The 69,618-nt window shown below is 47.2% G+C and overlaps 2 protein-coding genes across 9 annotated transcripts; both read left to right on the top strand.

Annotated features, from left to right (window-relative positions):
- The first annotated feature begins 1,366 nt into the window (after positions 1-1,366).
- Myo1c (myosin IC) lies at positions 1,367-25,491 on the top strand. 4 transcript variants are annotated; one of them, NM_001370611.1, is made up of 32 exons: positions 1,367-1,612; positions 8,340-8,495; positions 8,601-8,716; positions 9,200-9,398; positions 9,487-9,567; positions 11,019-11,198; positions 11,281-11,379; positions 11,747-11,860; positions 11,945-12,016; positions 12,343-12,462; positions 12,582-12,664; positions 12,870-12,975; positions 13,083-13,163; positions 13,420-13,511; positions 16,366-16,460; positions 16,541-16,587; positions 16,685-16,765; positions 19,029-19,134; positions 19,258-19,375; positions 19,856-19,969; positions 20,046-20,122; positions 20,629-20,697; positions 20,795-20,879; positions 20,979-21,138; positions 21,391-21,474; positions 22,041-22,134; positions 22,228-22,283; positions 22,435-22,570; positions 22,653-22,723; positions 22,806-22,903; positions 23,000-23,099; positions 23,458-25,491. In NM_001370611.1, exons 1-32 carry the CDS (start codon positions 1,538-1,540, stop codon positions 23,482-23,484), a joined length of 3,192 nt encoding a protein of 1,063 aa, NP_001357540.1. In that variant the 5' UTR covers positions 1,367-1,537; the 3' UTR covers positions 23,485-25,491. The 4 variants fall into 4 exon arrangements, with proteins under 4 accessions (NP_001357540.1, NP_032685.1, NP_001074243.1 ...); NM_008659.3 differs by lacking the exon at positions 1,367-1,612 and adding an exon at positions 2,357-2,513; NM_001080774.1 differs by lacking the exon at positions 1,367-1,612 and adding an exon at positions 2,998-3,191.
- Positions 25,492-30,041: 4,550 nt separating this feature from the next.
- On the top strand, positions 30,042-59,276 carry Crk (v-crk avian sarcoma virus CT10 oncogene homolog). 5 transcript variants are annotated; one of them, XM_006532125.3, is made up of 3 exons: positions 30,042-30,512; positions 43,045-43,410; positions 51,393-52,042. In XM_006532125.3, the coding sequence occupies exons 1-3, from the start codon at positions 30,272-30,274 to the stop codon at positions 51,569-51,571; spliced, it is 786 nt and encodes a 261-aa protein (XP_006532188.1). In that variant the 5' UTR covers positions 30,042-30,271; the 3' UTR covers positions 51,572-52,042. The 5 variants fall into 5 exon arrangements, with proteins under 5 accessions (XP_006532188.1, XP_006532187.1, NP_598417.2 ...); XM_006532124.3 differs by having other exon boundaries at positions 30,072-30,512; positions 43,045-43,580; NM_133656.5 differs by lacking the exon at positions 51,393-52,042 and adding an exon at positions 54,214-59,276 and having other exon boundaries at positions 30,107-30,512; positions 43,045-43,580.
- The last annotated feature ends 10,342 nt before the right edge of the window (positions 59,277-69,618 follow it).

Here is a 69,618-nt window from a genome sequence, read left to right on the forward strand (position 1 = left end):
GAAACACAACTGTGCTGGTATCCCGATGCAGGATCCCTCCTGAACTGGGAAGGGTGAGCTCAGCCCTGATTGAGAGGCGGAAAAAGGAAGGGGATTGCTCTCCCTCTTAGGCCCCAGTCAGGATATGGCTGTTCTGGGCCCACCCCTGACCCGTTGGGTGGAAACAGGAAATATGTGAGACTTGGTGTGTGCTGGGTCTTGGTGCCTGGCTCAGAGACTGATAAGAGCCATTGTGTGGCCACTAGGATGAGCCTGCTGTGGATAGATGTGCTTCCCAGAGGAAGGAAGCTTTATAGGCCTTTCCTGGGCGGAGGAAGCTGAGAGGAGAAAAGGGAAGGTGCCCAGCCATCATTGTGAGGACAGGCCCAGGGTGCCTCTGCCCTTTCCATGCCAGCTTCTCCTTCTGGAAAAGTCTGTTTCCCCTGACTTCCCTGTTCGTTATCATTTCCTATAAGGAATGACTGGCGATCCAGAGCTCAGTTCCAGGCCAGGAAAATGTCAGCTGTGATTTAGCAACAATGAAGACAGAAAAACAGGAACACTGGGGGGGCTGGGGGGGAGGTGCAGTTGAAAATAAACAGAGGGGGTACATACCCAAGGGACCCAGGAACTTACCTTGAGGCTTTGGAAGTGGGTAGGGTAGAGGCCTCTTGCTCTTCCTAAGAGCCCCTTCTGCCCAACATGACCAGCCTTGACCTCAAAAAAAGCAAGACTTGAGTAATCAACGCATGCCTCTCCTACCAGCACAACGATGATGCAGGAGGACCACTTGAGAAGTTCAAAACGGGCTGGTGAGATGGTTCAGCAGTTAAGAGCACCGACTGCTCTTCCAAAGGTCCTGAGTTCAAATCCCAGTAAACACATGGTGGCTCACAACCATCCGTAATGAAATCTGATGCCCTCTTCTGGAGTGTCTGAAGACAGCTACTGTGTACTTACATAGAATGAATAAATAAATAAATATTTTTTAAAAAAAGTTCAAAACTAGTGGGGACAAAATACATAGTCAAATACCTTTTTAAAAAAGAAACAACAAAAACAAAACGTGTAAAGCCCACTTTTTATAGGCAGCTACGTTTCAGGAACCTCAAGAGTGTCAATACTGCTAAGGGGTCTGTCCTCTTGGTTTGTGGGAAGATGTGCCTCTGGTTGGTCAGCTCTCTAAAATTGATCAGAGAGAGGGCGGGCCAGCCAAGATGTTGCTAGAGGGGGTGGAGGGTTGTCTCCTAACCTTTGACCCGGAGCCCAGGGTCCCTCATGGGTGGCTGCATCAGCTCCTCTGGTTACCTGAGACAACAGGCATTTCCTCCATCCTTCAGCCCCTCCTCTTCCTGCCCCAACCCTCTGGCCAAGAGACCTCCCAGTCAGACCTGGACTGCTCCAGCTGTGTCCTGAGAAGCTGGACCAGCCACATCCCCAGGGGCTGGAGTTGAAGCAGGACCAACTGGCCTTCCCAGCGTGAGCCAGTGGAGCCGCTGGAGCCAGTGGGCCACCGGACAGTGTTTGCGTTCTGCAGGCTGGCCCTCCACACAGCGGAATGGCACTCCAAGTAGAACTGATACCAACGGGAGAGATCATCCGTGTGGTCCATCCCCACAGGCCATGCAAACTCGTAAGCTACGATGATGATGATCCTGTGGGCTGGGAGGGGTGGTGGTAGGGTCTCTCCTGGGCTGGGCGACCTCTTCTGTACATCCCACTGGAGAGACATGAGCATTGAGGAGCTATTCTGATCTTTGCTGGGGACAGAAACCATTAAGACAAGGAGTAGGTAAAAAGAGGGGTAAGGGATTGTGGGCTACTAGAAAGAATTTATTCAAATCGGAGGTTTAGATTTTTAACTCCTTTGCCAGCTCCCTCAACCTAAATGGGCTTAGCTGGAAACTGGACATAGAAGGCAAGATGACAGTGCTCTGACGCCAAAAGACTTGTAAAAGTTGTAGACGTACAGTACAAGTAATTTCTTCCCCTTTCTCACGGGGCACGCAAAACTGGGGTTGCCCAACTCTAGCAACATGGAACGAAAAGGTGGGCGAAAGAAGAGAGAAAATTAGAAATGGGGAAGGACTGGCCTAGCACGCAAGGCAGTATAGTGAGGGCCTGGTTTGCTTAAAGACCATCGCATCTGGTGTTCTCACCCACCAAGTACTACAGCGTGAGTTGGGTCTTCTACTGGAGGGATGTGTGTGTGTGTGTGTGTGTGTGTGTGTGTGTGTGTGTGTGTGTGTGACCCCGTGTATAATTGTTATGCGTCTTGTCCTACGAGTTAATAGAGAAGTGCAGCACCAAGCCTTGGCGGGCGCTGGCCCAGGCCCTGGGGAGGGCCACCAGCACGGGGCGGGGCCCAAGGGCGCGCGCGCGCGCCTGAGCCTGGGCCTTGCGGGGGATGACGATAGGCAGCGGCCCGGCCCCTAGCGGGCCCTGGGCGGAGAGATCGTACCGGGGTTGCGGACTCCGGAGGTGGCCACGCCGTCCAGTCCAGCCCCCGCCCGATCACCCGAAGAACCAAGCCGGTGGGTACACGAGGGAGGGGACGTAGTCACATAGTCCCAGATGGCCAGATGGCTGGAGGGGTAGGCGGTTGAGCGTCTTCAGCTAGCTGCCAGAGCTATGGTCGTGTTGTCTCTAGCTGGGTATTGCTGAGACAGGATTCGCTCAGCCCGACTAGTGCAGGGTTCCAGGACCCGGAGACTCTGAGGTTCAGTCTCTTGGGGCCGGGCGCGGGATCCAGGCACTCCGTGCTCTCTCCCGGCCACTCCCGCAGGCCCTCCCAGCTCTGGGTTCCGGAGAAACTGGTAGAGCCCCGCCCCTTCCCGTCCTTCGCCCCCGTAGCCTAGGCGCGCCGGTGATCCTTGCGAAAATGCAGCGGGTGCGGGGCTCACAGATGAATGGGAGAATGAGTGGCTGGCCCACAGTTTTATTCAATTACAGCATGAGCCAGCCTCTTGCTCACACTCCCAGCCTCTGAGATTCATTCATTCATGCAAGCGCCCACCAGTGGGTTATGGAATCTCCAGCAAGTGCCTAGCTGAGTGCTTGCCTAAGACCGGAGCAGTCTCCCGGCAGTCTGACAAGGAAGCAGACGATTAGTACTTAATTTAGTAAGGAGGAGGCTGTGTGTTAGAGGAAAATAAGAAGGCGCTATGGCGAAGGTGATTCCTGAGCTGACTCTTCGGTGATGACTAAGTGAGGTGGGTAGGCCGAGAGAGCTGGGTTTAGGAAGCTGCAGGTGCAAAGCCACAGCACGTGCAGTCTCCCGTGGTTGGTGGTTGTCCGCAGGGGTACAACCAGCACCTCCTGGCTGTGTGTGGTAGTGAAGAAAGAAGGGACTGGAAAGGACTACCTGTTCAGTTAGAGATTAATCCAGGAGTAGTGCAGTAAACTGAGCCCCTGGTCAAGCGTGAAGGGCAAGCTTGGCACCCGGGAAGCGGGGAGCGGTGCTTTCTAAGCCTCCTTTCCATTAACTTGAGATGGTAACAGTGTGAGATTTGCATTTGTAAATGCCAGAGCGGAGAACCGAAGAAGGCTGTTACTTTGGTCCAGGAGAGGAGCAGGATGGAGAAGCCGGAATGAGGTTTTAGCAGGTGGTGACTGATCTGATTGGTGTAAGGGGAAGAGGACCAGCTTTGAATGCCAGCCAGGTCATGATTACCACAGCTAGAGATGCTGTCCTCCTCTCCGGGGAAGATGAGTGAATGTGAAAACTCATTTAGGGGCAAGGTGCTCTGTTTATTTTTGCTGGATTCTCCAGTAAAGAATTCTGGCAGGCCGGGCGTGGTGGCGCACGCCTTTAATCCCAGAACTCCGGAGGCAGAGACAGGCGGATTTCTGAGTTCGAGCCAGCCTGGTCTACAAAGTGAGTTCCAGGACAGCCAGAGCTATACAGAGAAACCCTGTCTCGAAAAATCACCAAAAAAAAAAAAAAAAGAATTCTGTCAGACCAAAGATTCATGGTTCTGAAGCCAGAGTGAGCATCCCCTCCCAAGTCACTCCCCCCGAAGCCTCTAAAAGTCCCTAATGGGGTAGTCGGGGCCCAGACCTAAAATGGATTTGATAATCTAAATTAAGCGAGGCATGATAGGGTACTTTTTGTAATCTCAGCACTAGGGAGGCTGAGGCAAGAGGCTGCTGAGTTCCAGGTCAGCCCGAGTTCCACAGTGAGACAAGAGTCTGCCCTGTGCCCAGCGCTGACCTGCCTGGCAGGCAGTACTGTGCTTTCCCTGTTAGCCTCAGTGAAAGTCGCCCCAGAGCAGTTCCTCCAGCCTTTCCACCAGAGGTCAGGCTCCAAAACACTGGGTAAGGGCCACTGGATGAACCAGTTCTGCTGTCAGCCCCGCTCCCCATAGTCCCAGTACACATCCGGGTAGGAAGAGCCCCAGCGGTGCTTTTAGGGATTAAGTCTTGGGTCACTCACTGGCTTAAGGTGTACTCTAGCCTGAAGCCAACCTTAAGCCCAGGGCCATGCTGTGGGGTCCTCGAGTGTTCCCCAGTTGCCACCCCTAAACATCAGTGGTCACACTACACAGGTTTCTGTCCTAGGTCACTGAGGAAAACTGTGCAGTCCTGTTAACTGTTGGGAGGGATCAGAGCAGCACTACCTTAGTTGTTTCAAAGCGGTCCTGGGTTTCAGTTCCATTCCTCGTACAAGTCTAGAAATCTTGAACGAACAAGGCTTCTCACCTACCTACTCTCAGTTCCCCCTTCTAAAATAGGATAACAACATAACTCATGGTGGTACGTCCGGCACTGACGGGAGTGACATAAGCTAAGAACACAGGAAGCGCCTGGCATGGCGGTGTCCCTCACACCCTTGGTTCCTCACTTCACTTCCCCTCTCTGGACTCACGCTCCTGTCCAGAGAGGTGGAGCAGGCTAGAAGTAGATGCCGGGACTGTGGCTGGCCTCAGGCCCGGAGGGCGGCGGCTACACGCCCTCCTTCCGATGCGGGGCGGTGGCTGCGGGGGCGCCAGCGGGCATCCTAGGAATGCGGCTGCGCCGCTCGGGATGGGTGAAGTCCGTCGGACCCCTCCACGCGCGGATTCCCCTCATTCCAGCCGCTTGACGCGGCGGGGCGGGACGGGGCGGGGCAGGGCGGGCACTGCGGCCTCGAAGCCCCTCCCCTTTCAGTGCGCTCCTCCCACCAAGACTCCTCTGGCTGGAGAGGGAGCTCAATGAGGCCGCGGTAGGGGGAGGGGAGCGAGCCCATGCTAGTGCTGGGGACTCCAAGCTCTCCCACCTCAGGTCTTCTAATGCTCTGGGGTGGACTGAAGGTCGTATCCTCTCTATGCTTTTAAACCTGGGGGCATCGTAAAGGGCGCTCCCCTTTGCCCTGTCTTTCACCCATCTTCCACCTGCAGCACCCATTCCCCTGGCCCGCTCCAAAGGGCTTCGTTCCCCAGCTGGCGCCGCACACCACCCCCACCCCCGGGTTGTGGCTCGAGCTGTTGTTCACGAAGTAATGAACCATCCTTCCCCTTGAGGCCGCAAGGCAGCACCTGTCGCAGACTCACCTCCTCCCCAGGGAGTCCCCGTCCAAGGGGTGGGGCGCTTTGGTGCTTTGGGTTCTTACTCCCCCTATCCTCCCTAGACCAAGTGTATACCCTCGGTATATGCTTCAGGTTCCTTACAAAGGGCGAGGAATAGATAAGGCACTTGAGAACCCTTTGCAAATGGTAGATATAGGGGCGGACGCTTTCTTCACTAGACAAGAAGATTGGACTCTCCCCCAAGTCCCTCAGTGCGTGTAGAATGAAAGAGGAAGAGGGTAGTAGTGGTGTTGATGGCTTGGTCAGTGCTTCATTTCAGGCAACCCAACAATTCTGGCAAGTATCAGCCAATCGGCCTCTTAAGGCACTTACTCATGATCATCATCCTGCTAGTAAGCAAAGGCCAGGCTGGTTTTGTTGTTGTTGTTTTGTTTTACCGTAGACATCCATATGCCACAAGAGGTGGCAACTGACCCAAAGTCCACTCCACTCCTCTCACACACTCTTCTCGGGCCTAAAAAGGGCTGATGTCGTCAGAGAACCAGCGAGGGTGCTGGACAGACAAGGAAGACAGCTGATGGCCTGTGTTCAGGGAAGAGCGGAGATCCAGAGGGAAGAGAAAGAAGGGAAGAGAGGAGAGGAGCCCATGGGGCAGGGCACTGAGTCCGGAGGATATTCAGGCTGGAACATAAGGTTATTGGCTGCACACGTAGGAAAGTCAGAAGGGTGCTGCCTACTCGGCAAACAGGCTTCTTTAGGGGTCATGCTGGGTCAAAAAGGGCACCCTGCTCTGACCCTAGGATTTGTTTCTTAGCTAGGGAAGAGATCTTTCAAGAGATGTTTCTCTTCTGGCTCTCTTGGCACAAGTTTGTAATCTTAGTACTCAGGAGGCTGAGGCAGGAGGCATCTTGAGTTCCAGGCCAGATTGGGCTCCGTAAAGAGACCCTGTCTCAAACAATTTCTTTTCTAAGGATTTAAAGAATGGAGCCAGTCCTTTGGGAGTGTGTATGGGGGTGGACAGTGTCCCGTACAGAGGCTCCGCCTGTCCCGGGGCGCCGGCCGTATTTGGACATTTCGTTCTATTTTTAACTTTCCCGGGACTCGAGGTTGGGGGTGGGGAGAGAAATCCTGCTTCCCCGGTGACCCACGGGCTTCAGCCCTCGTCTCGCGCGGGGTGTCCAGCCCCGTGCTGTAGACACGAGCCCGGAAGTGAGTTCCGGAGCTGTGTAGACGCGGCGGCCGCGCGGGTTCCGGGCCCCACCCTGGAACTAACGACGTTCCTCCTGGAAAACCTGACTCAGGCGGAGCCCGCGGCACGCAGGAGGCCCCGCCCCTCGCGCGCCCCCTCTTAGGTCCCGAACCCCCTCCCACCCAGCCCGGCCAGGCCGGCTGCAGTGGGTCCTAGGGTCGGGACTCCGAGCCCCCTGAGCCAAGGGGCCTGCAAGGGGCGGTGCAGGGGGCGGGCTGGCCCCTCCCTCGGTTACGCCGCGGCCGAGTACAGACCAAGAGGCGCGGGCAGCGGAGCGGGGCGCCGGGTCCGGCAGGATGCGCTACCGGGCATCGGTGAGCATGGGCGCGGGCAGGTTTGGGGTCCAGGGTATCTCTCGGTGGCCCGCGGCGCTCCAGGGCCGGCCTTGAAGCGGGCGCGGCCCAGGAATTTCGGTGGAAGATGTCCCTGAAAGTTGCTAGAACAGGAGGCCGAGGCGGAGAGGGCTGCAGAACGCTCGAACCCAGGACCATGTGGTCGCCCCTGGTGATGGCTAAGACCCCTCCCACTTGAGGACCAGGGGGCGTTGGCTGCGGTGGTGTTTGGCAGCAGCTTCGGGCTGGGTGGGTCAGGGGTGGGCAGGTCTGAGGGAGACAGGCCCTGGACTTGAGGGGTGACGGAGAAGCAGAGAACTGAGCAACTAGGGCTAGAAACCAGGGTCAGGGGAGACTTGGTGACCTCCCTGGAATTTACAGCGGCTCCCAGTACCTTCCTCTTCCTTGACACCCCCCTACCCCAGCATTTTCTAGATCTGCAGGCCCTCTTTGAAAGGAAAGCTCTGCTTAAGACGCGGCTTGAGGGTCTAGCTAAGCCTGTACCTGCCCCACCCTTGGGTGGCAGCTGGGTTTCCCCTGGGAGAACCCTCCACCTCCTGAGGCTTCTCAACGGTGGAGGAGCTGCGGGAGGAGGGGGGGCGGGGGGGGAAGCCTAGCAGCTGGAGAGGAGGGAGTGGCTCCAGTTGAGGGAGGGCAGGCCACCCGCTTCTGGGGTGGGCATCAAGTCCAGCTGAGGTGGTGGCCCATGGGGAAACCCTCTCCTAGGACGTGAGCTCTGGCTTGATCCCTAAACAACTTCTACTTCTGGGAATTTGGGGTGGATGGGAGTTGGAGAGATGGCCCCTCCCTGTCTGCAGAATTCCCTCTGAACCGTTTGTCCTCCAAAGCACCTGTAACACGTAGCTGGGATTTGAGGTCACCTGAACTAACCCACTCCTGTTCTCTGAAGAGGAAGCAGTCCTGAGAAAGGAGGAGGTTTGTCCAAGGTCAACACCAGCATTCTTTCTGCCGTTCCTAGGAGCTCCTTGTCATGTCCCACCTTCCTCAACTCAAAATGCCGCTGCCCTGGATTCCATGCAGTCGTTCAGTGTCTGCTGGGCCCTTTGTGCTCCTATGGGCTGTGTGCATGGTCCATATGTCCCATAGGGTCTCTTATCTGCATTCCAGCATCCTGCAACCCAGCCATATGTCCGGAACATGTTCTGTAGCCTGTGTCCAAAGTGTCCCTGCCTTCTACATCCTGCAGGCAGGGTAGGAAACGAGACTTTAACCTGCAGACTCTGACAGCGTCTTGTGGCTGGTTCCTCACAGGCCCTGGGCAGTGACGGGGTTCGAGTGACCATGGAGAGCGCCTTGACTGCCCGAGACCGGGTAGGGGTGCAGGACTTTGTCCTGCTGGAGAATTTCACCAGTGAGGCTGCCTTCATTGAGAACCTCCGGCGGCGGTTCCGGGAGAACCTCATTTATGTGAGTGCCATGAGCACGGCTGGGCCCAAGGACCTAGGGGAAGGTGGCAGCAGGAACCTTCAGGAAAAGCCTCTGACCCTTCTCCCCCACCCCCCCAACCCCCAGACCTACATCGGTCCTGTCCTAGTCTCTGTCAATCCCTACCGAGACCTACAGATCTACAGCCGGCAGCATATGGAACGCTACCGTGGTGTCAGTTTCTATGAAGTACCACCTCATTTGTAAGTGATTCCCTTGCCTTTCCAGGAGTGACCTACCCTGTCCTCTTGCAAGATGACCCCATCCAAACCCCACTTTGAAATGATTCCCTGACCCCTGGGTGACTCACTGGTCACTACTGAGAGGAATCCCATGGTTGTTCACCTATGGTCACCTCAGTTCTCATTAGTTGAACTCTGAGTTCTGTCCACCAACCAGGACCCTCAGCTCCTGAGCTCAGTTCCCATCCTGAAGTATTCCTTTAACTATCTTAACATGGCCCACCTGTGAGGACTCCCAGCCTCATTCAAGTACCCAGCTTCCCCATGGCTGGCACCTCACTTGGAGTGATCCTCAGCTGGGCAGGTGTACCCTGTGAGGGCTTCCCACCTGTCCACCCCCTTCTCCATCTTCCAGGTTATAACCCCCATATTTTACAAGAGTGGTTCCCGTCAGGTATAGGTGGGGTACCACTCTGGGAACTCCCTGACAAATCTCTGCCCCAGGTTTGCAGTGGCTGACACTGTATACCGGGCACTTCGTACTGAGCGTCGGGACCAGGCAGTGATGATTTCTGGAGAGAGTGGGGCAGGCAAGACAGAGGCCACCAAGAGACTGCTCCAGTTCTATGCAGAGACCTGCCCAGCCCCTGAACGGGGTGGCGCAGTGCGAGACCGCCTGTTGCAGAGCAACCCCGTGTTAGAGGTGAGGAGACTGCAGCATCTGAGGAGAGGGGTAGACAAGACAATGCCAGGCTTCCCTCACATTCCTGTCCCCGACTCCCCACCTTCAGGCCTTTGGGAATGCCAAGACTCTCCGCAACGATAACTCCAGCCGGTTTGGAAAGTACATGGATGTGCAGTTTGACTTCAAGGTACCTGTGGGTATAATAAGGAAGGGGTGGGTTAGCCATTCAGTGATTCAATATTTGTTGAGTGCCTACTACGTGCCAGGCACTCTTCCAGGTGCTGCTCTGGGAGCAGTGAAATCTAACAAATCTTGCCTCCTGGAGTGATAGGTGAATTATTACAGAAACATAATAATTAAGGCCTTAGCAGAAAATAAAACGAGGTAACAACTTCCTTTTTAATTAGATAGTCTCGATTTGCAGTCCAGATTGCCCTTAAATTCCTGGCTGTTCTGCCTCTTCTTCCTGAGTAACTGGGTTTACGGGAGCATACCACCACAGCTGTGTCTGCGAAGCGACTAGGGAGAAGGCCTCACTCAGAGATGGCATTGCTGTAATGACTTGGCAGACTGGGAAGCAGGTGTCCCAGATGCCTGGGGGAAGAAGGCCAGGTAAACGTGAGGACCAAGGCCTTGCAGAGGTAGAGCCCTTGGTGTGTGTAAAGGCTACAGCAAAGCCGGAAGTAGGAGGAGAAAGCAAGGTGCCAGGAAAACAGAGTGAGAAGCCAGATACACTGAGGGCCTTTTAGGTCTGCGCAAAGGTTTTTTTTTTTTCTTTTTGCCTTGGTGTGGGAATTAAACTAAGGACCTTAAGTCATGTTAAGAATACCAGCTACGATGAGAGCTGAGAGCTATCCTCAGAGCCCAGCAAGAATTTTTTTTTTTTTTAACTAAGTGAAAAGGAACTATCAGAGGGTTTTGAGCAGTCGTGTAGTGATGTAACTTTCCTACTGAAAAGGTCATTCTGGCCGTCGTTGGGAGTAGATGACAGAGGAACACAGCCAAGCAGGGGAACCGGTTAGGAGGCTGATGTAATGTAGCTAGCTGACAGATGGCATGGCGGCCTCTCAGATCAGGGTGGTAGACGTAGAGGTGATGAGCAGAGGTTGGTTCTGGGTGTTTTCAAGGTTAAAGCAGCAGGAGTGGCTGTTGGGATATAGGAAGTAAGTTGGGGATGCCGGGGAAGGTTCCAAAGGAGGACTACAAACTTCCCTCTTGAATAGCTTGCAGGACAGACTTGCTGCTGACCAAGATGAGCTGGAGTTAGTGTGGGATAAGAAAAGCTGGGGTGCACCGTCAGGCTTGTTAAATTTGCAGTGCCTGCCAGGCATGCACAGAGGACTTCAGAAGTGGCTGAGTGTGCGTGCGTGTGCCTGTGTGTGTGTGTGTGTGTGTGTGTGCGCGCGCGCGCGCGGGCACTGTGTGTGTATGCCCACTGAGGTGAGAGCAGCTCTCTCAACCACTGAGCCCTATTGCTGTTTCCTAGATGAACACGGTGAGAGCAGAGTGGGTGCCTGAGCCCACTTAGCCAGTGGCAAAGCGAGAATTAGATCCCAGGTTTACTACAGGGGCAAAAGAGGAAGACAGCTTCTTTCCCCTGGTCCAGCTGACCATCCCTGTTCCCCACTCTGCCCACAGGGTGCCCCCGTGGGAGGCCACATTCTCAGTTACCTCCTGGAAAAGTCCCGGGTGGTGCACCAAAATCACGGAGAGCGGAACTTCCACGTCTTTTACCAGCTACTGGAGGGGGGCGAGGAGGAGACTCTCCGTCGGCTGGGCTTGGAACGGAACCCCCAGAGCTACTTGTACCTGGTGAAGGTAAGTGTTTGGCAGGCATGGTTGATGCCACCCAGGGGGCACAGTGCCAGTGGCAGCAGCCCAGCTGTGCTCTTTCTTCCAGGGCCAGTGTGCCAAGGTCTCCTCCATCAACGACAAGAGTGACTGGAAGGTTATGAGGAAGGCGCTGTCCGTCATTGACTTCACTGAGGATGAAGTGGAGGTTAGGGCTCTCTGTGACCCCTCCCCATCACACCCCAAATGTACCCACTTCTTTTGGACCCCTTTTCTTTTTTTTTTTTTTCCTTTTGGTTTTTCAAGACAGAGTTTCTCTGTGTAGCCCTGGCTGTCCTGGAACTCACTCTTGTAGACCAGACTGGCCTCGAACTCAGAGATCCGCCTGTCTCTGCCTCCCAAGTGCTGGGATTAAAGGCATGTGCCACCATTGCCCAGCTTGGACCCCTTTTCTACTCAAGCCCCCTTCTGCTCCTGAAGGCCTTACTAACCATCCCTGCCCTATTTGAGCATCTCCTAGTTGCTCTGACCTCCCCCACCCCATAACCACCATGTGCCCCCTGCTACTACCTCAGGACTTGCTCAGCATCGTGGCCAGCGTCCTACATCTGGGCAACATCCACTTTGCTGCTGACGAGGACAGCAATGCCCAGGTTACTACTGAGAACCAGCTCAAATATCTGACCAGGGTGAGTGTGGCGGGCAGAGGGCGTGGGAGGGGTGCTGAGGTGAGAGGACCCAGCCCCTCACTATGTCCATCCCACCTTTGGCAGCTCCTTGGTGTGGAAGGTACAACACTTAGGGAAGCCCTGACCCACAGGAAGATCATCGCCAAGGGGGAAGAGGTGAGACTCTGACTGGCCACAGGAACAGGAGGTGTGCGCAGTCCTAGGGAGCCCCGGCCCATTATTCCCCTCCGCTTGTCTACTCGGGGGCCTTCAGTAGTCCTAGAGGGGCCTAAGGCTCAGAGGGGTACAGTGAGCTGCACCTCTAAGAATGAGGCTGCTATACCAGCTTGTCCCTGCTGTCACAAAAAGCACCACAACCCTCCCACTTACTGAAGCTCAGGAGGCTGGGTGGTGAGAACGTCCTTGTCTGACGCCTGAGTCTGAGGGAGGTGGGACAGAAGGGTGTCTGTGGCATTCATCTCCTGTCTTTTCCCCTGCGGCAGCTCCTGAGCCCACTGAACCTTGAACAGGCGGCATATGCAAGGGATGCGCTTGCCAAGGCTGTGTACAGCCGGACATTCACCTGGCTGGTCAGAAAGATCAATAGGTCACTGGCCTCTAAGGTGAGCACTCGGTCCATGCTGCTTTCAAAGAAGACAGGGAGGGTGGTCAGGGAGACTCGTGGTGGGGAGCTGGGTCAGACACTGGGGACCCATGCTGTCTGCTGACTGGCCGGCCCTAGGACGCTGAGAGCCCCAGCTGGCGAAGCACCACGGTTCTTGGGCTCCTGGACATTTACGGCTTTGAAGTGTTTCAGCATAACAGGTCAGTCCTACGCTTTTACCCCTGCCCATCTGCCTGCCGATGTCCCCTGCCCCTCTCCTCCTCTCTCCTCTGTCCCTTGCCCCTCTCTCCTAGCTGTGACCCTGCTTTGCATCTCTCAGCTCTGCTGCTTGTACCTGATCCTGTCCTTTCCCCGTCCCCGCTTTGTGTCCCCGGCACTACTGTGGGTTCTCCCGCTGTCCCTCAGCTTCGAGCAGTTCTGCATCAACTACTGCAATGAGAAGCTGCAGCAGCTCTTCATCGAGCTGACTCTCAAGTCGGAGCAGGAGGAATACGAGGCTGAGGGCATCGCGGTATGTGTGTGTCGGGGGTGCCCTGCGTGTTATGGGAAGCTAGGCAGTGGGGCTCCCCGGAAGAGGGTACAGAACCCTATCATTGGTGCCCTTCTCGTTCTGTGCAGTGGGAACCTGTCCAGTACTTCAACAACAAGATCATCTGTGACCTGGTAGAGGAGAAGTTCAAGGGCATCATCTCCATCTTGGTGCGTGTCCTCTGCCCCTCTAGCCTCCTGCTAGGTGACGGTTGGGAAGCCTCCTATCCCCTCTCTCCAAGTGTGTCCACCGGGTCAGAGTGTGGGGTTGGGCAGGCTAAGTTGAGGTGCTGGCCCAGTCTGCAGGCTCCCTAACAGGGCTCCCTAAACTCTGCCCCCTTTTCCTGTGTCTGTGGCTCTGTACATGGTGTCCCCTATATTTACCACCCCCGTCCAGTAAATCCTCACCTTGTGTGCTGCCCTGCAGGATGAAGAGTGCCTGCGTCCTGGGGAGGCCACGGACCTGACCTTTCTGGAGAAGTTGGAGGACACTGTCAAGCCCCACCCTCACTTCCTGACGTGAGTGGGCTGTGAGGGCTGGAGGAGGCTGGGGTCCCGCCACAGTAGCAATGCCATGGTTGAAGGCATTGCTGGGTGGTAGTGGCAGAGGGCTTGCCCAACATGAACAGAACTCCTTTTAGAACGGCGCAACACCCAAAACCAAACAAACCACCAGCTACAAGTTGTTCACCAGAGAAAGTAGAGATGGGGACAGTTGTAGAAAGCCACCACTGGCCCTTCCTCCTTAATCCTTTGTTGAGAATGAAACTTGCTAAGTTGTTTGTTTGTTTGTTTGTAGCTTCCTTATTTGTGAATTGTTTTTTATGCAAGGGACCTCCTACCCTTAGGAGGTGGGGGCTGTAGGATCAGTAGTTCACAGCCATCTTGGCTACAGAGCAAATTCAAGGCTACACAAAGATCCTGTCAACAGAAAACCAAAAAGCAAAAGGATTAACCTAAAATGGGGGAGCTTAGCACACAGACTGGGTGCATGCACCTCATCTCCTAGCCTACAGCACCAAGGATACGTTCTTGTGCTCCATCTAACCAAAATGCAGAAAAATTCACTCATTTGGTAATAATAATTTAGCCAGGCAGTGGTGGGGCACGCTTTTAATCCCAGCACTCAGGAGGCAGAGGCAGAGGCAGGTGGATTTCTGAGTTTGAGGCCAGCCTGATCTACAGAGTGAGTTCCAGGAGCCAGGGCTACCCAGAAACCCTGTCTCAAAAAACCCAAAATAAATAAATTATATATATACATATATATGTGTGTGTGTGTGTGTGTGTGTGTACATATATATGTGTGTGTGTATATATATAATCTATTTAGATTGTAGAGCTTGGGACAGTGTCCCAGGGCTTTTGGACTCAAAAGCCTTGAGCATTGTTTGCTTCAATACAGAAAACCAAGCATAAAACAAAACTGGTTCTGGTTATGCTAGATGGTTTATACACTCAAGAAGTAGAGGCAGGGGCTGGAGAGATGGCTCAGTGATTAGGAGCACTGACTGCTCTTCTGAAGGTCCTGAGTTCAAATCCCAGCAAACACATGGTGGCTTATAACCATCCGTAATAAGAGCTGACCCCCTCTTCTGGTGTATCTGAAGACAGCTACGGTGTACTGAAATATAATAATAAATAAATATTTAAAAAAAAAAAGAAGTAGAGGCAGGGTATTGCTGCAAGTTTGAAGCTAACTTGGGCTACCATCATGCTAGCTCTCATCCAAATTAAAGGAAAGAAAGAAGGAAGCAGACAGAATATTAGAGAAAAAAAAATATTTATTTATTTATTTTTGGTTTTTCGAGACAGGGTTTCTCTGTATAGCCCTGGCTGTCCTGGAACTCACTTTATAGACCAGGCTGGCCTCGAACTCAGAAATCCGCCTGCCTCTGCTTCCCAAGTGCTGGGATTAAAGGCATGTGCCACCACTGCCTGGCTGGTTTTGTTTTGTTGAGACAGGGTCTCATGTTGCTCAGGCTGGCCTTGAACTCACTATGTAGAAAAGAATGGCCTTGAATTTCTGATCCTAACTTCCCCTGCCTGAGTGCCAGGATTACAGGCATGTGCTATCATACCAAACAACAAATTTTACTTTTGATTATAAAAACAATATTGCTCATTAGAGAGAGCTGGAATGTGTGCAGAGCCTCTTGTGACCCTGTTACCCAGCGGTCATTCTTGGTAACAATTCCAGGCATTTCCTTCCTGCCTTTTCCTATACATTTTTTTCCCAAAGTCAGGAACTTACTGAGTATAAAGCTCAGGATAATCTTATGTTTTAAGTTGTTGTTGTTTTTCCTGTATCATCAAGCAGAAGAATTTCTTCAAATTATTTCTTTCAAAAACTGTGAGCCATGGGGACCTCACAGCTCTCACCCTGCCTTAAGGGCTCCCAAGGAGCCTCTCCAGGGTTTTGATTTTTTTTTTTCTTTTGCGGTATTGAATATGGAGGGTAAGATTTCCCATGCTAGTAGGGCATCCTGCAGTGAGCCACCCTCCAGGCTTCTGCTGTAAGAACAAGGCTGCCACACCCACCTTAAAGCTTTGCTTGTATCTCTAGTTACAGGCTCAAAATAGTTCTTAAAAGTAAGAGGTGTGATCTGGAGAGATGGCTCAGCGGTTAAGAGCACTGGCTGCTTGCTCTTCCAGAGGTCCTGAGTTCAATTCCCAGCAACCACATGGTGGCTCACAACCATCTGTCATGAGATCTGATGCCCTCTTCTGGTGTGTCTGAAGACAGTGACAGTGTACTCATATAAATGAAATAAATACATCTTTTTTTTTTTTAAAGAGGTGGTCTAAGCTGGGCGTGGTGGCGCACGCCTTTAATCCCAGCACTTGGGAGGCAGAGGCAGGTGGATTTCTGAGTTCGAGGCCAGCCTGGTCTACAGAGTGAGTTCCAGGACAGCCAGGGCTACACAGAGAAACCCTGTCTCGAAAAACCTAAAAAAAAAAAAAAAAAAAAAAAAAAGAGGTGGTCTAAAGGGTACAAGTGTGTTTAAAATATAAGTAATCTCTTGGGACAGTTTCCATTCTGAAAATGGAGAGGACAGCTTTACCACCCTCTAAACAGCTGAGCACTGGCCAGCAGCTGTGACAGACAGGTCCTGAGCCTGTACTGCTTGGCAGCCTGAGCCCAAGTTCCTATTCCTAGCTCCCGGAGTTGTGCATCCCTGGACCAGTGTGTCTACTGTTCTGAGCCTCTGTGACCCCTGCAGCAAGCATGTGCAGTCTGCCACACAGTGTGCAATTTGTGGGACAGCCCAGGGGCCTGCTGGCTCCTTCCTGGATGGCCCTTAAAGTGTCTTCAACAGGAATTGGGCATGCCCCAGGTCAGAAATCTGTAGTTTCCTGCTCTTGTCATCCTCAGGCACAAGCTCGCTGACCAGAAGACCAGGAAATCTCTAGACCGAGGGGAGTTCCGCCTTCTGCATTATGCTGGAGAGGTGACCTACAGTGTGACTGGTGAGGATCCTGATGCCAGGTCCTGTGGGGCAGGGACGGGGCACTCCCTCTGGCACTTTCTGAATGTTCTCCCTTTCCAGGGTTTCTGGATAAAAACAATGACCTCCTCTTCCGGAACCTGAAGGAGGTGAGGGAGACAGGCGAACTGGGGTGGGGTGGGTACCCACAGCTCTGTGTGCATCTCTGACTTTATGCTCAACCCTGACCTGTCTTCTGCCTCACAGACCATGTGCAGCTCAATGAACCCCATCATGGCCCAGTGCTTTGACAAGAGTGAGCTCAGTGACAAGAAGCGGCCAGAGACGGTACGGGGACCATGACACTGGAAGCGGGTGTATGTGACTGAGTCTACATGGAACTATGCCTGTGAGCGTGTTTGTTAACACCGCCATCTGTGTCTGCAGGAGGTTGCTCTCAGGGATATCTTTGCCCGTTTCTTTCTTCCAATTTATTTATTTATTTACTTTTGTATATGAATGCTCTGTTTGTGTGTATATGCCTCCAGGACAGAAGAGGGCACCAGATCCCCTGACAGATGGTTGTGAGCCACCAGGTGGTTGCTGGGAATTGAACTGAGGACCTTTGAAAGAGCAGCCAGTACTCTTAACCACTGAGCCATCTCCCCAGCCCCTTTTTTCCAATGTATTACATTTATTTATTTGAGCATGTATGTGCCAGGGTGTGAGCGGAGGTCGGAAGACAACTTATTGGAGTCCGTTCTCTCCAGCACATAAGTCTTGGGAATCAAACTCAAGTTGACAGGCTTGTCAGGAGCTGTTTTTACCCGTGAGCCGCCCTTCTCCAAATGTAGACTGTTGTGTGCCTCCCTGCTTCTCTCTATAGAGTACCCATGGCACCCCTGTCTGTGTGGCTGCTGTGTGTATCCGCTTAGTCAGCAGATATCTCTCAGCTCTCAGGGATCAGAAACAACTGGGTGCCCTCACAACCAACTGTGGTCAGGACCAGGTGCTAAATGGAAAAGTCTCCCTGGCCTGGGGGACTGCATGCAATGGGTGCTTTGGGAACCTAAACTGCCTGAGGGGGTAGAGGGGTCTGGGAAGGCTCCAAGGCAGAGGCAGCATTTGAGGTAAGAGGATGAGTGCTTGTCCAGTGGACCTGTAGGGGACTGCTGTAGGCAGCAGGAGACCAGCACATACACACAGAGGCCGAGCCGAGCTATAGACAGTAGAGGAGAGGCTGGGGAAGGCGCATGTGTCCTGTGGTGCCTGATGCAGTGGATCTTCAGCCCACTGAGGGCAGAGGTGCTGCTATTGGGCTGAACCAGAAGAGGTTATCACAGCTCCAAGTCAGGAGGGAGAAAGGACCAGATTTCCAGGTGGATCATATTGTGATGGCCAGCCAGGACCCTGCTCCTGCTTTTCTGACCCTGCCCTCCCCATCTCCTGCCTGAACCTCTTCCTCTTCCCAGCCAGTATCTCCAGTATATCAGGACACCTCCACACCCTCCCCTCCCATACTCTAGCATGACTTGGTTTCCATATCCAGTGACAGTACTCCCCACCTCCACCCCCAGCCTTGTTCTCCTCTTCCTGACTCAGGACGGGGTCACTCTCTACCCAGTCCCCCAGGCCAGGGACTTTTCCCACTCTTTCATTCAAACACTGGGTGATGCCTATTCCTATGCCTAAGTACTTCTTAACTCCCTCTCCTTTGTCCCTGTAACCACTGCTCCACGTCAGTCCCTGTTATTGTGCCTGTGAGCCAGCCAACCTCTTCCCTGGTTTCCTGGCTCCCCACCGGCCCCTCCCAACCCATCTTCCACATAAATGCTGTAGAAATCATCTAACATACAGATCTTGTTGCCACTCCCTTGCTCCAAACTCTTCATGGACTCTCTGTTTTCCTAAAGATAAGATCTAGTCTCTCCAGTGTAACCCTGCTCTGACATACTGCCCCTGCCTGCCTTAAATCTTTGCAAGGTTGTAGTTCCCTGTGTGGCAAGCCTTTGCTTGCCATTCATCTGCCTGGACTGCCTTTCTCCTGTTCTCTCCTACTGACTTGTACAATCTCAATTTAGGGTCATTTTTTTTTTTTTTTTTTTTTGGTTTTTGGTTTTTTTGAGGCAGGGTTTCTCTGTGCAGCCCTGTCTGTCCTGGAACTCACTCTGTAGACCAGGCTGGCCTCGAACTCAGAAATCCACTTGCCTCTGCCTCCCAAGTGCTGGGATTAAAGGCGTGCGCCACCAATGCCCGGCTTAGGGTCATTTTCAGAGGATCTTCCCTGTGCACTTTTCCTTAGACTGATCAGTCGTCTCAAACATAAGGAAGGGGTTGGAGGTATCTCAGAGATATAGGATGCTCTCCTAATGGGCACCAGGAAAAAGAAGGGGGCGGGCTGATGGGGTGTGATGTCACCAGGACCTTTGAGGAGGAGAGCTGGGTTTCTAAGCTGAGGTCTCTAACGGGCTGAAAGGAAGTAGGGTGAACTCCAGTCCCTTCTGGTATGAAGCAGGGGTGATGGGAGGTAGTAGGGGACAGAGGGGACATGCAGGGTTCAGTGGCCTCAGCCCAGCTCTAGCCAACCTCCTATACTCCTTTGGTTCATCAGGTGGCCACCCAGTTCAAGATGAGCCTCCTGCAGCTCGTGGAGATCCTGAGGTCTAAGGAGCCTGCCTATATCCGGTGCATCAAGCCAAACGACGCCAAGCAGCCGGGTAGGTCCTCTGGCCCCATGAGTTGTGAACTGTGCCTCTGGGATGGGAACACTTCCTCTCAGGAAGAGCCTAAGGACCACCTTTGTTACTCTCCGGTCACTTTGTTACTTTGTTTCCTCTCAGGTCGCTTTGATGAGGTGCTCATCCGACATCAGGTGAAGTACCTGGGACTGATGGAGAATCTGCGCGTGCGCAGAGCTGGCTTTGCCTATCGTCGCAAATATGAGGCTTTCCTGCAGAGGTGGGTGTGGTCGGCCCACCAGTGAATGAATGAACTAGGCCAGTGAGCACTTCCTGGAACCTGTGAGGGAGGAGGGACGGTTGTAGCTCTAGTTTAGAGGGTGCAGAGACCCTCAGCTGCTGTGAGACCCAGACCAGGAATCGTTTTATGCTACAGGCCTAATGTTAGTCTTGGAAAAGACAATGTAAGTCATGTACACAGCCCCACCCTCCCTGAAGCCCCTGGTGAGAGACACAGGAGGAGCACGTTGACAGGCTGCTACCAGAGATGGTGTGATCAGGGCTCAGAGAGGAAGTTGTGGCTGTATAGCTATTCAGATGACAGAACCTGAGCCAACCAGAATATGAATCCCGTCTCTGCTCTAGGAAGATAGGAATACTTCAGTCCTCCATCTCTAAAATGGGGACCTCAGGCATGTGTAGCATGTGCCAGCCAGTGGGAGCAACTGTAGACTCCCAGCAAATCCCCTTCCATTCCTAGGTACAAGTCACTGTGCCCAGAGACATGGCCCATGTGGGCAGGACGGCCCCAGGATGGTGTGGCCGTGTTGGTCAGACACCTCGGCTACAAGCCAGAAGAGTACAAAATGGGCAGGTAAGTAGGGCCTGTTCCTGGGGCATGGAGGCTGAAGGAGGTGGCATCCAGTGGCTGATCACTGCTGTCTTCCCAGGACTAAGATCTTCATCCGATTTCCCAAGACCTTGTTTGCCACAGAGGACTCCCTGGAAGTCCGGCGGCAGAGTCTAGGTGAGAGAGACTCGCCTTTGCTGTCCCATGGGTTGCCTGGTAAATAGAAACCACTGCTTTAGGGCTTCCTCTCCAGGAAACCTACCCAGCCACACTCAGGTTTCTTCCCCCTTTTGCCACCCCAGCAAAAGTCAACAGTCAGGGGGGCTGGAGAGATGGCTCAGCAGTTAAGAGCACTGACTGCTCTTCCAGAGGTTCTGAGTTCAATTCCCAGCAACCACATGGTGGCTCACAGCCATCTATAATGGCCTCTTCTGGTGTGTCTGAAGACAGCAGCACTGTACTCATATATATTAAATGAATAAATAAATCTTAAAAAAAAAAATTAACAGTCATCCCAGTTGCCTCTGGACACAGACGCCAAACCGTCCCTACACTCCTCTGCTGTCTTTCATTGGCTCACCTCACACAGCCTCCTCTGGTGTTCTTTACTTAAACCACTGACCATGTCCGGCCCTCAGCTAGGGCTCTGAGCTCTGACAGTTCATCTTCTCCCCCAACCATAGCCACCAAGATCCAGGCGGCCTGGAGGGGCTTTCATTGGCGACAGAAATTTCTCCGGGTGAAGCGATCAGGTGTGGGGGCGTGGGGGTCTTTTGGAGGGGCGGGTCTAGGGGTGGGATGGGCCACCATGGCGAGAAGATAAAGGTCAGCTATCTGTGGTATCCACAGCCATCTGTATCCAGTCATGGTGGCGTGGCACACTGGGCCGGAGGAAGGCAGCCAAGAGGAAGTGGGCAGCCCAGACCATCCGTCGGTGAGTGCTGGGGTGCCAGTGTGTGGGAACTACAGATCAAAGTGAGTATGGGGATCTTCTAGTTTCTCACCCCAGTTGCGTCTGACCCTCCACCCCTAGACTCATCCGTGGCTTCATTTTGCGCCATTCACCCCGGTGCCCTGAGAATGCCTTCTTCTTGGACCACGTGCGCGCCTCATTTTTGCTTAACCTGAGGCGGCAACTGCCCCGGAATGTTCTGGACACCTCCTGGCCCACACCCCCACCTGCCCTGAGAGAGGTCTGTGTGCTCTCCCTGCTGTGTTAGGGATAGTCATCAAAGCACTTAGCCTGGGACTCTTCTTACCCTGTGTCAGGAGAGCTGGCCAGGGGAGTCTCAGCAGGGAGAGAACAGAGAACAAGAGATGGGTTATGGAAATGAGTTTGCTGGAGAGAAAACACTCCACGGGACTGGCTGGCTTGAGGGGCCTGTTGGGGCTCTTTGGTGGGAAGGGCAGGCTGGAAAGGTGGTCTGACCCTGCCCTTCACATAGGCCTCAGAACTGCTACGGGAACTGTGCATGAAGAACATGGTGTGGAAGTACTGCCGGAGCATCAGCCCTGAGTGGAAGCAGCAGGTGGGGAGGATGTAGCCCCAAGTATTTGGCTGTAGGGGCCCTGGGAACAGCAGGCATTTTGCCTGGTCAACACTGTAGCCTCAAAAGAAGGCTAAGCCTTCACTGGACTTCATATGGGAAGTGGAGGCTGCAGTAAGTTTGAGGGAGCAGATAGAAGTCATGTTGTGGGCCGGCTTGCTTTGCTTGGTAGAAGCTTATAGGCCTTGGTTGGTCCATCTTCACACTCGGGTTGGTGTCAGCCATTGATGTGCCTTGTGTTTACCAACATGGTATTGGGTGAGGAGGACCTTAGCTAACCTGACAAGGCAGTCAGCCACCTACACCATCCTAAGCTGGAGCTGCATCTCGAGGGGCCCGAGGGCCTGGTGGGAAGCATTTTTAAACCTGACGGTTTGTCATGACTCCTGGAGAGTTCTCTGCCTTGTTGAGTGGGGATAATAGGCCAGGAAGAGAGAAGCTGACAGGGGTCTTGGTGACAGGGCACTAGAGAGCTGATGAAGGAGCTGCCAGGACTGCCCTCCAGGTTGTCCCCAGTCCTTTGATGCTGTGTTCTTTTGTCTCTTCAGCTGCAGCAAAAGGCGGTGGCTAGTGAAATTTTCAAGGGCAAGAAGGACAACTACCCCCAGAGTGTCCCCAGACTCTTCATTAGCACACGGCTTGGTAAGCTCCCACACTCCAGCCCTTGAGCCTTCCAGCACTATCTTGTCCCCTTCTGGCCTTACCTGACCTCCTTTTCCCCTCTCTCCGTTGTAGGCACAGAGGAGATCAGCCCCAGAGTGCTTCAATCCTTGGGCTCTGAACCCATCCAGGTAAGAACCTGCTGTGACTCTCGCTGGCACCCCCCAAGTTCTCTGCCCCAGGGCTAGAAAAAGTGGGTCATGGCCTTATCAGAGGGCAAGGAAGTTGTCCCTACAACCCCTTAACCCCTACCCTGTGCCTCACACTGTTCTTTGTCTCTAGTATGCCGTGCCCGTGGTAAAATACGACCGTAAGGGTTACAAGCCTCGCCCCCGGCAGCTGCTGCTCACGCCCAGTGCTGTGGTCATTGTGGAGGATGCTAAAGTCAAGCAGAGAATTGATTATGCCAACCTAACCGGTTAGCTGGAGCAGAGGCCTGCATGGGTGGGAAGGAGCCCTGCTCCAACCATCGCTCCCTGACCTCTGTTCTCCCCTCTCAGGAATCTCTGTCAGTAGCCTGAGTGATAGCCTATTTGTGCTTCACGTGCAGCGTGAAGACAACAAGCAGAAGGTACCCCTTCAGGGCCTGGGAGGCGGAGGGGGTTCTCTAGCCCTAAACGAGGCTTGACTCATCTGTGCATTGCGCTCCCCAGGGAGATGTGGTGCTGCAGAGTGATCATGTGATCGAGACACTAACCAAGACGGCCCTCAGTGCTGACCGCGTGAACAATATCAACATCAACCAGGGCAGGTGAAGCACGTGGGGGTGACTCAAGGACATAGGGACAGGACAACCCTAGGGGGTCCGTCTCTGTAACCAAGTCTTCATGTGCTTCCTTGCCTCCAGCATAACGTTTGCAGGGGGTCCAGGCAGGGACGGCATCATTGACTTCACATCGGGCTCAGAGCTTCTCATCACCAAGGCTAAGAATGGCCACCTGGCTGTGGTGAGTGGGAGGGACCTGCTGTCTTGGGTCTAAGGTAGAGCCATTGACAACCAAGCCCTCCTTGGACTATGTGTCCCCTTTTTCCTGTTGCATGCCCAGGAAAGTCAGAAAGGGGAGTTGCTTGGACCCCTATGGTGGCCATAAAAGGGTGATAATAAGGAGGACAATGGGAAAGTATGAAGAAGATTGCAGGGAATGGTGGTGTGCGTGTGGGAGGTTCACTCTGGCAAGCAGGTATTGCCATGGAAACAGAAAAGTCTTCAGGACCTAGACTCCTGTAGGACTGCTAGGGGACCATCTAGCCTGAGCCTGTAAGCCCCTGCAGCTCCTCCACTTACTCCTGGGCTTCTCCCCCTAGGTGGCCCCACGGCTGAATTCTCGGTGATGAAGGCTTCAGTGGACCCCTCCTGACTCCTGATGCTTCGCTTAGTCCCCTCCTCCCCTCCCAGTTACCAAAGACTCAAGCTTCCAGACAGGGATCCATGGACACCCTCAAAACCCACCTGCAAACTCCTGCCTCCTGCTCGCCCCCTCTCGAGGTGATCAGGAGCCAGGGAGCTACCCCATGAGTGGGCCAGGCCGGGCCACAGCAATAGAAAAGCAGAGGCCTGAGCAGGCCAGGCCAGCCCTCTGCTGATGCCAAATATCTAAGAGAAGGGAATTTTAACTGAGGTTTTCTCTGAGATTTTTTGATGCTTTATAGGAAACTATTTTTTTAAGAAAGCCATTTTCCTACCCTAAACACACTGGATGTGTTTTTCCCTGCCTCGAACAGGGCAAGGAATGTAACTGAAAGACTGACTGGGCTGGGCTGGAAGGTCCTCTTCTCTGGCCAAGCCTCTCCTCATTCCCTTGTCTGTCTGTCCATCCACCTGCACCTTTTGCAGCCCACTATGACCTCCACCAAAAGGCTGAGGCCACCTCTGCCTACCCCATATTCCTGCCTTAAGAATGTCCTTTTAGGGGCTGGGGTATAGCCCAGTGGTAGAACTGGTGCTAAGCATGTGTGAGACCCTGGGCTCAATCCCCAGCATTAAAAAATAAAAAATAGGTTTTTAATATTTTCACCCCAGTCTGAGGGCATCCCTAAAGTGGGGGAAAAGTCTTAAGAGTTTGGAAGTCTTCAGAGACAGTGTCTGGTCCAGGCTCCTGGAATCTACAGAGCTGGAGACAGAGGCACACAGAGGGAGGGAAGACTTGCCTAGTAGAAGACTGAAGCAAATCCTAAAGTGAAGCCCGCCCTCAGCACATCTCACTGCCTTTCCCAGGGACAGGGAGGCCCATAAGGCAAGGGTCGCGTCTCATGTATGCACCTGGCTCTCTGACCAGCAATCACCCTTGGGAGCTACCGGGTGGGAGGGACTCTTCTGCCTGGGTCTATGCCTTAGGATGACAACCTCCATACACATACATACTTTCGACCCAATTTAAGAATGGTAGGGTCTTTTATTGGCCTTGGGTGCCTCTGTGACCTGGGAGCCTAGGGACAGGGCTGGCCTTGGAGGAACTGCAGGGGCATCACCTCTTTCTGCTGCTTCTCTCCACCCCAGAGGTCCTTGGGTTTGCCCAGCTCCCTCTGTGCCCTCTGGGGCTCTCAGCCCACTGCTGACACTTCTGCAATCCAGAGAAACACTAAATAAAGCAATATGTATTTGCCAACACAGTCTTCCTGTGAGTGTGGAAAAGGGGCCCTAGAAGGTAGACATTCTTAAGGGGCTTGGCACTACAGAAGAAAGGAGACAGACCTACTTAGGAGCAATAGAGAGAAACCAAGTTAGGTGTGGTATTGTGAGCCTTAGTGCTCAGGAAGCAGGGACAGGAGGATTGGATTTCTTAGTTCTAGGCCAGCCTGGTCTACAAATCAAGTTCCAGGGCTATATAGACAGGCACGGGGCTTTGGATTTGGGCAAATAAATACCTGGTCTGGCAGCACCGCTGGACTAAGGAGACCTAGCATGGGCAATATAAGCCCAGGGGCCTGTGCTGATGCAAGACTCAGGTGGGGAGGGTCAGCACTTCATAAGGAAGCTGGTGTTTGAGGTATCTCAGGGGCTTGCTTCCAGTTCTGGGGATAAAGAATCCAGTCCAAAGTGGCTGGAGCGGTAAAGGCCACTTGTCAACAATGGCCATTTTATTGTCCTGGGGAGATCTACTTCTAGGTGATCAAAAGACATTGTTAGGAAAATGTCTTGGGGGCTAGAGAGATGGCTCAGTGGTTAAGAGAACTGACTGCTCTTCTGAAGGTCCTGAGTTCAATTCCCAGCAACTACACGGTGGCTCACAACCATCTGTAATGGGGTCTGATGCCTTCTGGTGTGTCTAAAGGGAGCAATGGTGATGTACTCATATGCATAAAATAAATGAATAAATAAACAAATCTTAAAAAAAAAAAGAAAAATGTCTTGGATCAGTTCTAGACTTCATCTCTGGGTACCACTGAAGGAATCACCCCCTGACATACACATACACACCCCACACACATTTGTGAAAGCCATAACTGTCAGTAGTTCCAGGCTTTTATTCTATCATGGGCAGAAAAACCCTGTTTTTGCCCTAATTATTTGCAAGTCTTGGAGAGGATTTCACTAGAGTAAATGGGATGCCCTGTTCCCTGGTCATCGTAGTTAGAAGAACATGGTAATTGGCTAGCCCTAGGACCCATTAGCCAGAAGGAAAGTGTGATCCACCCCCAAGAGCAAGGACCACAAGTGGTAAAGAGGTGACCTCTCTGCAGAAGGAGAGGTTGGATATTGTAAGCTGGCATCTGCTCACAGCTGGGCAGCCAGCCACTAAGACGCACACAAGAGGGAGGTTCATCATGGCAGACAAAATGTACACAAAGGACCAAGAGGCAAGGAAAGGAAAGGCTTAGGGCTGCTCACTAAAGGCACATAGGGCAGACGTTCTCAGAGAATGTGGTACCCAGTATACGACTGACTGTTGGGCCTTGATGTCATCTTGTGGATGGAGTAGATCTACATTTAATACCTTCCCCAACACTTTTTCTTCAGAAAAAAAAAAAAAAAAAAGACCATAGTGGTGGCCATTGAGATGGTTCAGCAGTCAGAGTATTTGCTGCCCAGTCTAATGAAGAAACCAAAATAACCTATCAGTTCTATCAATAGAAACCATGGCTCCCAGAGGCTGATAATTATATTTGTAGTAAATCAGTAAAACCACTACGCACAGCTTACTTTAGAGTGCTTTATTCTTTTTTTTTAAAGATGTATTCATTTATTTTTTGTATATGAGTATGCTATTGCTGATACACTAGAAGAGGACATTAGATCTCATAGACAGTTGTGAGCCACCATGGGTTGCTAGGATTTGAACTCAGGAAGAACAGCCAGTGCTCTTAACCACTGAGCCACCTCTCCGGCCCAAGAACTTTATTTTTTATTTTTTTGTTTTGTTTTGTTTTGTTTTTTTGAAGCAGGGTTTCTCTGCGTAGCCCTGGCTGTCCTGGAACTCACCCTGTGGACCAGGCTGGCCTTGAACTCAGAGATTCACCTAGCGATTCACCTAGCTCTGCTTCCCGGAAGTTGAGTGCCACCATACCCAGTAAGAACTTTAATTTGAATTCAAAGATTTTTTTTTCCTGACCTTGAAAGTTAATACTTAGCCTTAACTATCTGTTGTCCTAACTTTGTTCCACTTGTTATCTATGACCAAAACCACTTTAATTAGCACTACAACTAGCAGAGCATCCCAAGTTGTGCATTGCATAACTTATGATGCAGCCCTGGTGACTTTAGGAGACACAGAACACACAAGTAAGCAGACTGTCCTGTCTGCCTCCTGCCTCTCTGGCACTAGAGTAAGGGCTGGCTTTCTTTTAGCAGAGACTCCAAGGCTTTGGTGCACTTTGCTCTTGGATTCCATTTCTCTCCTCCTTGCACCTGTGCCTCTCAGTGAGCTTGTGTCCTCTCTTCCTTCCCAGCCCCAACTCACACCAGGAGTCCTTACTTTTTTTTTTTTTTTTTTTTAACTTCAAGACAGGGTTTCTCTGTATAGCCCTGGCTGTCCTGGAACTCACTCTGTAGACTAGGCTGGCCTCGAACTCAGAAATCCGCCTTCCTCTGCCTCCCAAGTGCTGGGATTAAAGGCGTGCACCACCATGCCCGGCCAGGAGTCCTTCCTAAGGAGGCCTTTTCCTTTGTGAGGAAGTCTCAGGCTTATCAAAAAGCAAAACCTACCATTGTGATTGCAATCTATTGGCTCCTTAGGTACAAAAGAAGAGGAGAAAAAGACTAAATTTTCCTTGTTGGACAACTCCTGGGGCTTTGGAATTGCAGGTTTTTTGTTTTTTTTTTTTTTTTTTTTTTTTTTTTTGTGACAAGGAAGGTCCCTTGTGAACAGCCAGGTCTCCTCCCTGCTTTTTTTTTTTTTTTTTTTTTTTTTTGGTTTTTCGAGACAGGGTTTCTCTGTATAGCCCTGGCTGTCCTGGAACTCACTTTGTAGACCAGGCTGGCCTCGAACTCAGAAATCCGCTTGCCTCTGCCTCCCGAGTGCTGGGATCAAAGGCGTGCGCCACCACACCCGGCTTTTTTTGGTTTTTTTGAGACAGGGTTTCTCTGTGTAGCCCTGGCTGTCCTGGAACTCACTCTGTAGACCAGGCTGGCCTCAAACTCAGAAATCTGCCTGCCTCTGCCTCCCGAGTGCTAGGATTAAAGGCATGCTCCACCACCAGCCGGCCGAAATTTCTTTTTTTTAATTTTATGAAATATATATGTTAGTGTTTTGCCTGCATGAACGTCTTTGTACCTGTGGGAGTCTTAGGAGAGGGTGCTGAACACCTGGAGATGGAGTTACAGATGGGTATGAGCTGTCATGTGAGTGCTTGGATTCAAATCTGGTTCCTCTCTAAGAACAGCAAATGTTCTTAACTGCTGAACTATCTCTCCATCCCTCTGAAAAGGGTCTTTCAAAAGAAGCATGAAGGCCAGGTGTGGTGGTACACACCTTCAAGACCCTTAATTCTACTTGAGAGGCAGAAGTGGGTAGATCTCCATGACTTTGAGGCTAGCCAGTGTGATCTACATAGTGAATTTCAGGCCCAAACAGGTGAGCCTCCATCTAAAAATTAAAAAATAAAAAATAAATGAGGAAGGGGAGGGCTGGTGAGATGGCTCAGGGAGTAAAGAGGTTTTGCTGCCAAGTCTCAGGTCCAGAGTTTTGAACCCTAGTGCCTACATGGCAGAAGAAAAGAACCAACTCCCCCACACTGTCCTCTGACCTTCACACCCAGGCCACACATAAATAAGTAAATACATAAGTAAATAAACATAAAAAATAACAGAATATGGAAAACAAAAAGATCCTTGCATAGGGGTGCACACCTGCAACCCCAGCACTCTGGAAGTGAAAGTAGGAGGATCAGAAGTTGAAGGTCATCCACAGCTCTGTAGTGAATTGGAGGCCAGCATATAAGAGTATGCAATAGTAAATGAATGAATATGCCTTCCTGGGGGGGGGGGGCAAAGGCAGACTGGTGTCTGACAGTTTGAGGCCAGGCTAATGTACACAGCAAGTTCTAGGCCACCCAGAACTGCATAGTGGGACCTTGTCTAAACAAACAAACAAACAAACAAACAAACCAAATCTCTCTTTCCTTTTCACTTATCCTGGGAATTGGATTTGTTGTTTCCCAGAGTCTCTTGTAAGGTCTTGCCTTGAAGCTCAGCTGTCCTGAAAAGGGAGAGAGGATAGTCATTTGCCCCAAAGGGCCAGAATTTACACTGGATGGCTTCTGCTGCTAGTTCCTGGTGACTAAGCTAGATCAAGATGAGTCACTGGTAACAAGGAAGGGGCCCTTTTCCCTGCTGTCTCTCCCAGGGCTGGCCCAGACTATGGGTGGGAGCTCTGGAAGGCCGGAGCTATTGACTAGGCTAAGGATAACTTTGGTTTTGTAGTGAGACCGGGTCTCACTATATACAAAACACAGTAGTAACAGCTATGCAATGGTGGCACACACCTTTAATCCCAGCACTGGGAGGCAGAGGCAGGTGGATCTTTGGGTTCGAGGTCAGCCTGGTCTATAAAGTGAATTCCAGGATAGCAAGAGCTATACAGAGAAACCCTTCCCTCCCCCATTTTTTTATTAATTTTTTGAGATAGATGAAGATGATCATGAAGGAAGTAAAAGTAGGAGATACACCTGGCTACAACTGAGAGTTTAAAAAAAAATCTGGCTGGTGGATATGGGAGCCCCAATAGAGAGAACTCCATTTTTTTTTTTTTTTTTTTTTGGCCTGGCTGGGCATTTTGTTTTCTTTGCCTTGAGTACCCTTCCCCACTTCATTTAACATCCTACCATTCACCCTAGGTCATCTTATCTGTGGACCCCTTCCTCTTATTTGTTTTGGTTTTATAATACAGGGCCTCAGACTCACAGGGATCCTCCTGTCTCAACTCCTGAGAGGTTGGGATAACTGTCATGAGTCACTTTACCCAGCCCTTGGGTCTCTCCAGGACTACTTAGTTGATTTCCTTGTGTTTCTGCCCCCCCCCCGCCCCCATAGCAGATGTTGTTTCCTGGTCCCTCCCATAGGTGTGTGAATTCAGTGACTTAAAGCCAGTCTGGGTCAGCACTGCACCTGCGCGGCAAATGCGGTATCTGTGGCTGCTCATAGATAACAAGAACTTCAGCTGACCTCGGGGGAAACCGAAGGAAACACGGGGAAAAGACCAGCAAGTCAGGGAGCTTTGAGGGCGACTATCATCCTCGGACCACATCATCTTTTTTAACTTCAGTCCTTTTCTTGGTGTTGCTACTTGTAGGTTCTGGGAGAAAAGACCGGCCGCTACCAATCTGTCAAACACGGATCAGTCAATTTGTAGGTTGAGGCTCCGCCCCTTAGACCTAGACTCCGCCTCCCCATCCTCCGCGGTTGGGGTCTGGGCCTGGCGGCGACGCCCAGGACGCCGCATGCGCACTGAGGGCCCCAAGGACTCCGTTTCCCTTCTCCCAATGGCGGGCGTCGGTCCCCTTCCCGGCAGCCTCCCTCGGGTAGAGGGCGCGTCATTTCCGGTGGGGAAGGCCCGCGGCCGCCGCCGCCATTTCGGGCGCTGCTGGGAGGCTGACACCGGAGCCGGTCCGCTGGGCGGCGGGCGCCAGGGCTGGAGGGGCGCGCGTGCCGGCGGCGGCCCAGCGTGAAAGCGCGGAGGCGGCCATGGCGGGCAACTTCGACTCGGAGGAGCGGAGTAGCTGGTACTGGGGCCGCCTGAGCCGGCAGGAGGCGGTGGCGCTATTGCAGGGCCAGCGGCACGGGGTGTTCCTGGTGCGGGACTCGAGCACCAGCCCCGGGGACTATGTGCTTAGCGTCTCCGAAAACTCGCGCGTCTCCCACTACATCATCAACAGCAGCGGCCCGCGCCCTCCAGTGCCTCCGTCGCCCGCTCAGCCTCCGCCGGGTGAGGGACAGGCGGGTGGGAGGCCCGGGCGGGGGTGAGGGCCGTAGAACCCTGGTCTGCTGCAGGAGGGACGTGGGCAGAGAGGGCTAGAGTGAACCTGGCGGGGGAGCTGTCTTCTGAGCAAGCTGGTTCCCACCGATGAGCGGGATTGTGGGGGAGGAGGAGCTGCTCACCGAGGCCTCTGGGTGTGCCTTGGGAGCCGGGGAAGGGGAACTGCTGCGGCCCCGGGGTGGGGCTGGGCGCCAGGGTCAGGCCCAAGGGCAGGGCAGGGCTAGGCAACTTGGGGACAATGAGTTAATGGGGATGTTACGGGGACATCATTTGGCAGTGGTACTCAGAATGGCTCTGCTAATCCTACAAGTGGCTTTTAGGCTTGAAACGTTTCCTGCAGTGTTAGAGCCGGGTTTGGCCATACTCCCCTGGTGGCCTTCGGTAGGAAGTCACCACGTACTGACTGGCTGGCTGGGAGGGATGGAGACACCCTCAGGAAGCCGGTCAGCTTTTTCCTTTCTTGGGCATTTTTCCAAAATATCTTTACCGTGCTCTTCCCTTGTGGAAGGTGGTGAACTAAGTGACTTGGTGATAGAAAAAAAATCCTTCTGTGACCAGCCCCGCGTAATTGAAGCCTAGCAGGCAAATTGTGTCCAAGAGGTTTTAAGTGTCCAAAAAAACTGCCCGCTGCAACTAGAGTTTCTAGTTTCAAAGTGATTAGTGGAGGAAGATTTTTTTCCTTTAGAAAACAAACAAACAAACAAACAAACAGGCATAAGCCAGTGAGAACAACCTTGGAAGTGAATGGCACTTCATTCTCCCTGGATTTACTTAAAAAGTGTCAGACACGTACTTCTGGGTCTTTTCTTGCTCTCTAAGTTGGTGTTGTGGTCAAAATCTTCCAGGATATGAGAACAGACCTGGCTAGCAGATAAACACCAAGAATAATTATCCCACTGTTTCCTCGTCAAGGACCATTGAGTTTTAACTGTCTTAGCTGTCTTATTGCAGTTGTCTTGGCAATGTTAAGGGAATTCATGCACTTAGCCCTTGACGTTTATGAGATGAACAGTGATTCTGAGATTTCTGTTGTCTCTGTGTATAACAGCACCAAGCTTCTTGCTTTCTGGATGTTTGAAGTGTAAGCTTTTTCCTTCTAGAGCTGAGCTAGTCTCATGAATGGAGACTCACTGGTTAGCCTTGTAGCAGACTTGCATTTTTGGGATAGCTCTAATTTAGATTTACTCCCTTTGGCCACAAAGTGGGATTCGACGGTTCTTTGTGTTAGCACACAAGTTAAGGGGAAAATTTGAGTATTGAAGTCTTTTTAGTTAACAGATATAGACCTTTCTACGTCTTGTTGTTTTTTTTTTTTTTAAGATTTATTTATTATATGTAAGTACACTGTAGCTGTCTTCAGACACACCAGAAGAGGGTATCAGATCTCATTACAGATGGTTGGAAGCCACCATGTGGTTGCTGGGATTTGAACTCAGGACCTCTGGAAGAGCAGTCAGTGCTCTTAACCATCTCCAGCCCCTTGTTGGTTTGATAATATAAAATCAGATAGGAATATTAATGCAACACAATTGCCCTAAACAAAGTAAATTCTATATTTGTGCTATCTGTAAAATAATCTATTGTTTTGTGCTAAGTGCAATAGTAAGATGAAATAGTAAGATGAAATTCAATTCTCATCCAGATTTCATAGTTCATGCTTCTAATCTTGGCACCTAGGAGGCTGGTGCAAGAAGATTTTTAAAAGTTCCAGGCCATCCTGGGAAACTTAGAAAGACTGCCTCAAAGTAAAAGTTATGTGAAGGGTTGTGACTGGGGATCTAGTTGAGTGGTAGTTTATTTGCCTGGCATTTGGGCAGGCTAGGTTTTATTCCCAATAGTTGGGGGTGAGGGATTCAGTCCTCTGCTTTCTCTGTATTTTATTAGAAAATGTGGGAAAAGCATTAGGCAGGCTTATTAGTTTAATAGTTCTCTATACCTGGGCATTGTGGTTTTATATCTCAGTAGCTCCACCTTTTCAAAATAGGTGGTTGGCCTCAAAGAGGAGAAGATTGCCAGTTTGTGGGTTAGGTGTGGAAAGTTCATTGGCTTTGTGGCAATTTGTTCTGTCACGTTCCCCAATTTCTCTATAGGTCAGTCAGTTCACTTGCTAGTTTTTGTTGTTGTTGTTTGTTTGTTTGTTTTTTGTTTGTTCGAGACAGGGTTTCTCTGTGTAGCTCTGGCTGTCCTGGAACTCACTTTGTAGACCAGGCTGGCCTCGAACTCAGAAATCCATCTGCCTCTGCCTCCCAAGTGCTGGAATTAAAGGCATGCGCCACCACTGCCCAGCTGCTTGCTGTCTTTATGATGGTTACTTAATCGCTGTCCTTCTCCCCATTAAGCTGGTTTTCTTTTGAAGCCACACAGGAATTACTTGAGTTTTAGAGAGGCGTGTATAGTGTATAATTTTAATAGTTAACACTTATTGGTTGATTATTGTATGCTAGATGCTTTGCTAAATGTGGTGTATGCCTTATATAATTCACTGTCAGTGAAACAATCCAATGAGTGAAATATTACAATCTCCATTTATTAAAGTATTTTCTTGGTGCAGGGGGAGAGGAACTAGAAATCTAGTAACTTGTAACATTCAGTATAAGCCAGAATTTGAACTAGACAGGGTGACCTGAGAACTGACCATGTGTTGTATAGTTTTGATAGTCTTTGTTTATTTGCTTTGGGATCGATGCAGTGCACATAGGAAACCCCATTCTTTTGTTTTGAGACAGGGTCTCATTCTGCAGTCCGAGCTGGCCTGCAATTCTCTACATAGACCAGTCTGGCTTTGAACTCAGAAAAATTCTTTTGCTTCTGCCTCCTGAGTACTATAGGAGCCAGCAGCATGGCTCAGTAGGTAAAAGCACACGCCTTGTAAACTTGGAGTTAAGAGAGGGAACCCTGAAGGTTGTTCTGACCTCTGCATGCCCACATCATTCCTGCACATCTATAGTTCTGGCTGGCCTAGAACTCATTATACTGTGTGCACACACTGTAAGAGACATGTGGGTAAGATAGGCCATGGATTGTCACTTTATCCCAGTAACCTTTTTAAATTTGAGATAGGATCTTTTCGTAGCCCTGACATGGGACTAACTATGTAGACCAGGCTAATTTCTTTCTTTCTTTTCTTTTTTCTACCCCCCCCCCCCCCCCCAGGGTTTCTCTGTATAGCCCTGGCTGTCCTGGAACTCACTCTGTAGACTAGGCTGGCCTCGAACTCAGAAATCCACCTGCCTCTGCCTCCCGAGTGCTGGGACTTTCTTTTCTTTTTAAAAAAGATTTATTTATTATTGTATGTAAGTACACTGTAGCTGTCTTCAGACACTCAGAAGAGGGAGTCAGATTTGTTACGGATGGTTGTGAGCCACCATGTGATTGCTGGGATTTGAACTCAGGACCTTCTCTCCAACTCCCAGACTAATTTCTAACTTGTGAAGATCCTCCTGTCTTTGCCTCACTGTTGATATTACAGGCCTGAGTGGTTAGGCCCAGCTCAAACCCTATTTGAACTTAACCATAGATGTTTTGCTCCCACAGATGATCTCCTATGCTGCTATAGCCTGGGAGCATCTTTATGCTGCCCCAGAAGTTTGTTATATGGTGAAGTTTGTTAGAGTTTACTGGTCATGCTCTGTAAGTTTGGGCTTCAAAGTGAGCCTCTTGGGAAGACTTGGAACAATTGATCTACCAGTTTCTTCCACTTGAAATAATAGAGGACTAGACTTTGACTGATAGAGTCCTCTAAGGTGGGGGTGTGCCCAGCTTCTATCAATTGATAGAATTTTCATTCTAGCAAGAATGAGGGCCCTGGTCTCAATCCCCAGCATCACACAGATCAGTTTTAGGGACACGGGCCTTTCATATCACCACTTAGGAGGTAGAGACACATCAAGATCATCCCTGGCTGGGCAGTGAATTGGAGGCCAAAACCCAAACTTGAATGGAGAGAGAGGGAGAGAGAGAATGTGAATACATATATATAATTTAATGACAGGGTCTCACTATAGTTCTGGCTGGCCTAGAACTCATGTAGCTCAGGCTGATCTCAAATGTCTCTGCCTCCAGAGTGCTAGGATTAAAGGTGTGGGGAATTATTTTTGTTTTGTGTGCGTTGGTGTTTTGGATCCTTGGTAATGGTGTTACAGCCATTGCTCCTGACTGCTGAACCATTTCTACAGCTCCAGCTACTACTACTTACTTGTAGAACTTTGGGCAATTTTTGTTTTTTAAATGTCTCTTTGCTACAATTTCTTCATGTGAAAGTCAGAAAATGCCGGGTGTGGTGGCCTGTGCCTTTAATCCCAACACTCGGGAGGCAGAGGCAGGTGGATTTCTGAGTTCGAGGCCAGCCTGGTCTACAGAGTGAGTTCCAGGACAGCCAGAGCTACACAGAGAAACACTGTCTCGAGAACCAAAAAAAAAAAGGAAAATGATGTTAAAAGAAATTTCAAATGAAAACACCTCAGCTGTGCTAGGTTCTCTGTTGTGCACAGTGCGGTTGGTGAGCATGCGACCCCTTAGGGAGTAATGCTGGGTAGAAAGGGAGGAGGGAAGGGCTTGAGGTTGAGATCCTTGGATCTGCAGCAGTTTTGATTACTGTGACTGGGCAACGGAAGTTTTCCACCTGTTGCCTAGTAGGTGGGTGAGGGAGCCTCAGACTTTGCCTTGGGCTGAGGATGTAACTTACAGTGTTTGCTTAACATGCACAAGGTCCTGGCTATGATCATCTTACCTCATTTTGGAGATGGTCAAGGTATCCCTCGAATGTAATGGTTCCAGAGAAGTTCTTTCTTGATTTTCTTTTTAAAAAACTATTCTTTAATTTTACGTATATGGTTATTGTGCCTACAAGTGTATACATATATAATGGATGTGTAGTGCCTGCTGAGACCAGAAGAGGGCATTAGACTCTCTGGAATTGAATTGGTTGTGTACTACTATTTGTGGGTGCTGAGAACTGAACCCAGGTCTTCTGCAAAAGCAGCACGTGCTCCTAACTGCTGAGCCAGCTCTCGGCTGCTCTGCAGAGACAGAGACGGCTTTAGTAGTTACTGACAAAAGTCCCATGGGAAGGTACAATAGGTTTATTAACTGTAGGACTTGCCACAGCTTTACTCAACTTCTGTGAATTGCAAATTTCCTGGAGAGAGTTCTGAGTTTGTCAGACTACGGCTTTCTAGGATTGCCGAGATACTGTGGTACCTTCTTCTTTGGCAGATATGTGTAGTTCAAAGATTTTTGGGTGAATTGAAATTTTCTTGGAGTTAGGTTTGTAACATGCATGTGTTTGTGTGCCCCTGGGAATGAAGGCTAGAGGTGGGTGTTGGGCATCTTCCTCTATTGCTTGCCATTTATTTTTCTGAGAAGTGATGTGTTACTATACCTGGATCTTCTCAGATGACTGGACTGGCTGGCCATTAGTCCCCTGGGATCCTTCAGTGCCAGCCTCCCAGGGTTGAGTTTACAGGAGCATGTCACCAGACGTGGCTTTTCCTTGTGAGTGCCAGAAATCTAAACTCAGATCCTTGTGCCTGTGCTGCAAGCTCCGTACACTGAGCCATCACCCAGCCTGAAATTGCACATTTCTTAAGGAATTGAGAGGGTTTCAGGGAAGGATGCAGCAAAATTTTAGACTTGCTGAGTATCTATGATATACCAGCCACTTTTTGTATGTTTATTTTGTGTGTGTGTGTGTGTGTGTGATGCATTAAGTGCTTTAGGACACATATGGGGATGAGAGAAAAATTTGTGGGAGTCTGTTCTTCCAAGTGAGTTCTGGGGATCAAACCGAGGCTGTCTGCCTTTGATCTTAACTGCCAGTACCTCTTAATATAATTACTGTAATGTTTTACTGTTATTCTGGGGGGTACATGTGCTGAGGTGTGGAGATTAGTGGGAGCTGGCTTCTGTCCTTCCATAGTCATAATCATGTAGGTTTAGGTCACCAGGCTTGGACGGCAAGCCCCTAGACCTGAACCAGCTCACTGACCTTGCCACATTTTTTTGTTGTTGTTGATTTGTTTTTTTGCAGGGATTTTGTTGTTTTGGGTTTTTGGAGATGGGCAGCACTTTAGACTAGGCTGTTCTTTTTAGATTAGACAGTTCTCTTCATCAGCCACTTCAGAAACTGTTAGATGGGTGAATGACCTGTTTTACAGAGAAACTGAGGCACAGAGAAATTAGATACCAGCTTATACAGCCAGTAAATGAGAATCTGATTCTGTCAAACTTTGGTCTACAAAGTACCTTGCCAATATCCCCTTTCTTTAAAAAAGATTTTCTTTTGTTTGCATAGTCTTTATTCATTTGTTACTTTTTTTTTTTTTGAAATGGTCTCATGTAGTCCAGGCTGCCCTGGAGCTCCCCTGTGTAGCCAAGGATGATCTTGAACTCCTGATATTTCTGCTTCTGCCTCCCAGATACTGGAGTTTATAGGCATACATTACCAGCCAGGCTTCCTTAGTCTGCAGAATCCCTCTTGGATGCAAGGGCAGCAGCCTTTACTCCATTGTATTGGACAAGTAGTGGGTATTTATCTATTTCTACAGCTTGTGTAAATGCCATAGGTAATGGAGGAGGAAGAAAGGGTTGGTAAAGAGGGGCAGAGAAGTGCTGTAGAGTTGGAAAGGTTGGTAGTGTAGCAGCTGTTGTTAATCTTGCCAGAAGTAACCAGGCCTATTTTAGCACAGAGCCCTCAGGTGTTCTGAATTCTTTGGGGAATGATACTGTGAAAACTGATGTTGCCTGAGGCCTGAACAGCTTAAAAGTAATTGGCTTTGCAAATAGTAGTGAGGTGCCTACTTAAAATAATCCCAGTTATCTGCATATTTATGTTTTTACTTAATTATTTAGTTTCTTATTATACTATATAGCTTTGGCTGGCCTGAAACTCAATTTGTAGACCAGGGTAGCCAGGAAATAAGGACATTCCTTCTGTTTTCTGCCTCCTAAGTTCTGTTATTATAGGCATTTACCACCATACCTGGCTATTTATTTATTTATTTAAAAAGATTTATTTATGTGATTACTCTGTCGATGTCTTCAAACACATCAGAAGAGGCATCAGGTCCCTTTGCAGATGGTTGTGAGCCACCATGTGGTTTCTGGGATTTGAACTCAGGACCTCTGGAAGAGCAGTCAATGCTCTTAACCACTGAGCCATCTCTACAGCCCCTAATTTTTTTTTTTTTTAAGTTTTCATGTGCTGGTTTCTTTTTTCTTTCTTTCTTTCTTTCTTTTTTTTTTTTTTTTAGATTTATTTATTTATTATATGTAAGTACACTGTAGCTGTCTTCAGACACTCCAGAAGAGGGAGTCAGATCTCATTACGGATGGTTGTGAGCCACCATGTGGTTGCTGGGATTTGAACTCTGGACCTTTGGAAGAGCAGTCGGGTGCTCTTACCCACTGAGCCATCTCACCAGCCCCCTAATTTTTTTTTGATAGGTTAATTCATAACTGTACACTCAAGCTGTAATGTAAACCTATATATAATTCAAGCTCCTTGGTAGGCTGAGGCAGGAGGATCACCTGTTGAGACTCACTTGTCTAGGTTACAGAATAAGCTCAAGGCTGGTCTGGGCAATTTTAATAAGAACCTGTCTCAGCCGGGCGTGGTGGCGCACGCCTTTAATCCCAGCACTTGGGAGGCAGAGGCAGGCGGATTTCTGAGTTCAAGGCCAGCCTGGTCTACAGAGTGAGTTCCAGGATAGCCAGGGCTACACAGAGAAACCCTGTCTTGAAAAAACCAAAAAAAAAAAAAAAAAAAAAAAAAAAAAAAAAAGAACCTGTCTCAAAATGAAACTTGCCTGGCATGTGTGAGGACCTAGGTTCAGACTCTTACTCAGGTTTGATGTAGAGGAAATAACCAATCCCAGACAGCTGTGAATTCTGTAGTTCTGTCCTCTAAACTGACCAAGTATCTCCTTCCTTTCTCTTCCTTCTGCTTCCTGCCTTTGGCTATTTGTGGTTGGGGGAGGGGGAAGGAATCCAAATGCATAGCTGTGGTGAGGTCCGGGCTTATCTGTGACTTATGTGCATTCTTTTCCCTTTTCTTCCCTTCTGGAGTTTGAATCAGTGAGGTTTTCCTGCCCCATATATCTGACTGCCCACAGTCATCAAGCCAGGAATCCCTCCTTTATTGTAATGTTAGCACCAACTAAGAATGATTTACAGGGAAAGTGTGTCAAAGGTTTTGTTTGCTGCTTTGCTTGTGTTTTGCTAGTTGGAATTGCCAAGGAAAAAGAAAAGGCTAGGAAGCCTGGCTTATACCATGCAGCATTAGCAGCACTGGAACAAGAAACAACTTATCTTTGGCTTTTTTTTTTTTAATGCTTTGTGCCAGGCAAGGTAACCCATACCTTTAGTTCCCAGCATTAGGGAGACAGAGGCAGGGGGAAATCTCTGTGAGAGTCCAGGACTGCCAGAGCTACACAGAGAAAAACCCTGTCTTGAAAAACCCAAAACAAACAAAAAGATTTATGTGCTTTGCATCTATGTATGTATATGCACTACTTTTGTACCTGGTACTCTTGAAGGCCAGAGGAGGGTGCTGGGTCTTCTGAAGTTAGAGTTAGAGTTGCTGGGAACCCAGTCCTGCAAGAGCAGCACGCATGCCTAACAGCTGAGGCATCTCTCCAGCCCATGTCTTCCTTGTGTGCTAGAGGAGGTTTTTTTATTTTTTGGTTTTTTTTTTTTTTTTTTTTTTTTTTTTGAGACAGGGTTTCTCTGTGTAGCCCTGGCTGTCCTGGAACTCACTCTGTAGACCAGGCTGGCCTCGAATCTGCCAGCTTCTGCCTCCCAAGTGCTGGGATCAAAGGCGTGCGTCACCACCGCCTGGCAATAGAGGAGCTTCTGAAACTGTCTTAAAATTTTTGTTAATGATGGGCGATGGTGGCACACACCTTTGATCCCAGCACTAGGGAAGCAGGTGGATTTCTGAGTTCAAGGCCAGCCTGGTCTACAGAGTGAGTTCCAGGACAGCCAGGGCTACACAGAGAAACCTGGTCTCAAAATAACAATAAATAAATAAATAAAATAAAAATAAAAAATAAAATTTTTTGTTGCACTCACCTTTCAGAGGTGTTTCCCATAGTGGTATGTTTGGGTCTTCTAGGCCCTGCCCTCCTCCCAGCCTCATGTAAGCACAGCAGCGGGTGAAGGGGCGTGGGGGGAAGAGTGTGTGTGTGTGTGTGTGTGTGTGTGTATGTGTGTGTGTGTGTGAGGTTGCCTTCCTTCTTAGAACACAGGTGCTTTTGGAAATGCTAGCGTCTCATCAGAACTGTCCTTATGATTTGCTATAACTCAGCAGTTTGCTGTACCTGGTTTTGTTTTGTTGCTGCTGCTGCTTTTTATAGGAACACGTCTCCCATTGCAATAAAATCCATGTGGAAAGATGCCTAAGACACGCTGCTTTGTTTCTTGCGCACCACAGTGTTCACACCTTCTTTGTGAGTTGCTAAAACCTGAGTGTAGAATTCATTTTACCACTTCTCTAATTTTAAAGTTGAACATTTATGTTGATTAACAATAATCAATGTAGGGGAAATAAGTAAATAAATATTCTTAAAAAGAAGTAATATATGGGGCTGATGAGATAATTCAGCAGGTAAATAAAAGCTTTTTCAGCAAGCCTGATGGCCTGAGTTCAATCCCTGGGACCTACATGGTGGAAGAAGAGAATCCACTAACACAAAACACTGACCCACACACATTTAATTTCAGAAAACATTTAAGAATAACATGTAAGGCCCGTGAGATGGCTCAGTGGGTAAAGGTGCTTGCCAGGCAAACCTGGCGACCTGAGTTAGATAGCTGAAACCCATGTAACAAAGCCAGATGTGACAACTCACGCCTGTCATCCTAGTGCTCCTAAGTGACCTGGAGGTAGGGATAGGAGGAGCTCCTGGGAGTTCAGGAGCCAGATAGCCTGGGGCACCGGGCACAGCACAATAAATAGAGACTTTAAACTTCTGATCTCCACAGATGTAAATAATAATAATAAATATAATAGGCTAGGCTTTGCACATGCCTTCAGTCCCAGTACCTGGGTGGCAGAAACAATTGGATCTCTGTGACATTGAAGTTAGCCTAGTCACACAGTAAGTTTCAGGCCAGCCAGGGCTACATAGACCCTGTCTCAAAACAATATTTTAAAAGTAAATCTAAAGACAGCTCATGTTTCTAATCCAGTACTCAGGAAACAGGCAGAAGATTCCATGTGAATTTAAGGCCAGCTTGAACTACATAGTAAGACTGTCTGAACAGAACAAAACAGGAATGTATGCTCCCCAACAAAAAGAGTGATACTTTATGAACATATCTTTTTGTCAGCCACAGTTTCAGCAGGGCAGCAGGTAGCCATTTTTGGCAGGTGCACTTTGGTGTGTGGATGAGAAGACATTAGCAAGGCCCTCCACGATGTGGATGATGTAGGGTCATTTTCTTAGCAGCCTGGCCATGTTAGCTCCTCTGTGCTGTGCTTGGAGCTTTCTGGAGCAGGCAGTGCTGAGCAGATTACTTAGCTCACACTGACTTTCACAGTTGCTGGCTTCATCTGGGACATCATGAATTAGATTAGTGGTGACAGACTGGAATAGGAGCAGTTCTTTGTGAAAAGCTGTATTAGGTGGCATTGATGTTCATCAGAAGCCTCATCCCAAATACTTTGATGCCCACTTAAAATCGCAGCAGTGGGAGACCAAGGCAGGAGTATCATAGACTGTAGCTTACTCTGGCTACATCACAAACCACTTTTCCTCTTTTTTCTTTCTTTCTTTCTTTCTTTCTTTCTTTCTTTCTTTCTTTCTTTCTTTCTATTTTTTTTTTGTTTGTTTGTTTTTTCGAGACAGGGTTTCTCTGTGTAGCCCTGGCTGTAGTAGACCAGGCTGGCCTTGGACTCAGAAATCCGCCTGCCTCTGCCTCCTAAATGCTGGGATTAAAGGTGTGCACCACCACGCCCGGCTACAAATCACTTTTCAAAAAACAGCCATTGCAGGGCTGGAAAGATGGCTCTATGGTTAAGAGCTCTGAGTGTCCTTCCAAAGGACCCAGGTTCAAGTTCCAGTACTCACATGGCAGTTCACAACTGTAATTCAGTTTTAGGGAATACAATACCCTCACACAGAGACATACCAGCAATGTAAATCAGGTTTTTAAAAAATGAAAACAAAACAGCCATTGGGCTGGTAGATTTGTTCAGTGGGCAAAGTGCTTGCCCCACAAGCCTGGCAACTTGAATTTGACCTCTGGTGCTCACATAAAACTGGAAGACAACTAACTGCCAAGTTGTCCCCAGATTACATGCATACATCATACACACACACACAGTTTTTAAAAAAATCTAGCCAGCAGTGGTGACTGGGTTTGTGATCTGATGCCATCTTCCAAGTTGTACCTTTTAGTGATGATAATCTTTGTGCTTAGAGTATCTCTCAAACTTTTCTTATCTCTTGCAGCAGCATTTTGAGGGACCTAGTAAGAAGGAGAGCTTGAGGCCAGGCCCACATGCCTTTAATCCCAGTACTTGAGAGGCAGTAACAGGTGAATCTCTGATCTGTGTGAGCCTGGTCTACAAAGTGAGTTCCAAGCCAGCCAAGGCTACACAGACCCTGTTTCAAAATAATCAAGGGGTGGGAGTGGGGAGCTTGCTGTGTTTCCTGAGGCTGCAGGGTTGTGTTTGGTTACTTTATTTATGTCTGGGGTAGCAGCAGAGCACAGCTTGGGAGAGGCAAGAAGTGACTGTTGCGCTCTGCAAGCCAAGTGGCCTGGTCTGTCACGGCCTTTTCATATCTCCTCCCCATGGTGATGGACACCTTGCTCTCCAGAGGATGCTCATTTTATTTTATGTGTATGGGTGTTTTGTCTGCATCATGCCTGTGCATCATGTAGGTCAAAGAAAGTGAGGAATGGGGCTGGTGAGATGGCTCAGCAGTTAAGAGCACCCGACTGCTCTTCCGAAGGTCCGGAGTTCAAATCCCAGCAACCACATGGTGGCTCACAACCATCCGTAACGAGATCTGACTACCTCTTCTGGAGTGTCTGAAGACAGCTACAGTGTACTTACATATACTAAATAATAAATAAATCTTTAAAAAAAAAAAAAAAAAAAAAAGAAAGTGAGGAATGGGCATCGGATCCCTTGGACTGGAGTTACAGTGCTAAGAATCAAACCTAGGTCCTCTGCAAGAGAATGCTCAATTTTAAAGGATGATACCCATTTGGACTGTGAAGAAAGTTTTGGTTTTTTGTTTGTTTGTTTGTTTGTTTTTTCGAGGCAGGATTTCTCTGTGTAACCCTGGCTGTCCTGGAACTCACTCTATAGACCAGGCTAGCCTCAGAAATCCACCTGCCTCTGCCTCACAAGTGCTGTTCGGTATACTTTTTTTGTGGTCAGATAATGACTAAATATGTATGAGAGATGCATAAAGACTTTGAACTTCAGTATAATATATCTTCAAATGACACTCTGCTCTGTTTTTTCTAGGAGTGAGTCCCTCCAGGCTCCGAATAGGAGATCAAGAATTTGATTCATTGCCTGCTTTACTGGAATTCTACAAAATACACTATTTGGACACTACAACATTGATAGAACCAGTGGCCAGATCAAGGCAGGGTAGTGGAGTGATTCTCAGGCAGGAGGAGGCAGAGTATGTGCGGGCCCTCTTTGACTTTAATGGGAATGATGAAGAAGATCTTCCCTTTAAGAAAGGAGACATCCTGAGAATCCGGGATAAGCCTGAAGAGCAGTGGTGGAATGCAGAGGACAGCGAAGGAAAGAGGGGGATGATTCCTGTCCCTTACGTGGAGAAGTATAGACCTGCCTCCGCCTCAGTATCGGCTCTGATTGGAGGTAACCAGGAGGGTTCCCACCCACAGCCACTGGGTGGGCCGGAGCCTGGGCCCTATGCCCAACCCAGCGTCAACACTCCGCTCCCTAACCTCCAGAATGGGCCCATTTATGCCAGGGTTATCCAGAAGCGAGTCCCTAATGCCTACGACAAGACAGCCTTGGCTTTGGAGGTACATAATGTGCAAAATGTAGAAAGACGAGATCTGCTCCAGGGTCTCCCTTTCAGACCTCTTCCGGCTTTGTAGGAATGCTGATACAGCGCCAGCTTTGTGATGTTGTAGATGTCAAACCATTAAGTACTGACTTTGGCATTTTATGTGGGTTTTCTCTTTTTTAGAGAAAACCTATTTTACAATGAGTAAATTTAAAACTGTGTAACTGAATGTTCTGATTGATCTACTAAACCTTTGACTAATAACCACCTGAATAGGAATTAACTTGAAGTCATTTTTCTCATCTATATTCCTAACTTCTTTCTTGCTCTTTGTCACTGTCTGAAACTAAATGGGTTCACCCAGATTAGAATGTAATAAGTGGTATGTAGCAGTAAACTTAAGTGGGATTTTAATTTTTTCTTTCTGTTTTGAGACTGGGTGTCTCTATGTATGTCTGGCTGTCCTGGAATTCACTTTGTAGATCAAACTGGCCTCAGACTCAGAGATCTGCCTGCTTCTGCTTCCTGAGTGCTGGGATGAAAGGTGTGTGCCACCATGCTCAGTCAAAAACTTTTATTTTAGTGGATAGTAGATTCTTTACTATTAATTATGTTTGGCATGAATCAGGAAAAGCTGAATGCTAGCTTTCATCAGGCCTTGGTTCCTGGTGTAGAGGACACACACACACACACACACACACACACACACACACACACAGAGAGTGTGCAGGTGTGAATTGAGCCATAAGTAAGAGGATGAGTTATAAAAATCGATTGACTTGTCTTTGTTGCTTAGTGTGTTTGATAAAGGAGAAGCCAGCTCTTTACAAGGACTATATTTTACTTCAGTCCTCTGTGGAAGCCCAGTTGTTAGGACCTGGCATTCATCACAGGTGCTCCTTTGTTCTTCAGCACTCCCACCTCTTCTTCTTACCTGTTTTTTTCCTCGTCTTTGTGTTGTGAAGAGGAAGGAATTCAGTACAGAAGCTGATGCAGAGGTGACCTGCTCCTGCGTATTTCAGAGCCCGCCAACAGCCTGGCTTGAGTATAGATGCGTAGCCAGTTCTCAGAACCATGCCTGAAGTTATGTGCACACAGTGGCAGAGAGGGGAAGGTGCCCTTGGGACTTGCTCTTTTTTCCCTGTGGGTTGTGCTCCTGCAGTAGGGGTAGGACTGCCTGTGAGGGAGAGTGGCAGTCCACACGAGCCAGACTGATGCTAATGCATTTGAATTTTTTAAAATTTATTTTTATGTGATGGGTGTTTTTTCTGCATACATGTCTATGTGTCACATGTCCACAGTGACCAGAAGGCAGCATTGGATGCCCTACAACTGTGGTTACAGACTGCCTTGTGGGTGCTGGCACTCAAATGCTGGTACTCTGGAAGAGCAGGTCGTGTTCCTAACCACTGAGCAATCTCACCAGTCCTGAAAATTTTCATTTTTAGTCTAATTGAGTTGAGTTTCATAGGTTTGACTGAAAACTGCATTATTTATTTGTTCGTTTAGATTTTTTGAGGTAGGGTCTAGGTATGTAGCCCTGGCTGTCCTGGAACTCACTCTGTAGACCAGGCTGGCCTCAGAAATCCGCCTGCCTCTGCCTCCCGAGTGCTGGGAGTAAAGGCGTGCGCCACCACTACCCAGCGAGATTAAGTCTTAATTCTAAAATACCATGTCTTGGCTTTGAGAAATGGACTGTGTGTTATCTGGGTCACACTGCTTGGCAGATGAAGAAAGCAAGTTGTGAGGCTGATGTGGGTGAGGAGGTGCTGCTCTATCTAACTGCTCTGTGCATTATGGACGGGCTCTTAGTGACAACAGACTGGGGTGTGAGGCAGCAGTCCTGGCCGGCGAGGAGAGTGTGTCAGTTCCACTTTAAATTGGTACTTCTTGGCCAGGTTTTTTGTTTTTGTTTTTAAAGATTTCTTTTATTTGACATGTATGAATGTTTTGCCTGTTTGTATATATCAGGTCAGAACTGGAGTTATGGGTGGTTGTGGGTTCTGGGAACTGAATCTGGGTCCTCTGCAAGAGCAGCTGCTGAGCCATCATCTCACCAGCCCAAAGAGAGATGATTTTTAAGGCTGTCTCTGGTAATTAGAGGCATCAGTGATTTAAAATGGTTGAATTGTTTTCTCAGTTTTGAAATACTATACAAATCTTGCCTCCCAAATTTGGGGATTAAATGTGTGTGCTACCATACCTAGCCTTTTTAAGACAGGATCCTGGTATGTAGCTCAGGCTGGCCTCACACTAGTGCTGGGAGTAGAGGCCTGCGTTACCATATTGTTCGATAAATCTCAACTTCTAAGAGTAGATCCCAAAGCTTACTTTATGCTTCTGTAGACTACCCAGAACAGTGGTGTTTTCTTTACATGTAGTCTCCATTTTCTGATTTAGCCTGATAGATAAGGCTTGAGATGACTTGGATAGTTTCGTACTTGGAGACCTTTTTGGAAGGGGGGGGTCTCACTGTGTACCTCTGGCTGGTCAGTAATTTGTTATGTAGACTAAGCCTGCCTTTGACTTGTAGAGATCATCTCACTACCATTGCCTCCTAGGGCACCGTGCTCAGTGGGAACCTGCTTTTCAGGATACAGATGAGACAGATAAGAGTATGCTGCTGAGAGGCTATTGGCCTAACTCTGCATCTCTATTTGGGCCCACATTGATGGTGCCTTTTTTTTTTCCCTATAGTTTATTTATAGGGGAGGGAGTTGAGGGAGTAGATCAGAGAAAGGGTGTGTATGTGGGGAAGAAGAGTAGAGGCCAGCCATGAGCATGTGGATAGAACTCGGGGAGGGGAATGGAGAGAGGGGGAAAGAGGGTAAAAGTGAGAAGAGACAAGAGTGATGGTGCTTTTTGACTCGTTCATCCCTGTGGTATTTGAGATTATGAAGAGCAGGCTAAATCAGGCTGATCTGGATATCAGCTGGCCTTGAACATTATCTTCCTCCTTAACCTTCAAATACTTTTTTGATGTTTTTCTTGTTTTGTTTTTTAATTACAAGTTCTTTTTTCTTGTTTTCTTGTTAAATTAGGGTTTAAGCAGGGGTGTATACTTAGCCCTCAAATGCTGAGATCACAAACCTCTGTCACTATGCTTGGATTCAGTCTTAAGTATTTGTATCCTAATAACTTAATGGCTGTTTTTAGAAACAATAAATGTAATTAAAAGAAAATATTTTTAGTTCAGCATTAAATAACTGTCAGAACTTGTCTCGTGAGATGCGTTCATCAGTTAGATAACCTCTAGTTTTCAGACCTGGGGTCATGTTGACATTGCACTCTGATCTTTCCCTAGCATTTGTATTTGTGAGTTACACACTCATCATACAAATAAGTCTATATGACATTTTTTGTACTGTGCTCATATTCACATCCTATGTCCACTCTTGCTTCTATTTTCTTTGTTAGTTGTTAAATATTTAAAGGGTTATGTTTTTGTGTTTATTTTTGGGAACACATGTATGTAATAACTTTATTTTTTTATGTGGAGGTCTAGAGGACAGCTTGTGGAAGTCAAGTCTCTTCTACCATGTGGGACTAAACTCACCGAGTGCCTTTAGAGCCATCTGTCCAGACCTTGGTATTTTGAAGACTGGGTCTGTAGCCCATTCTGTTCTCCATTTCCTTGTGTAGTGAAGATGGTCTTTTTTTTTTTTTTTTTCCGAAGCTGAGGACCGAACCCAGGGCCTTGGGCTTGCTAGGCAAGCGCTCTACCACTGAGCTAAATCCCCAACCCCGTGAAGATGGTCTTAATCCTGATCCTTTGCCTCCGTCTCCCAAGTGGTTTATTTTATCATTACAAACTTCCACAACCCAACTTCTTTCAAGTATCTGTAGTGTATCCTAATGTCAAAATTGAACTTCCTCAAGCCATTAACTCAATACAGATCAAGTATCACTGTGTTTCCCTCAGCATCTTAAAATACTTCTTGGCACTTCTGTGTGAGTTGTACCATGCCTGACACACTTTGAAGACTTTAGGTCTTGTAATATTAATTTTTAGAAAAATATTTTTTTTGTAGTCTAAGGATTAAAATCTAGGCCTCTCATGGATCCTAAGTGCTCTACCATTGTACTACTCTCTTCCACTCCCCATCCCAGGAAATTCTATTTGTTGAGCTTTTCTTTGAGGGAGTGGGGACTTGTTTGTTTTTGAGACAGAGTCTCACTGTATAGCCTTAGCCTAGAACTTACCATGTAGACCAACCTGGTTTTAAATTTCAAGAACTCAAGTCTTAAAAGATTTTGAAACAAGTTCTCATACCATCTCGCTAGCTTTATTGGAACTTGCTACGGTCCACTTATTGTCTTGTTTACAACTGCCCTTGGTTACAGCGGCAGAGTAGGATGTTTATGAGTAGAGACCATGTAGCCCTCGAACCCCTGCAGAACAAGATGGAGATGACTGACTCCACAGAGTGTGCCTCTGATGTCTGCGGCAGGCACATAGACACACAGTGACAAGCAGACTCTTTACCTAACAGCAAACTAGATTGGATCCAGAAGCAGTAGTTTGCTGATTGCTGCCGAAGAATGCTGTAGTTTCCTTAACTTCTCCCTCAGACAAATCTTGAAATATTTTTTGCCTTTGTTATGTCAAAAAATATTTGAACAGGCCTGAGATGTCTTGCCACACAAAGACTTTACCTGAGTTTGGGTCCCTGGCACCCACATAGAAAGGGAGGAGCAACAGCACGTGCCTTTTTCTTTTTTTCTTTTTTTTTAAAGATTTTATTTATTTATTATATGTAAGTACACTGTAGCTGTCTTCAGATCTCATTAAGGATGGTTGTGAGCCACCATGTGGTTGCTGGGATTTGAACTCAGGACCTCTGGAAGAGCAGTCAGTGCTCTTAACCGCTGAGCCAGCTCTCCAGCCCCCAGCACGTGCCTTTAATTCTAGCACCAGATGAGGCAGACACAGAATCCCTGGGATTCACGGGACAGCCAGACCATGCAGAACCATACCAAGGGCTCAGTGAGAAACACTGTCTCAAAAATATTGCTGGCCTGGTGAAATGACTGCAGGTAAGGATACTTGCCATCAAAGCCTGGAGAGTTCCATCCCCATGGTAGGAAGACAAACCAGACTCTACATGTGTGTGCTGTGGTGTATATGCACAGAGAGTAAATATGAAGAACTCATTTAAAAGATACATCAAGACTTAGGACAGGAAAACGCCTGCTCTGAACCTCTGGGCTCTGGGGCACGAACACACTAGGGCATTGTTTCCTGTCCCTTGTTCCCTTCCCCTGGCTTTCTGTGCCTGTGCAGGTGTGCACTTCCTGCTCTGAGCTCACTGGAGTCTTGCAGATCTGGATCAGAAGGGAAGCTGACATAGTTGCTGTCTTTCCTGTTAAGTAATAGGGACAAAACCTAGGAAAGCAGTCCCTGGGGCTATGCCCACAAAGGCGCTTACACAGCTCCCTGATTGCCTCCTGTTTGGTGAATTTTAGAACTTAATGCCATTTGCGTTCCAGTTTATCTTTCATTATTGCTAAAACTTCCTGGGGAGGAGAGCTTGGTATTGCTTTGTTCCTGGTTCATTCTGGGTTTGATAATGTCTTCACTAGGCTCATAGTTGACTTCGGTAGCAGTACAGAGCTGGAAAACATGCCAGTTGACTTGGTTTCCTGGGAGCCAGCAACCCTATTTAGTCCCTTTTATCGATGGCTTGATGCTTCATACTTAGGCTTGCTCCTGAGGATGTTGCCGGATCTATAGGGAGGATGAGAGGGCCAGATGGAGCAACAAACTGGTAAAAGGATGTTGGAGCTGTAACACCAGGGAAGCTGCAACATCAAAGGCCAGTCTAAGTTACACAGCAAGACCCTGTTTCACTCCTTTTCCTTCTTTACCCTGTCCTCCAGAGAAAGGAGGAAACAGAAGAAAGCTGAAGTGACCCATAAAGTCAATGCTTGTGAACCTGAGGAGGATTACGGTGAGGCCAAGGCTAGTTTAGAATCATATATAGCTTAGTACCAAGGCAGCTAGAACTATATAGCAAGACTATCTCAGGAAAACAGTAATCCAAACTTGTGGTGGTACAACCCGTTACTCCAGCATTTGGGAGGTGGAGGTTTTATTTTTATGGTTAATGTTGAGAATAGGATCTTACTGTAGCCTGGGCTGGCCTTGTAGTCTCTTTACTCAACTTGCGGTGGTGGCACACGCCTTTAGTCCCAGCACTCGGGAGGCAGAGGCGGGCAGATTTCTGAGTTTGAGGCCAGCTTGGTCTACAAAGTGAGTTCCAGGACAGCCAGGGCTACACAGAGAAACCCTGTCTCGAAAAAAAACCCAAAAAACCAAAAAAGATGTTAGACCATATACCCCAACTGACTCTTATACTACTTATACTAATTTAAAATTTGAAATGAAGGGCAGAGAGATGGCTCAGCAGTTAAGAGCATTGACTGCCCTTCTAGAGGACCCAATTTAATTCCCAAGACCCACATGGCAGCTCACAACTGTCTGTAACTCTAGTTCCAGTGCAACCAACACCCTCACAAAGACACAAATGCAGGCAAAACATCAATGCACATAAAAATAAATTAAGTAGGGCTAAATAAATAAGTAGGGCATGGTGATGCATGCCTTTAGTCCCAGCACTCAGGTGGCAGAGGTAGACTGATGTACATGAATTAAAGGCCAGTGTGGTCTACAGAGTGAGTTTCAGGACAACCAGGACTACACAAAGAAACCCTGTCTCAAAAACCCAAAATAAAATAGGAAATGAGTAGTGTAATAATTAACTGTTGTAATCTCTATATTCAAAGGAAGATACAAAGGTATTTTAAGATTGTAATATTTAAGCAGGGATGGTGCATGTCTTTAATCCCTTCGCTCCAAGAGTGGGGAGGCAGAGGCAGGAGGATCTCTTGAGTTTAAGACTAGCCTGGTCTACAAAGCAAGTTCCGGAATACCCAGGACTACACAGAGAAACAGGTCTTGTCTTTTTACTATTCGTTATGGTTTATATCTATAATATCAGCACCCAGCAGACAGATGATAAAGGAGGATAATCTTCAGATTAGCCCATCAACAAAGCAAGTGCCAGGACCTCTGAGAATCAATAGTGAGACAAACCTCAAGAAAGAAAAACAAAAGCTTTGTAGCACTGCTGGGGCAGATACTTTTGTTCTACTGCCTTATAGCACAGGCCTGCATCCCAGCACTTGTCGGGAGCAGAAGCAGGAGGATCTCTGAGTTGAGGGCAGCCCTATGTAGTGAATTCCAGGCCAGCCAGCCAGTTTCAAACAGACTGAAATAAAATAGGACAAGATGAATAAGGTGGTGCACATGTGCAACCCCAGCATTGAGGGGTCCCAGTTCATCCTCAGCTATGTGAGTGCAAAGTCAGCCTACATCAGGTCAGAAAGCTAGACGAAAGGAAGTGTTGAGTGTTGGACCTCCCTTTAAAACCAGGCTGTAGTGAGTTGATGTCTAACAGGAGAAAGTACATACATAGCTCTGGCTTTCTCAAACAGCAAGGACTGGTCTTAATGCCCCGGCATTAACAGTTGCCCTTTTCCCCCCAAACTGTTGGAAAACCTGTCTCGTGGGGCTTCAGTGACAGCTCTGCTCTTTTAAGGTTAGTTACATTCTCTTTGGCTTTTGTCCTTGACTTCAAGAGCCCCCGAGAACTTTGAACATTTCAAGAGGGCAACCCTGTGAGGCACAAAGGGTTATTAATTTTAAGAGTTTGTAGATGAAGGCCACCTTAGGGAGTTTTATTTGCCCAGCTGACTGCTTACATGTTCTCATAGGTCCATGTAAAAATTACAGTCATTTCATCTTTTTTTCATCTTTTTCTTCTAGCTCCTGATGGTTTGATCTCTCTACTAAGGACTTACGAGTTTAAAAAGCAAATTTTATATTTAAGATACTGTTCTTCTTGGGCTGGACAGATGGCTCAGCGGTTAAGAGCATTGACTGCTCTTCCGAAGGCCCTGAGTTCAAATCCCAGCAACCACATGGTGGCTCACAACCATCTGTAATGACATCTGACTCCCTCTGCTGGTGTTTCTGAAGACAGCTACAGTGTACTTACAAAATAAATCTTTAAAAAAAAAATTTAAAAAAAAAGGATACCGTTCTTTTTGAGTCTCCTTTATAGCATAGAACCAGGAGAATTATATATATGTATTTTTCTTTCTGAGAGGGTTTCTCTCTGTAGTGGCCCTGACTTTTCTAGAACTCACTCTGTAGACCTTCCTGGCGTCAAACTCAGATCTACATGCCACCAGCTCGCTGAGATTAAAGGTTTATGCCACCACCTTGAGAATCTATATCTTAAAGATGGCTATAAGGCCAGGCTTAGCAAACACCTTTCATCCCAGTATTTGGGTGGTAGACACAGATAGCTTTCTATGAAATTGGGGCTAGCCAGAACTACATATTAAGGAAACCCTGCCTCACAATACAGTAAATCAAAATCACACACACACACACACATAACAAGAATAAAAGAAAAGGGAGAGAAAAGATGTCTTTGATTTGTCCAAAGGTTTGCTGTATGATGCACCCAATTCTAGTAGCCTTTGGCCCCATTTTCTTTAAAGGAGAAAAGGCCTGATGACAGGTGGGCTGATATAAGACCTAGGAAGAGCTAAGTAGTATGTTGACTGAGCCCATCCCCCTATTACTGAGGTGTAAACTTATTTGTTAACTTATAAAACTTAACAGGTGTGGCCCAGTGCATTTACAGGTATGGGTATGATAATCACGAAACTCAAGGTATTTATTTCCAACTCTTCAGAATGTTCCCTGTGTCCTTTGTCAAGGGCCGTGTATATGCCATGTGCATTCCATATCGGGGAGCTGCACCCCAGCCTTAGATTACTTTCATTAGCAAGTAACATTTCACTTTGATGTCTTGGGTCCTTGAGGACTATGTAACAATCTGTGGTCCCCACAGTCAGCAGCCTTGGATGTTAAGATGAGCTGAGTGAATGCCAGAGTGTCCAGGCCTGGGTGCGGTGGTCGACTAGATTCTGTGGGTCTGCAGGCCTCTCCTGCCTTTGCCTAGGTGGCCCTGGCCCTCGTGGCACTGGTAGTTGGAGCTGCTAACTTTTTTTCATCCTCTGTATCTTACTCTTTATTTCCATTACTCCCCTCTGGTCCGCTTTGTTTTTCTGTTATCTAAACCACCACATCAGTCCTTTGTGGTTTTCAGGTTTTTCCTTGGGGAAATTACAGACTGACCAGTAAGCAAGAATTTTCCCTGTTACTGAGATCAGACTGGTTCTATAGATCATCCCTGGCCTTCCCATGAGTAGGCATTGACCAGTGACTACTAGAGAGATTCTTGAGAATTCCTGAAGCCTCCTACGGCTGAGCTTCAAAGTTCCCCATCTAATAGCACCGTGAGTTTTGGTGTCAGGTAATTCTGAGTTTAAGTCGTACGCTGGGTAAAGATCATAATTGTCCTAATCCTCCACTTTTTCTATAAAATCAAATTGTTATCCTGGAGATTTATTGTGAGAATTAGAAATTAAGATCTATAGAATACACTCAAAACACATGAAGGGTTCTGTGTAAAACTCAAGTGATAAGGAGTGGTCATCTTGCTTTTTTGTTTTTTGTTTTTTTAAGATTTATTTATTATTATACATAAGTACACTGTAGCTGTCTTCAGATGCACCAGAAAAGGGCATCAGATCCCATGACAGATGGTTGTGAGCCACCATGTGGTTGCTGGGAATTGAACTCAAGCCCCTGAAAGAGCAGTCAATACTCTTAACCACTGAGCCATCTGTCTAGTCCCAGTCATCTTGCTTTTTAGTCAGGATCTTTTTGTTGTGTTTTGAATTATTGTTCAGTCTTTTGCCTCCGTGAATTCATTTGTCATACTGAGCTTGTCTTAGATTTGTGGCAGGACAGAGTTATATCTTGTTAAAACTATATTTGATTTCACAAGGAACATTTTATAAGTGGAAGCAGTGATATAGTTGGCTGGTAATAGCTATAGTAGTTAGTGGATTTTTTTCCCTTTGTCCCTAGTTGGGTAATAAATATGTGCCAGTTTAAGGAAAAGCAAGTCAGCTACTAGATATGAGAGAGGTAACATTTATGGGGAGCTGGGAGGATTTGGAGTTGTGGCCTGTACCTTCTCTTAGATGCTTGGCCTTTGCTGAGACACAGTAGGGTCCGAATGCAGCATGCTTGCTGTGGTCGCCTTTTGCTGAGCCAGCAGCCGCAGCCACAGTGTGCATGAGAGAGAGTTGTCCTAGGATAGGGCCAGGCGTGCTGCCACATCTGCCAAGGAGGGCTAGGCTTTGAATCCCCTAAGTCAGATGATGTGGGGTGTGGTGGGGGCGGCTGAGGATCGTAGAACAGAGGAGACTATTAGCTCATCTAGACATGCTGAGGTTTGCAGAGAGTATCATCTTCTAGGGTCCTTCTTACTTTCTGTATTCTCAGTGTCTTTCTTCATTGCTAACACCACTCCTTCTTTTTGCCTGCATTAACCACAAGTTAACCAGTCTGGTGGCTGGGGCTGGGGAGGTAGTGAGTAGCCATTTCTATAACATCAGCCCTAGAGCAATCACGTGGGCAGGGTGTGCCTAACAGAGAATGGAGATTTTCACCTTGCATTCTTAACTGGAAATAAAGTACTCTCCTTATTCTCGTCCTGCAGGTCGGTGAGCTGGTAAAGGTTACGAAGATTAATGTGAGTGGTCAGTGGGAAGGGGAGTGTAATGGCAAACGAGGTCACTTCCCATTCACACATGTCCGTCTGCTGGATCAACAGAATCCCGATGAGGACTTCAGCTGAGTATAGCTCGACAGTTTGCTGACAGATGGAACAATCTGTTTCCCCCCAATTGCCATCTATACAATTTTCTTACAGGTGTCAAAGCAGTCTAGTTTATATAAGCATTCTGTTACCTGGGATCTTTTTTAAGACTGAACTACTCCATTCTCACTTGTATTTACCATATTCAGGGTACGAAACCGGAGGGCTTATGTGGTTAACTTCTGAGTTGGCAGTTTTAGGTGGTAGTTGCCGTGCCTGTATGAGAAGACGTAAATACATTGCCTCCTTTCTTTTGGGCAAAACAGATCAACCTGTGGAAAGCTGATGGGCAGGAAAAGAATGTTACTCACTGCTGACCCTGATTTCTTCAGAGGTTCTGTTTTCATCCTGAATCCATACTGTCAAGTGGCAGCAGACTGTTCCCCACTCCCATGACGTAATCATGCACTGTGTGAATATTACCCAGTGGGGTTGCATTTGCATTTATGGACCATGACCATTGTATGACTCATTCTGACATTTCAAATCCTGAGGATTCTGAGAACACTACTAGAGGCATTTGTCTTCCTTGGATTTTTCTTGGATTCTTTCCTTGTTACTCTCCTCCCCTGTACCTATAAGTGGCTTGATTCTTAGGATAATGTATATCTTCATTCCAGATGAGAAGCAGGATGTACAGAGCACTTTATTCAGTGCATAGCTTTAAGCCAGTATTGGATTCACTCAGTGGATAAACTCCCAGCTCTCTGCCTTCCCCCAAGGGGGCATCGTAGGTTCACACTGCTACCACAGCTCAAGACTCACCTTACTGATGGGACAGATCTGGCAGGGCCATTTTTCCTGATTGCTAGTATCCTAATGGGATGCTCAAAGTTCTCAGATTCTACTTGGAGTGGAAGGACCAATCACTTACTGTATCCTATAGAAGGTATCAAGGGCCAAACTTTGCCCTCTGCATCATGTGCAAGTTGTATAAAAGGCAGGTTAGAATTCTATGCATTTGGGTAGGATTGATACTTTGAAAACTATTCCAGTCGTAAATTACTTATGTATCATTTTACATGGTTTAATAGTTGGTGAAGTATATTACACTATAAATTGCCTTCATTTGGGTTCTCCTTTGTCCAGATTTAGTTTACAACCCTTTAAAGTAGAGAATGATTTATACGAGGTCAGATGCTCCAGAGACTAGGCCTCTGAGGCCACAAATTATAGGGTTTCTTTAGACTGTAACATGAGACTTTCAGGTGATAAAGGCACTTGCTGGTCTCTGGTGTAGGTGACCAATAGAAACACCTTATACTTTGCTTTGAACCTCATTTTAGAAAAATAATTTACCTTCTTAGTTGTCTTGTGTAGATTAATATGATGAATTTGCATTCATTGAACATATACCAAATCATGTGACTGAAGTGACTAGCACATTGCTGAGCACGTGTGTAGAGATTTTGTACGAAAGAATGAGCAGAGTGCAGAAGCGTGTTGTATGGCCCAGGGACGCCAGTTGGCATACATTACCACAGGCAGATTTAATGAGTTGATGCTAATTTAATACATTTTTTACCTCACTGTAGCTTGATAAAAACAGTAATACTCAACTTTAGAGATGTTGGCCCAGTTCTGAGCTCATAATAGGTGGTCAGTGATACTGAATGGACAGGTTTGTAGCACGTGACTTACTGCACCTGACTGCTTGTTTCACTTTTCAGTTAGCATAGATTGTGTAAATCCAAATGCACAGTCAATCCTGTTTCCCTAAGCCTTGTGTGATGGTGAATGTCTTTAGTCCTAGCCCTTGGGAGACAAAGGCAAGTGGATCTCTGAGTTCAAGACCAACCTGGTCTACAGAGCTACTTCCAGAACAGTCAGGAGTTAGAAAGTGAGACCTTGTTTCAAAAACAAAAACAAAAACAAAAAAGAATCTGTTCCTGAAATTATGGCATCGAAAACACTTCTTAGAAAATCATCGTCACAACTGATTTGAATGCTGGTATTTTCTTTTGCCTTTGATGCTGGCTTGTATTGTCTCTTCACTATATGTGGTGGGAATGGGATCTGCAGCTCTCCGTGAAGCCTACGAACTCCTCAGTGATTAGTTATTCAGAGCCATTACGTGAACTGTTTGGTTGGATTTGGCTGGGTGTAGCAGTTATTGGACCTCAAGAGATCAAAGGACTTCTTACAAATATCTTCCAAAAATAGCAAGTGCTATAATCCTAGTCAGATGCGTATGTACATTGTCACAGAGCAAAGTAAACTGAAATTGGCTGCTATGTTTTATATAATCACTTCTGCAAGAGCCCATTTTTGGATACTAATATTTGACATGGTTAATTCTTATTAATTTGTTGAAAATGTTTATTAATAATGCAAATAGATAATTTTAATTTTCCACAAGTAACATTTCACTATTAATGGTTTGAAATGGGTGATAAGCAAACCAATTTGAAATAAAATATGAACATGTGCCATTGTATTATAACACTATTCACTTTCTTGACAGTTAAATTTTAAAAATGTTTTTTTTTTTGTAGCATGTATTGTATATGTTTATAGTATATGTAGTAAATAAAAGTATGGCCAAATGTTTGGCTTGGTGATCTTTTGAGAAAGTAATCTTGAAATATTTTTCACAAAAGTGAGTTTTTGTGTTTTTAAGGAATAGAAGGTATGTGTCTCAGCTGTTCATTAGTAGTTACGTAAACTGTTACATGGTGGGTATGCTATAAGATCTCTAGAAAGTATGACACTACTGTTAGGAAACATGAAAATCATATATATGGAATATAAAGGAAGCACATTGTGAACAGAGAACACCAGACTTGCCTGGAAATGGGTCTCTGTGAGTGTAAGATGGCAGTGTGATAGGGAACTCTGCAAACTTGAGACTGCATTCTCTGTTGTGAGAATGCTGCTGTGGATACGCCATTCATTTCTCCTTTTTAATGTAAGTAGCAATTGCTCAGGGAAAGTCCTAGGGGAGGAACAGCAGCAGAGATGATGCGTTTCTGTGTGTCCATACCACCCGTCCCCAGAGTGCAGTGCACTCCACATTGACACTACTCACTCCAGTATTGGAGCTGTGGCTCAAGTTTCAAGGTATGGTGGCCTGTGCTGATAATTCCAGGACTTCTGAAGCCATGGGATTCCTTGAACCCAGGAGTTCAAGGTCAGCTTAGGCAACTTAGCAAGACTCCTGTATACTAAATACCTAACAGACAAATTTTACCTATTATTGCCTATATGATACTCTGCCTTAGACTCAGCCTCAGCCTCCTGGAGGCTGCCACAGATGTAGGCCTGTTTAGTGCAGAGCTAAGGGAAAATGCCGCCTCCAGGGGATCCCGCTTTAGCATATGCAAAATTAACAGCAAGGTGGAAAGTGTTTTCCAGCTTCTGACAATAAAATAAACTGTCCACCGCTTTACTATGTTGAATGTCGGGTTCCTTTACAAAGTCTCAGTGTTCATACAGCCCATGTCTCGCTCAGGGAACTTCATCTGGAGGGAGGGGTGCCTGCATAGGAGGGGTGGGAAGAGGCCCAGAGCGGATGGTGGGAGCTGCAGGAGCTACCACGCATGCTATAATGAAAGTGAGCTAGGGTCAATCGCTCATCCCGCCCTGGACAGTCTCCTTCAGTCTTCCTCATGGTCCAGCTCCCTGTCCACACATTCACATACCCTTAGAGATGTTCTCAAACCCATTTACCTTCATGGTGCTCCTTTCAAATAGTACTCCCCCAGCCCCACAAGTGTAGCTCAGATTGTCCTGGAACTTGCTCTGTAGACCAGGTTGGCCTCGAACTCACAGATATCCACCCGCCTCTTCCTCCTGAGCACTGGGATAAAAGGTGTGCGCCACCAGCATCCTATGCTGCTTACATACCATTTTTGTGATGGTTTAGCTCAACTAACAACATGAGTAATTTTTCAGTTTTTACATTTTCATAGCCTACCAGAGTGCTTGGCACCCAGGAGTCAGCTGTTGCTGAGGACTAGCAATGGGCCTCAAAGGAAAAGTAGATACCCAACACTAACAATCATGGCTTTGGCTTCAGTCCCCAGCAACACAAAACCGTAGAAGTGTTGAATGTTTTCCTCATATGAAGTTGTCTTAGGGTTTCTATTGCTGTAAAGAGACACCAGGACCACAGCAACTCTTGGAAAATATTTCATTGAGGCTGTCTTACAGTTTAAGAGGCTTAGTCTGTTACTGGCCTGATTCATGCAGTTAGACATGGTGCTGGAGAAGCAGCTGAGAGGTCTACATCTTGATCTGCAGGCTGCAAGGAAGCAGACTACTCCACTTCAGATACCTTGAGAATCTGAGACCCTAAAGGCAACCTCCACAGTGGCACACTTCATCCAGCAAGGCCATACCTTCTAATAGTGTCACGCTCTATGGGCCAAGCTTCTAAACACAAGAGTCTATGGGGCCATTCCTATTCAAGCCACCACAGGTGTGCTGGAGATACAAGAGCACCTCAGCTGCTTCTCTAGTGTCCTTGGTCCTCTGGAAGTTCAGACTAGGTTCAGCCACATTTACTTACATGGTCCTTCATAGTCACACAAAATGCTCTTCATAGTTTTCGAGCGGGTGAGTGCTTCCCAGCCCTTTGTGTGTTTTTCTCTCACAGAGGGGAGGGTAATCCAGTCACTCCATATCGTATTATACATATAGGGAGTCTTTACTTGCTTGTCTCATTTTTTTAGTTTTTAGCTTTAGCCACATTCAAAAAGGCTGAGTCCCATTCCTCAAAGCATCAGGGGTATGTCCAGCATACTTTGTTCTAAAACACTATATGGAAAATTATATCATGACTCTCAGACGTGCCAGCTCTTGGATATTAACACGGAGACCTGTTACTGATAGTAAAAGTGTGGCTTTAGCTGGCTTGTTCCCTATAGCTTGTATAACCTAATAAACCCGTTGATACTAACCTACACTCTGTCATGTGGCTTGTTACCTCTTCTTCAGTCGCCAGCACCCATTCCTCCCTCTGCATCTGACTCCTTCCCAGAGTTCCTCTCTCTCTCCCTGGAAGTCCCACCTATCCCTTCCTGCCTAGCTATTAGCTGTTCAGCTCTTTATTAAACCAATCAGGACACTGCCGGGCGTGGTGGCACACTCCTTTAATCCCAGCACTCGGGAGGCAGAGGCAGGCGGATTTCTGAGTTTGAGGCCAGCCTGGTCTACAAAGTGAGCTCCAGTACATACAAGGCTATACCGAGAAACTCTGTCTCAAAAAACCAAAAAAAAAAAAAAAAAAAAAAAAGACAAAACAAAACAAAACAACAACAACAAAAAAATCAGAAAACGCCTTAGGTAAGGAAGGATAGAAACATCTTAAGAAAAGATTCTCCCGGCCGGGTGTGGTGGCACACGCCTTTAATCCCAGCACTCGGGAGGCAGAGGCAGGCGGATTTCTGAGTTCGAGGCCAGCCTGGTCTACAAAGTGAGTTCCAGGACATCCAGGGCTATACAGAGAAACCCTGTCTTGAAAAAACCAAAACCAAAACCAAAAAAAAAGATTCTCCCAACATCTCCCCCTTTTAGTCCAATAAAAGGGTCTTTCTCTAACATCAATAAACTACATACAATAAGAACAATTATGAGCTGGGCAGTGGTGGTGCACTCCTTTAATCCCAGCACTTGGGAGCCAGAGGCAGGCAGATTTCTGAGTTCGAGGCCAGCCTAGTCTACAGAGTGAGTTCCAGGACAGCCAAGGCTACACAGAGAAACCCTGTCTCGAAAAACAAAACAAGGGCTGGTGAGATGGCTCAGTGGGTAAGAGTACCCGACTGCTCTTCCGAAGGTCCAGAGTTCAAATCCCAGCAACCACATGGTGGCTCACAACCATCCGTAACAAGATCTGACTCCCTCTTCTGGTGTGTCTGAAGACAGCTACAGTGTACTTACATATAATAATAAATAAAAATTAAAAAAAAACAAAACAAAAGAACAATTATGAAAATATCAGGTGAGGATTACATTTGCAATATCCAGTCCATGTATATTTGGCAACTTGGAGAAAATACTATATTACCATATCTTGGTGAGTCCAAAGTTCTGTACCTGAATCAATTTCTATCATAACTTGTATTTATCAACCTAAAAACATCTTTTTAGACCTTAAAACATTTTCTTAAATCCTAAACAACTTAAGCTTGATGTGAGACAATAACTCTCTGATCTTCAGTCCCGTCAGAGACCTGAGGAGGATAAACATTACCTGAATAAACAAGGAGTACAGTGTGAGCAGCTTCCAGAGCTAGGAATGACAGAGTGCTGACTGCCAGGACAGTTCCCCAAGCTTCCTCTGTAACGCTGGAGCATCCTAGAATATCTGACATTTGTGAAGCACGAATGCTGAATGACTAGCGTACCTTGTCTTGGCAGAGTTTGGCAGTTGACTTCCTCCATGTTCTGCTTGTCCACAGTTTGGCCATCATACTGTCAGCTGGAGAGGAAAAGGCAGTTTCCTGTTTGGTGGCTAACTTTGTCATATTTGAAGAAAATTCCAAATGGAGGTTCTTTCATGTCTATCTTTTAAGTCATGTGGAGTGCTGCTAGGAGCTGATGTGTCTCAGCCTTATGTTATTAAAACATCTTTAAAAGAAGAGTGTGTGGATCTGTACAGCGGATTCCCATGGCAGAGGAACCTGTCTTCAGCTCTATGGTGACCCTTTCTAGATAGGTTTGGCTTTTGGACAATGATTGGTCCTTAGCCCCGAATTGTGTTAGTTTGCTCTTTGATCACTTAAAAAACACCCTGGACTTTTAATGTTCATTCAAGTGACAGGAAAGGCGGCTTGTCAAGGAAGAACTCATGATTCTAACATAAACACTGAAAATTTGTGGTAGATTGGACCCGTCAGACTGTGACATAGCAGCATTTCTGTGCTGAACAATTTTGATTATATTTGCTTTGTTTTGCACAAAAGAGTAAAAAGTTTATATTCATATTCTCCCATTATAAAACTAAAAAATTTCTGGGAATCTTAGTACTGAACCAGAATTTTATTTGTCTTGTTTAAAATAATTCAATAAAGCTAACCTTAACTTTTAAAAAAAAGATTTATTTATTATTATATATAAGTACACTGTAGCTGTCTTCAGATGCACCAGAAGAGGGCGTCAGATCTCATTACAGATGTTTGTGAGCCACCATGTGGTTGCTGGGATTTGAACTCAGGACCTTCAGAAGAGCAGTTGGTGCTCTTAACCACCGAGCCATCCAGCCCTTATTAAAACATCTTAAATGCCATATTCTGTAGATATCTGAAGGGTTTGAAGATCATCTATCTAAAGTATATCTGAATAGGCAAATGTTGCTTGTTTCTAGCTATTTACTATTTTACTTTGAAAACATCTGCAATAGGCTAAATAAAAGCTTATTTTTGTAATAAACTAAACCTGTACATAACATGACCACGAGTTTGACTGACTACTATCTTGCAATTCTTAATTATCCTAAACAGTTTGTAATAGTAGTGTTCAAAAGAACTAGAGCTTTACATTTTAGATAGTTACATAGGTACAATACCTTAAAACAAAAGGTGAAACATGTAATATGTTGTACCAAAACTAACCTTAAATTTCTATCATAGAGCCGGGCGTGGTGGCGCATGCCAGGACTACACAGAGAAACCCTGTCTCGAAAAACAAAAAAAAAAAAAAAAAAAAAAAAAAAAAAAAAATCTATCGTACAAAAATCCATACCAATGTAAACTATTTGAGTCTAGTAGTTGTTTTTTAGTCTAAAAGTAGACTGAATAGAACTGGAGAGATGGCTCAGTGATTAAGAGCACTGACTGCTCTTCCAGAGGTCCTGAGTTCAATTCCCAGCAACCACTTGGTGGCTCACAACCATCTGTAATGGGATCTGATGCACTCTTCTGGTGTGTCTGAATACAGCTACAGTGTACTCAATTACATAAGTAAATCTTTTTTTGTTTGTTTGATTTTCGAGACAGGGTTTCTCTGTATGGCCCTGGCTGTCCTGGAACTCACTTTGTAGACCAGGCTGGCCTCAAACTCAGAAATCCACCTGCCTCTGCCTCCCAAGTGCTGGGATTAAAGGCGTGTGCCACCACAGTCCGGCATAGTAAATCCTTTTTTAAAAGTAGATTGAATAATCTACCCTTTCATCGCACCATCCCCATACCCCCCACCACACACACACACTTTCCTTATCATCCTCTCTTCCCCAACACTGGATAGGAGAAAAAGAAGGATAGAGGAAAGGAAAAGAAAAAGTGATGCCTGAGACAGATCTCCTTTACTTTGTTTCCTCCCTAGCCAAGATCATTAACAACTTATGACCAACCTCCCCAAACGACATCAGCAACTCAACCAACAACCCATAACCACCCACCCCACCTCTTGGGAATGGGGACTTCATTCTCTTAAGCCTGCTTACTACTGTCAGTGGTATCTTTTGGGAATCCTATGAAAATTGGGATAATGCCCAATCCTGGGAAAGCAAGCTGTATCATTTGCTGTCCAGTCTCTTGTGATGAAGACTTTCAGGGAGGGCTTAACTGAAGTCCTGGCTGGACAGTGTGTGAGGCTGGACCATCTTAACTAGCCATTTTGAGGTTTTCCTGGCTGTAAATTTTTTTTTTTAAAGACTTATTTATTTATTATATGTAAGTACACTGTAGCTGTCTTCAGACACTCCAGAAGAGGGCGTCAGATCTTGTTACAGATGGTTGTGAGCCACCATGTGGTTGCTGGGATTTGAACTCCAGACCTTCGGAAGAGCAGTCGGGTGCTCTTACCCACTGAGCCATCTCACCAGCCCCTGGCTGTAAATTTTTGAGGAAACAGCATGTGAGGCTGGATCACCTGAGCTACTTGTCTTCATTGGTGTCTCGTCCTTTTGCTCTGAAAGCAGAAGCTTTTAGATAATATACATCTCTGCATTAACACATGTATGGAATGTTCTTTGTGCACAAGTCAGCTAAAGATGGTTCAGATGAAAGGCATCAGACTTTGTAAGTCTGTACAGCCACACTTTAATATAAATCTCCATCTATGCCATATGGAGGGATGGCATGCAAGTCCTGATGACTGTCACCAAGAAAGTTTATTGGCCTTGTATAGACCTGCACGTCTCAGCAGTCTCAGGGCTGTCCCCGTGCAGAGGGAGCAGCATCCCCATCCATCCCTTGTTCATTCTTTTGGGTTTCTTCCTGTTTGCAGTCAAGATTTTCAGGAGGTCTCTTCCCACCCCAGTCTAATCTGATCTTTATTCATTTTGAAGGAGTCCACAGCTTTTCATTTTCTGTTGAAACAAAGGCATAAGCTCTCCCATAATGCAACACATTTCCTGACTTCCCAGTCTGAGGTTATAACATATATAGGCTGATTTAACGCAACAGTTCTTTCTAAAATCCAGAGTTTTTTTCAATAGCTGTGCTACCTGACTCATTGTCATTTAAAATTTTTGAAGTCAATAAAGTATTATTTAATCTGTCTCTGGTAGATCTCATATTCTGCTCTTGTTCTATGAGCATCTTCACGCTGTAGTTAGAACTTTTTTACAGTTGTCTCACCAGTAGGATTATAATATATATCTGTAATATGTTCTAAGCCACTGTCTTAGTCAGGGTTTCTTTTTTTTTTTTTTTTTTGGTTTTTCGAGACAGGGTTTCTCTGTATAGCCCTGGCTGTCCTGGACCAGCCTGTAGACCAGGCTGGCCTCGAACTCAGAAATCCGCCTGCCTCTGCCTCTCAAGTGCTGGGATTAAAGGCGTGTGCCACCATGCCTGGCTTCTTTTTCTTTTTTTCTTTTTCGAGGCAGGGTTTCTCTGTATAGCCCTGGATGTCCTGGAACTCACTTTGTGGACCAGGCTGGCCTCGAACTCAGAAATGAGCCTGCCTCTGCCTCCTGAGCGCTGGGATTAAAGCGTGTGCCACCACGCCCGGCTTTAGTCAGGGTTTGTATTCCTGGACAAAACATCATGACCAAGAAGCAAGTTGGGGAGGAAAGGGTTTATTCAGCTTACACTTTCATACTGCTGTTCATCACCAAGGAAGTCAGGACTGGAACTCAAGCAGGTCAGGAAGCAGGAGCTGATGCAGAGGCCACGGAGGGATGTTACTTACTGGCTTGCTTTGTTCAGCTTGCTTTCTTGTAGCACCTAAGACTTCCAGCCAAGGGATGGCACCACCCACAAGGGCCCCCCTTGATCACTAATTGAGAAAATGCCCCACAGCTGGATCTCATGGAGATCCCCCCCCCAACTGAAGCTCCTTTCTCTGTGATAGCCCCAGCTATGTCAAGTAGACACACAAAACCAGCCAGTACAACCACTATGTCTAAAAAAGTTGTTGTACTCTAATGGATACACATGCCAGGGCATCATCAGCTTCAATCTGCAAAGGAATCTACAAGATAGCTACCAACTCTAATAAATGTGCAATCTTAGAATCATCCTTTTTAGAGCTTTAGGTAAAAGCCTCTTGAAATCCTGAATAGGAATCAATTGTATGATGTAGTAACACATATACATACTTTAAGACTACAAACTGTACAAAATGAAATATATAAGCTATTGGATGACATTGCTCTAAGCTGGAATCATTAAACATAATCTATACTCTTACTTCAGAATATTGCATCTCTATGGGTTGCCATTCTGCATTCTTGTCACAAGGTGGCACCATAGGCTTTAGATTGGATTTATCAGCTGCTTTACTCTGATTTAAAGAAGCCTATAATTTCTGTTCCATGGCCTTTAATCTAGTAATCTATTCCTCAGTTCTTCCCTTATCTAAGTCTGCCTTATTCTTATTTTCTGAGAGGTTATAAAGAACTGTGATCAGCCGGGAGTGGTGGTGCACACTTTTAATCCCAGCACTCGGGAGGCAGAGGCAGGCGGATTTCTGAGTTCGAGGCCAGCCTGGTCTACAGAGTTAGTTCCAGGACAGCCAGGGCTACACAGAGAAACCCTGTCTCCAGAAAAACCAAATAAATACATACATACATACATACATACATACATACTAATAATAAAAAGAACTGTGATCATTACAGAATACAATTATTTGTATGCTTATAATCAAAACAAAATTATATGGGGTTCAGGTGCCCTCTCTCATTGTGTTTTCAATTTTTTAAAATTTTATTTATTTATTTTTGGTTTTTCGAGCCTGATCTACAGAGTGAGTTCCAGGACAGCCTCTGTCTACCAAGTGCTGGGATTAAAGGCGTGCACCATCATTGCCTGGCTAAGTTTTATTTTATATATGTGAGTATACTGTTGGTGTCTTCAGACACATCAAAAGAGGGTATCGGATTCCATTATATATAGTGGTTCACAACATGGGTGCTGGGAATTGAACTCAGAACCTCTCTCCAGCCCGTGTTTTCCATTTTGTTTTTGTTTTGTTTTGTTTGTTTGTCTCGAGACAGGGTTTCTCTGTATATCCCTGGCTGTCCTGGAACTCACTTTGTAGACCAGGCTGGCCTCGAACTCAGAAATTCGCCTGCCTCTGCCTCCCAAGTGCTGGGATCAAAGGCACGCGCCACCATGCCCGGGTACAAAACATCTTTATTTACTTGTTTCTCTTTCTCTTCCTTCGTAGACTTTGCTTTTTATATTCAAACTCAGCAATTCTATGACTGTATATTCAGTTTCTCTGGCATCCATGCATCTTTCAAAAGATGTCTATTGCTCTCTGACCTTCCTTTGGAGACTTTACTTTTTATTTTTAAACTACTTTTTATTTTTAAACTACATCGAATTTCTTCTTTCTTCAGCACCTAAGCACATTTTCAAGTATACTGTACCTGTTCAAAGGCATTCTTGGTCTGGACCTGACTTTCTGCATACCTGCAGCCATTCTCTGATCACGTGAGCCAAGCCTTAAGGGTCTAGCCCTACGGCCTCCACTACTGACGCGGAAGGGGCAGTCATTCACAGAGAGCATTCTTTTTTTTTTTTTTTTTTTATTTATTGTTATTTCTATGATTACACGTAGCTGACTTCAGAAACACACCAGAAGAGTGCATCAGATCCCATTACAGATGGTTGTGAGCCACCATGTGGTTGCTGAGACTTGAACTCAAGGCCTCTGGAAGAGCAGTTGGTGCTCTTAACCACTGAGCCATCTCTCCAGCCCCACAGGGAGCATTCTTAAGCCAGCCAGAGACACTGTGGCTCTGCCCTTTGTCCGGGAAGTGCTTGTTCCAGGGACACTGTCTCCTGCTCTGCAGTTTTTGCAACCTAACCCTGCTTTGGCTGCCCACTTGCTGCACAGCGGGGCATCTTAAAGGAGCCACACTGTGAGCACTGGCCTGCGAGACTGGGTCGCTAGGAAGCCACATCTGTTCTCCCGCCTTCCCAGGCGCTTTCACTTCTTTAACGCCTGGCTTGCCCAATGCCTAAGTTTGGATTTCTACCGCCGGAAAAAGTTCCGTCTGGAACTTTTCTCGGGCTCTAGCCTTGGATATACGTGCCCACACGTTGGACACCATTTATAACGTTTTTCTCTGAGGCGCCTATTAACCCATTTTTACTAATCTATGTTCGGCCACAGTAGGTCTTTCCTTTGTGTTCAGTCTCCACACCTGTTCTTTCCCCATGCCTGGTGGGTGAATTCTCTACACATCTGAGTCCTTCCCAGAGTCCTTCCCAGAGTTCCTTCCTCCATGTAAGTCTCTTCTACCCCCTCCTGTCTCCCTATTGGCTGTTCTGCTTTCTATTAATCCAATCAGAAAATGCCTTAAAAAAGCAAGGAAGGATAGAAATGTCTTACAAAAGTTTTCTCCCAACAGAAATTACTTAGTATATTCAAAATATTCAGGGTTGGAGAGGAGGCTAAGTGGTTTCACCTCACTGACTGCTCTTGCAGAGGACCTAGCTTCCATTCCCAGCACACACACAGCAGCTCAGAACTCTTGTAGTTCCAGGTACAGGGGACTTAATGGCCTCCTCCGGCCTCCTCATGCTATAGACACAGGATTCACAGGCAAACATATGTGCAGTATCTCTAATGTTGGCATGCTTTGATGTTGTAGGTCCTAAAGGCCGTGGCTCAGTAACAGGACATGCTACTTTCTAGGGATCCCAACTTTATAGTGAATCCCATCTATGTGACAGCTAAGGGCTTGATCATGTTAATGCCAAGGGGCATTGGTACAATTGACTTGAGCCAGGGCCCAAATGCTATCAAGAGTCATGTGTTATAGCAAAAAGAACACAACAAAAGGAATGGCATCTATTACCTGTTTTGCTCATTGTTTTTGTTTGTTGTTGTTTGTTTGTTTGAATGCAGTCTTGCTTTAGCCAGGGCTGGAGTTCAAGGGCTAAGCAGTGAGACCCGGGTTCAAAAAATGAATGGTGTGGGCTAGAGAGACGGCTCAGTGATTAAGAGCACTGACTATTCTTTTTTTTTTTTTTTTTTTTTTTTTTTTTTTTTTTTTGGTTTTCCGAGACAGGGTTTCTCTGTGTAGCCCTGGCTGTCCTAGAACTCACTTTGTAGACCAGGCTGGCCTCGAACTCAGAAATCCGCCTCTGGGATTAAAGGCGTGTGCCACCAGGCCCTGCTTGAGCACTGACTATTCTTGAGTTTTATTCCTAGCAACCACATGGTGGCTCACAACCATCTGTAATGTGGCTGAAGACAGCTATGGTGTACTCATATACATAAAATGAATACATAAATCATAAAAGCCCAAGAATGGCGTTTATAAGCCGTGTGGCAGTGAGGAGAGCCAGAACAGCTGCCTTAAGAAAGAAATCATAATTAGTTGTAAGAGAGCCTGAGTATTGTATTATCTTTTACATGTTCTTTTTTTGTTCAACATATTTCCTCAGCTGAATCTCTCTGAACAGTGAGCTTATGGGGGATGTTCCTCATTCAAACTACCACAGCCCTCCTTTCTCAGAGCCTCTCTCTCCCCTCCCATGGGCCCCCTTCCAGTTTTATAATCTCTCCCAACTCCTGCCTCCATATAAATACGTATGCCTTCAGATTAAAAGCTGGGATCCCACATATACAGAGAGAATATGCTGTATATGTCTTCCTCTGTGTGGGTCACTTCAATAACTTCTGGTTTCATGCATATTCCCGTAAACTTCATTTTTTTAAATGTGTGTGTGTATGTATAGTGTGAGTGAGTGTCGTGTGTGTGTATGTGTGTATGTGTGTGTAGATGCCTACATTGTCAGAAAAGGGTGTTTGGTCTCCTGGAGCTGAGGTTACAGGCAATTGTGATCTGCCTGACAGAGATGCTAGGAGCTGAACTCAGTTCCTCTGAAAGAGCAGTGCATTTTCCAAGCCACTGAGCCACTGCTCCAGCTCAAATTTAATTTTTCTTCATGATTGTATAAGATTCCATCGTACAGGTGTACCACATTTTCACATCCATGTATCTATTCATGGACACCTAGGTTGATTCCTCCTTGCTTAAAGAGTAGAGTGGCAATAAACATGAATATACAAGGATCTGTGTTGCCGAACAGTGGTGGTACACGCCTTTACTCCCAGCACTTGGGAGGCAGAGACAGGCAGATTTCAGAGTTTGAGGCCAGCCTGGTCTACAGAGTGAGTTACAGGACAGACAGGGCTACACAGAGAAACCCTGTCTTGTAAAACCAAAAAAACCCAAACAAAACAAAAACCAAAAACCAAAAACCAAAAAAAAAAAAAAAAACCAAAAAACAAAACAAAACCAACAAATATCTGTGTTAGCTAGATTCCTTAGAGCATATGCCAAACACTGACCAAACAGGGTCATGTTTACACTGCATGTTCTACACTGCAGTTTTCTATTTTTAGAATATCTGTGTGTCTGTCTGTCTGTCTATATGGCCAGGGTTTAACTGCATGGGCCTGGGTACCTTGGATTTTCTATGCCGACCAGGCTGGTCTCAAACTCAGAGATCTGCCTCTGACTGCCTCCCATATTCTGGGAATAAAAGTATGGGCCACCATAACTAGATATATTCTTTCAACTTTTGCTTCGTTTTGTGTCTGTGTGTGTGACGTGCGTGCCATGACATGCATATGGAACCAAAGGACAAGTTTGAAGTCAGCTCTCCTGTCATGTGTGTCCTGGGGCTCAAATTCATGTTATTTGGCAGCAGGCACCCAATTAACCACCCAAACACCCCAGTCGTATTTTCAGCAGTATGTTTAGAGATAAAACTTCCACATATTCACATATGTAGCCTAGGTTTTCCGTTAACTCCTGGCAACCTTGCTCCATCAACCTCCTGAATACTAAGATTACATGCGTGAGCTGCCATATCCAGCCAAACCAAAGGTCTC

Source organism: Mus musculus, chromosome 11, assembly GCF_000001635.26.
Source record: "Mus musculus strain C57BL/6J chromosome 11, GRCm38.p6 C57BL/6J".
Classification (NCBI taxonomy): Eukaryota; Metazoa; Chordata; class Mammalia; order Rodentia; family Muridae; genus Mus; species Mus musculus.

What these genes read in the sequence shown, in the direction of transcription:
- Myo1c (NM_001370611.1), top strand. Translation starts at nt 1,538, where the DNA reads ATGGCACTCCAAGTAGAACTGATACCAACGGGAGAGATCATCCGTGTG. An exon ending in AGTCCGGCGGCAGAGTCTAG is followed by an intron (nt 20,123 to 20,628) that starts GTGAGAGAGACT and finishes CCCCAACCATAG; the next exon opens with CCACCAAGATCCAGGCGGCC. An exon ending in GTGAAGACAACAAGCAGAAG is followed by an intron (nt 22,724 to 22,805) that starts GTACCCCTTCAG and finishes TGCGCTCCCCAG; the next exon opens with GGAGATGTGGTGCTGCAGAG.
- Crk (NM_133656.5), top strand. Translation starts at nt 30,272, where the DNA reads ATGGCGGGCAACTTCGACTCGGAGGAGCGGAGTAGCTGGTACTGGGGC. An exon ending in GCCCGCTCAGCCTCCGCCGG is followed by an intron (nt 30,513 to 43,044) that starts GTGAGGGACAGG and finishes TGTTTTTTCTAG; the next exon opens with GAGTGAGTCCCTCCAGGCTC. An exon ending in AGACAGCCTTGGCTTTGGAG is followed by an intron (nt 43,581 to 54,213) that starts GTACATAATGTG and finishes CTCGTCCTGCAG; the next exon opens with GTCGGTGAGCTGGTAAAGGT.